The sequence below is a fragment of the Chanodichthys erythropterus genome, chromosome 10 (assembly GCF_024489055.1).
Source record: "Chanodichthys erythropterus isolate Z2021 chromosome 10, ASM2448905v1, whole genome shotgun sequence".
Classification (NCBI taxonomy): Eukaryota; Metazoa; Chordata; class Actinopteri; order Cypriniformes; family Xenocyprididae; genus Chanodichthys; species Chanodichthys erythropterus.
The window spans coordinates 47,763,815-47,835,528 of NC_090230.1; the positions used below are offsets into that span (position 1 = coordinate 47,763,815).

The 71,714-nt window shown below is 36.3% G+C and overlaps 5 protein-coding genes and 2 long non-coding RNA genes across 9 annotated transcripts in view; 1 reads left to right on the forward strand and 6 right to left on the reverse strand.

Moving 5' to 3' along the window:
* Window positions 1–11,134: 11,134 nt before the first annotated feature.
* Window positions 11,135–12,519, reverse strand: LOC137028363 (C-type lectin domain family 4 member M-like). Its single transcript, XM_067397122.1, has 5 exons — window positions 12,492–12,519; window positions 12,091–12,378; window positions 11,827–11,954; window positions 11,620–11,717; window positions 11,135–11,261 (listed from the first exon to the last, which is right to left on the reverse strand). Exons 1-5 carry the CDS (start codon window positions 12,517–12,519, stop codon window positions 11,135–11,137), a joined length of 669 nt encoding a protein of 222 aa, XP_067253223.1.
* Window positions 12,520–13,145: 626 nt separating this feature from the next.
* On the reverse strand, window positions 13,146–14,330 carry LOC137028980 (uncharacterized). Its single transcript, XR_010896240.1, has 3 exons — window positions 14,129–14,330; window positions 13,493–13,599; window positions 13,146–13,260 (listed from the first exon to the last, which is right to left on the reverse strand). It is a non-coding gene; the product is annotated as an uncharacterized lncRNA (long non-coding RNA).
* A 2,425-nt stretch (window positions 14,331–16,755) lies between these two features.
* LOC137028769 (CD209 antigen-like protein E) lies at window positions 16,756–27,919 on the reverse strand. Its single transcript, XM_067397978.1, has 5 exons — window positions 27,649–27,919; window positions 24,871–25,056; window positions 22,070–22,389; window positions 21,540–21,646; window positions 16,756–21,426 (listed from the first exon to the last, which is right to left on the reverse strand). Exons 2-5 carry the CDS (start codon window positions 25,028–25,030, stop codon window positions 21,261–21,263), a joined length of 753 nt encoding a protein of 250 aa, XP_067254079.1. The 5' UTR covers window positions 25,031–25,056; window positions 27,649–27,919; the 3' UTR covers window positions 16,756–21,260.
* Window positions 27,920–37,591: 9,672 nt separating this feature from the next.
* Window positions 37,592–40,755, forward strand: LOC137028770 (uncharacterized). Its single transcript, XR_010896196.1, has 3 exons — window positions 37,592–37,683; window positions 38,993–39,072; window positions 39,582–40,755. It is a non-coding gene; the product is annotated as an uncharacterized lncRNA (long non-coding RNA).
* An 11-nt stretch (window positions 40,756–40,766) lies between these two features.
* Window positions 40,767–43,364, reverse strand: LOC137028768 (CD209 antigen-like protein C). 2 transcript variants are annotated; one of them, XM_067397975.1, is made up of 6 exons: window positions 43,268–43,364; window positions 42,543–42,822; window positions 42,197–42,433; window positions 41,336–41,481; window positions 41,159–41,265; window positions 40,767–41,042 (listed from the first exon to the last, which is right to left on the reverse strand). In XM_067397975.1, exons 2-6 carry the CDS (start codon window positions 42,697–42,699, stop codon window positions 40,913–40,915), a joined length of 777 nt encoding a protein of 258 aa, XP_067254076.1. In that variant the 5' UTR covers window positions 42,700–42,822; window positions 43,268–43,364; the 3' UTR covers window positions 40,767–40,912. The 2 variants fall into 2 exon arrangements, with proteins under 2 accessions (XP_067254076.1, XP_067254078.1); XM_067397977.1 differs by having other exon boundaries at window positions 42,543–42,732; window positions 43,268–43,359.
* A 3,260-nt stretch (window positions 43,365–46,624) lies between these two features.
* On the reverse strand, window positions 46,625–53,769 carry LOC137028364 (C-type mannose receptor 2-like). Its single transcript, XM_067397123.1, has 10 exons — window positions 53,642–53,769; window positions 53,194–53,544; window positions 52,688–52,812; window positions 52,066–52,172; window positions 51,839–51,956; window positions 48,657–48,819; window positions 48,240–48,569; window positions 48,007–48,134; window positions 47,096–47,187; window positions 46,625–47,008 (listed from the first exon to the last, which is right to left on the reverse strand). The coding sequence occupies exons 1-10, from the start codon at window positions 53,715–53,717 to the stop codon at window positions 46,864–46,866; spliced, it is 1,635 nt and encodes a 544-aa protein (XP_067253224.1). The 5' UTR covers window positions 53,718–53,769; the 3' UTR covers window positions 46,625–46,863.
* A 15,296-nt stretch (window positions 53,770–69,065) lies between these two features.
* Window positions 69,066–71,714, reverse strand: part of LOC137029692 (CD209 antigen-like protein C) — a 3,136-nt gene continuing 487 nt past the window's right edge. The window contains exons 2-8 of one of the 2 annotated variants that reach the window (XR_010896315.1): window positions 71,620–71,714; window positions 71,313–71,440; window positions 71,036–71,142; window positions 70,871–70,924; window positions 70,082–70,223; window positions 69,536–69,641; window positions 69,066–69,426 (exon numbers count right to left, since the gene is read on the reverse strand). The exon at window positions 71,620–71,714 is cut by the window's right edge and continues 136 nt beyond it. Coding sequence is in view for 1 of the 2 variants with exons in the window: in XM_067399341.1 (XP_067255442.1) it covers window positions 70,190–70,223; window positions 70,871–70,924; window positions 71,036–71,142; window positions 71,313–71,440; window positions 71,620–71,714 (418 nt within the window). In the remaining variant the exon portion in view is untranslated. Of the gene's footprint in view, window positions 69,427–69,535; window positions 69,642–69,962; window positions 70,224–70,870; window positions 70,925–71,035; window positions 71,143–71,312; window positions 71,441–71,619 lie in introns of those variants that run through there. The other variant, XM_067399341.1, reaches the window with a different exon arrangement.

Consider the following 71,714-nt stretch of genomic DNA (forward strand, 5'->3'; position numbering starts at 1 on the left):
TTATATGAGTCTTATATAATTTCTGTATATTTGGATGCAGACTGCAACTTTTGACAAGCAGCTCTAAAAACATTTTAGAGGAAGTGAAACTAAGTGTTTTCTGCCACTAAGGGTGCTTTCACACTTGGTTCGATTGCCTGGACCAAACCAGAGTTTGATTGCTCCCTCCTCCCCCTGCCCCCACTGGACTGTGTTCACATTATATTATTTGGGTCTGACCCCGCGGTTTGTTTGCGTCATCAAACCAGCAGCTGTTTACTACGTTGTTTAGTAACGATGGTGCAGGTGAAGGCGGCAAAATGCATAACGTTGCTCTCCTCACTTTTATATTTTTGTAAACCATTGGTTTTGTTCATAACGGCTCTTGCGTCTATCTGCCGCAAATGTAGAATGCTGAAGGCGAGCATAAATGAGAAAAGCTACGCTACAGCTCTCTGTTTGCAGCACGTCAGTCACGCTCGTCGGGAAAATGAGTGAAACACACACACAAACACACATTTTTATCAAATAATACGGCATTAATAGTGGTTCACTTCTGCAATTTGGTACGTTTGTATTCATATCAGAAGCGAATCGTTCACTTGAACCGCACCCCAGACCACCCTTTTTAAGCAGACTCAGGTACGGTTCGGAAGACAGTGTTTACATCATCCAAATGTACCAAACTCTGACGTCAATCGAACCCGGGTGCGCACCAAAAGTGCTAATGTGAAAGCAGCCTAAGAGACATTTTCTCACATAATGTCTGTTTCACACATACTTCGTCTGCAGTGCTTATGCGATGAAGGAGCAGCACGCACTATTGTGCTTTCACATATGCCGCATTTGCACTGCGCAACTGATCCATGGTTGTATATCACAAACAACTTTTACTTATTTTTATTTCAAATCCAAAAGTTGTTAGTTAAAGGACCTATTATGCCCCATTTTACAAGATGTAAAATAAGTTTCTGGTGTCCCCAGAGTGTGTATGTGAAGTTTTAGCTCAAAATACCTCACGGATAATTTTTCATAGCATGTTAAAATTGCCATTTTTAGTGGTTGAACAAAAACAAGCCGTTTTAGTGTGGTCCCTTTAAATGCAAATGAGCTGCTGCGCTCAGCCTAAGAGGGCGGAGCTTCAAGAGCTGATTCTCCGGTAACAGGATTCAGTCAGGACGCACTATAATGTCAAAAAAATTGCGAATATATGCTGCATGGAGATAGAACAGGTATATTTTAGTTCAATTACGGTTATAACTTATATTGTCTTCTTGTTTTTAATCCACTATAGTAGTACAGGCCTGTTGTAGTTTAATGACATTTATTGTAGTTCACACAGAAGATGAAGCGTCCGTTTTCACTCTAGAAAATCACTGTAAGAGCTTAATAAAACACTGCAAGTGTGCACTAAAATATTATCCATAAACTCTCTTTTCCTTGTATTACCAACATACAGAGCGAAGAACACAGAAACACTCATTACAACTATCAGTAAACGAATATATAAAGACTTTATGCCTTTTGGGTGGTGCTTAATAAACTTTATACCCGTAAATAAACTCAGATGAACTGTAATAAAGTGCCCTCACCTTCATTACTGCCATATCCAGTATCATTGTGGAGACTGTAAGCTGGATCAGTTTTTACTTGTATATCCTTGAGTAGCACATTTTTAGCACAGTCTCTGGCCACGTTCACACAGTCATTTTTTTGGGATTGACAACCGCATTTACTTACAGGTGTGAGTCTCAAAATATCTCGTTCACAAAGCAACTTTCACTAGCGTTTGGCACACTGCCTGTATGAACGTGCAGCGAGTGTCAAGCCCGTATTCTCTTACTAGTAACCATGACGACAGTAATCAACGTAATATTTAAGATGGCGACATCCATAAAACTGAAAAGTATTATCACTTTTCACATGACTAACTTTGGTTCATCCACCAAAACTTCATTAACCAACAGCAGCATGTAAACACGCGCTAACCGGAGTCTTTAACCAAGTCACGCGCGTCACGTCCTTTGCGACATCTCGCGGCATTTAAAAAGAAACACAAAACTGACATTAGCCACTCCAGTAGAACAGTGACTGGATATAACACCTTAAGATGACGCACAGCTCACATCTCTGTCGCAGTAAGTTACCAAAAGCGAAACCACACACAAAACAACGGCTCTCTTGCACTATATGACGTGACAGACAACTAGTTGTCCAGTCCAGTTCTGTCCAAACAGCGCGAATATTCAGAGAATGCGGTTGTGAGTCCTGAAAATGTACAGGTGTGAGTTTGGTTATATAATGCGGTTGTCACTCCCGTAAATAACCGTACTGCGTGTGAACACAACCGTATTAAGGAATCAAACACCGGACTGACAACCATATTCTGCTGCTGTGTGAACGTGGCCGCTGTTTTGTATTGTTCCTTTGTATTGATATTCGTTCACAAAGCAGTATGGTGTGAATTGATTCGCGCAGACATACACGAATTTCGACAGAACTGAGGGAGAATTTTAAGTTAATCCACCTCGTTTTCAGCAGCTCAGATTTAGGTAGTAAATGAAGAGAGCTATGTGGATTAATCCATCCAGCTACAGAACACCAAACACAAAATGCTTGGGAGACATTCTCGTCAGTGCAGCAATGGCGGGCTCGCTGTGAACTCACTCAGGGGGTTCTATGTTCAACCGTCAGTGTCTGTCATTATTCGTGGGCAGGGCCTGTGGCTTTTGTGACCTCACACTGCCACGGATCTGGAAACGGCTTGTTCTGAGACACTGCTTATGATTTATGGGGATTAAAAAAAAAAAGGAGTGGGTGGATTTTAACCACTATAGGGTGGTTCTGTACACACACTGCCAACACATATTTATGTCCAAATACCATAATAGGTCCCCTTTAACATGGCTTGTCAGCAGTGTTGGGGAAAGTTACTTTTAAATGTAATGCATTACAATATTGTGTTACTCCCTAAAAAAGTAACTAATTGCATTACTTAGTTACATTTCATGAAAAGTAATGCATTACATTACATTACTTTTGCGTTACTTTTTCTCACCTGGGCTGAGCTTCCTTGTTTTTAATAACAACAAAAAATGTTCTATTTTTGCCAAATGTAAAGGGCCTTTCACACCAAAAGTGAAATGAATACGTGTCAGGCTGAGGTGTATTCAGCCTGTACAGTAGAGGGTGCAGCTCAAAATAACCTTTCAGCTGTGCTGCCATTCTGAATTAAAGAAGAATTGGATACAGGAGAAGGAAGTTCAACACTCTTATTTTGAAATCTGATCTAAAGTATTTTTTTGCTTGTTGGTATGGTTGAATTGAATCATTGAAGGTCAGCAGCAAAGACATTGGTTAATAAAGTGAGATTAAATACATAATGTATATTTGTGTAATTTAATATGGTTAATTATTACAGGTTTGCGTAAAATTCTTAGATTGCATTTCACTGTTTTTTATTCATTTTGAGGAATACTGAATGTATTCTTGCAAGTGAGATGAGTAAATTTCTGTTCACATTTAGTTTAGAACTACATTAACCATAACTCTTTTATTGTATTTTGAGTATTTTATTGTAAATTGAAAAAGTAATGCATTACTTTACTAGTTACCTGACAAAAGTAATCTGATTACAGATTCAAGTTACTGTCAGCATTGATTCTCTTATGCACTCTTTCATAGATGTCACGTTTAAACGCACTACATTTAAACAATGTTTTATTGAATTCATTACTTTTTATTTATATAAAGTAATATTTTAGATTGATATATTATGTTAGTTATGCAAGTGGCAAAACATTTATATGTAGGCTATGTTAAAATCACAAACGTTAGGCCTATAAATTAAAACTTAAAATAGACAAAACAGCCGAATCTCTTCTTTTCTTAAATCTTAATTCATGAAATCCTGCGGGTCATAAAGATTTTTTTTCCACCTCCACAAAAAGATGAGTGCCATCCATTGTGTTTCCTTGTTTATCTAAATGCAAGGTAAGGTGTCATTTTCCTTGCTTTACCTGAAGTAAAAAGCCACGTGTTGACTGTGAATTAAAGTTGACTTTAAATTATGTGCATTTATGGTGAAATCCATGTTTATTTTAATGCAAACAATGTGCTGTTGCTTTAATTCAGCGCAGTGCAGCACAGCAAAAAATAGACTGGGTGTGGAAACGATCGATGCATTGCTGCAGACGCACCGCTTCTGGAACACACTGCCAGACCGCATGCACGTGCGGTCTGAAGGCTCTAATCCGTTAACATGGGCACTGCATACAGAGTACGAGTAAAAGATTCCTTAAATTTCTACTTTGTCCTTAATCAACAATAGGGCTGCAACAATGAATCGATAAAATCGCTAAAATTCGATTATTAAAAGAGTTGGCAACGAATTTCATTATCGATTCGTTGTGTCGCGCGACTATTACGCCTCTCAATAAGACGCGGAGATGTTTGAGTATAGAAACACGTGGTTGAGCGCGAAGCAGAGCGGAGCAAAAATAAATAAATAAATAGCAGAGCGGAGGTAGAGGAAAAACCATCGGAGAGACACGTACGTTGTTCTGAACAGGCACGCCGTTGTCAGGACCCCCGCAGTTTTGAAAAGACAGAAATCGACCCCCGCACTTTTGATACGGGCTGCTTCAATCAGTCACACTATATCATCTTTTAGCTTTGGATATTTTCTTTCGAATGAGACCATTTTCATGTTTTTTCACGCTTTCGTTCATAAATAATCAACTGTTTTGTCGCGAATGTGAAGAACAGGAAATGCGCTCTTGCACCGAGAAACACGCAATCTCAAAACAATCGATCAAAGTGTGCTAACGTTTTAGGACAGGTCGATGGTATATAAATCATGCCCGAATGTCAATCAAGCCAAACCGTCCATTCAGAAACCGAAAATTTGACCACTTGACAAGGTAAGGAGGCTGATCTCTCAGGTTGAGGCGCGAGCTGGCTTGACTGAAGTTTTCGTGAGGATTTAAGGTTTATGGACTGTTTTGATTTTGGTAATTACATCTAGAAAGATAAAAGCATTGATGGCATCTATAAAATAGATATCTGAAAGCGAAACGAAAGTGATATTGCCTCGTCCAGTGAGGAGGACACACGAGAGGAGACCTGCGCGTTTAATTGGTAACGTATGTGTATACAGTAATACTGCATTTACAATGCTTATCAGTGGCATACACTTTGATCGCGAAAGTGAAAATCCAAAAGACTATGACTAAAAAAACTAAATCAAAATTTGCTGTCAAAATTAACACTGATCTGTTGTCATGTATTTATTCTGTGCTTTGTCCCATATCGGTTATTGTTGACAAATATGTTTGTGTTTGTTGTACTTTTTAAATTTCATTTTAAAGTTTTTTTTATAGCAATTGGTCATCTTAAGCTAAACAAAAAAAATATACATCTTTTTGTGCACTTTATTAAAAAAAAAACTATATGTTTGGCAGATGTACAGCATACATGTGTATGTTTTTTGGGTTAGTGCATTTGTTTTTTATTACTTTAACAGCTCAGGGATGTTAAAAGAGCAACCTGTTTTTGCACCTTCTGAGGATTTTTTTGCACTGAATTTGCACTGTCATTTCTGTTTTTGAATAAAAGGTTGGAAATTAATGTTTTATCCCCTCTGATTCAACGATTAATCGTAAAAACAATCGACAGATTAATCGATTATTGAAATAATCGTTAGTTGCAGCCCTAAACAACAATAATAGGAAATGCTCTTTGTTGTCTAGGAAGTGAATACTTAGCCGTTAGCCTAGCGCTAACATCAGTCTGTTGTTCCAAGTGTGAGGCTGCAGACTTTTGATCTGATGTGTTTGGCGTCACTGGTATTGAGATATCGAACGTATAACAATTTTATCATGAGTGTAGAGTATTACCTCTATACATTAAAACTGCAAAAAAGTGTAGAGAAGCTGTACACAATCAACAATAAAATATAATAGGGACAGATTAGTCAACTGATTTAATAATAAAGATGATTATTTACAGTAGGACTTGTAGAATAAACTAGCTTAAAAGTACAAGTACAACTATATATTTTACAGTCAACAGTTGTTTTACTAACACACAACACAAAGCAATAAAAGACAGTAGAACCCCTTATAACAACCCTCTACACACCATCTTGGCAATAGAATTGCCATTGGCTAGTACATTTTATATTGCTTGCTGTTTTTTTTGCTGTTTTATTGCTATAAATATATTTCAAAATAGATCCGTGCGTGAATGCAACTTACTACATCTCCCATCTATGAACAATCAAACGTCAGTAAACATGAGAAAGAAAACGTTCAGATAAAGCATTCTTTGTTTTGAAGTTTTGAAGTTCTATTATTTTAAAATTCATAATTGTTTTAATTATTTTTTTTTAAAATCTGTAATTATTTTTTAAAAAGTAGTCATTATAATTACTTATGTAAGGATATGTAAACTCATTAATTAACAAGAAAAAAAAAAGAAGATCAAGAATCGTTTTGGAATCGGATCGTGACTCCCCGAATCGCGAGGTGACTAAACATTCCCACCCCTAGAAATGAGTCTTAGTACCTGAGTGTTGAAGTGTTTGATGTGTTGCGGAGTCTGAGTTCTCTGTTTCTGTTCTGATGTCATGACGATTCGTTGTGTCTCTGTTGGCATCAGTGATCATCACCTCACCATCTTCTCTGTCCAGTTCTCGTATCTCAGTGCTACTATTGGCGTGAGTCCTCTTGAAGATTTTCGGTCTTTTGGAGTCCATTGTGTAAGTTGCTCATATGGACGCTGCTGTGTACTGATGCTTTTAGAAGCTGAACTTTAACTACATCACTGTGACCGCACTGACCAGTCACATCTATCTATCTATCTATCTATCTATCTATCTATCTATCTATCTATCTATCTATCTATCTATCTATCTATCTATCTATCTATCTATCTATCTATCTATCTATCTATCTATCTATCTATCTATCTATCTATCTATCTATCTATCTATCTATCTATCTATCTATCTATCTATCTATCTATCTATCTATCTATCTATCTATCTATAATGTGTCATCACCATAATTATACAACTTTTAGAGGAATTATCATTCAGACAACCCTGCAACTAGATATGAAAATATGTAGTTCTGCACATCCCCATTTTTCATTTGAGCCTTAAACATTTGCCATCTCAAACTTGTAAACCACAGCTTCTCAAATTGTTGAACAATTCTCAAATTGTTAATGTTAACAACATCAGCATTGCATGACTTTATTTTATTAGCGTTACCTATATTTCAATTTCTGTACAGTCTAATCTCTAACATTAATTTGTCATAGCATACAAACAAAATACACACATCAAATTGTTAGTTTAATTACTCTAGCTGCAGTGAGAAAAGGCTATAAATGATCCACCACCTGCAGCATCCTCACATGCCATATAGCCTACTAGCTGGGACTGACGTGATCTGATGACACGCAGACAAACAACAACATGTTTGAATTTCCCACGAAAACCCACCAGTACCATTCAGATTAAAAATCATTATTATAAGCTTACCGTTGTCAATCAGGCTAAGGTACGGAGGTAGATTTGAATGCTGGCTGCTTATGTACTTGCTCAAAAATTTTTGTTTGTTTGTTTTTTGTTTAGGGTGAATCATTTGAAAGAGAAATAATTTACCAAAAGGGTGCCTTCAAGGTTTCAATCATTTAACTGCTAATGCTGAATGTCATTCCTGTAGAGTGTGCAGGTCTCTGCTCTTCTTCACACCAGTATACATGATCTGCATTGGTATAGATGATCATTTCCTCTCCATTTCTCTGTTCATCTCTTGTGTCTCAGCAATGTCCTTCAGTGCCCATTCCACTGGTGCTCTCAACTTCAAAAATTGTATATTAACAGATTTCTTTAAATTTAGGTTACACATTCAGCTCTCTGCCAATTGAGCAGAACGGCCTGCAGCATCCTGACGATTAATAGCTTCAACAATCAGACCTGATCCTGAATTCTTTGCCACACAAATGTCCGTGTTTATCAAGCTCTCACACTTAAAATGTGTGGATTCAGTAGCGAAAGCAGCATTACCTGCAAACTCTGTGCCACACGCTTTACAGTGAACGCATTGCATAATGCATTGTGCCATTTTTATAGTGGAGCCTATAGTGGACTTTTTCTACAGTTCTGTCTGAAAGCTGCAATCCTTTTTTCACTGCTGGATCGACAGTTTCATTGTCTTACAAAATAAATCACTTTGTGTTCTTTTCATCTTGCGTTTTGCATTTTGCACGCTAGTTAGCTCCGTCACATGATAAAGGAGTGATTAATTGCTAATATTAACCAATCTTAAATCTGCATTAAATTTAAGAATGTAAAGATGACGTTTAATTGGTTATGTAACGTTTGGATAGAATGGTGGCTCACAGCAGACACATACTGTGCAGTAATTAGCAAACTTTTTGTAGAGAAATGAAAACAGGTCACACCTCAACAATTATTTGCACTCGCACAAATGCTCCCAAATATATTGAGGTTGCACAGAGTAAATTTCAGGTGCATGCACAACCAAAATGGTCACAATTTCAAGCCTTGCTGTGAAACATAGTGTCTGGAGCTGAAGTTGCGGTAATTATGAAAAAGTTATGATGTTGCTTTAAGTGAACCACACTGCTCTGAAGAGTTCTGCTTCTGCAAGTGTGGTCATGCACACGTGATATCCTGTTAAGATGATAAAAAGGCAACTTTTTGATAACTTATAAAAATATATTGAAATCATTCAGATGGTGAATGTTGTTCTGAGTCTGTTCTGGGACTGTACTGCTCTGAGCTTCTGCATTTCTGCTGTTGAGACTCAAAACCACCATGTTCAAAATGGCCATATTTTAGTTGTAGGAAACTTGAACTGAAAAAAAAAATAACATGAATTTCAGAATGTCATCATCTTGTGAGCTTTATTAGAGTCAACAAATTTGTCTTTACTTGTTAGCCAGACATTTTGTGTTACTTGATTGAGAAACTTATATGACTGCAGTCTTGCATGAATGTACATTATTTGAAACATATCTCAGAAGCACTATTAATATATTTAATGGTAAAATATTTGAATTCAAAAGAAAAAAAAATGCATCTTTAATTAGTGAAACTTTTACCTGCTGTGCCACTAGAGGCCCGCGGGATGATATTTTGTGGCCCCCCACCTGACATCAAAGTTTAGTGTTAGTGCGGCCCGCGAGTTATTCTAAAACTTTTGTTTTATTTTGTTATCACTTATGGCAGTGGTCTCAAACTGCCGGCCTGTGAGACATTATGACTGATATGCAAAGAAAAAGTCGCCATTCAAAGGGGCATTCACATATCGCGTCACATAAGCGGCCGAGTTGCATTCTCCTTCTTTCCAATGCGCTTTTGCTCCAGTGGCGTCTGTCGTTGCTATGCAACCATGAGGCGCCCTCTCAACCGCGTCGCTTCTATTATGAGCACGCTTGACTAAAAAACAGTAAAACCTCTTGACTTTAAGTCACGAGCGTCGATTTAAAACCACTGAAACGCGTCCGATGCAACCATTAAACGTTACCAATGCTCAAACGGCATCTTGGACAAATGTGTCTCAGGCTGTGTGAGCAGAAGCGCTGCAGGTGTCTGTCAAGAAACAGAAGAGTGTGCAAATGCATTCAGGGATTGTATTTGTTCTGTACAGTGTTGTTCAGTGCAAGATTTTAATGTTATTTAAGCTAACATGAAGTAAGGGAAAATACTTCCACTAGATGTTAAAATCTAATAATGTATGTATAAGAGCTTTTTATTTTTTGGCAAAATAAAGTTTAAAGACTATTGCAATTAATAGCATTATATTAGTAGGCTATATTAGTAGTATTATATTAGTAATAGTATTATATAATTATATTACACTCTGTAACAATGAGAGAGACACTGCTGTTTACATTTAGTATGGTAAAGAAAATATTCATAGTATAGGTATAAAAACATTTTAGTTGCCCTAATGAAAGTAAATATGAAATAATGCAAAGGAAAGTAAATTTTCTGAAATGTTGCGCTTTCTTGCGCTTGAATGTTAACATGGCCCTCCTATGAGGTGTCAATCACAGAAATGGCCCCCCGCCAATTTGAGTTTGAGACCCCTGCTTTAGAGGAAGTGAAACGAAGTGGTTTCTGTCACTAAGAGACATTTTCTTACTTAAGATGTCTTTACTGTCTGACTTATCTGTCACAGTTATCTTCAGTTAATTTTCGGTTTCATGGAATTTCAGTTTATTTTCATTTAAGTGTGCACCCTAGTCTGTGTTGCTTTCATATTCACGCAAACCGCGGCATAGTTTGAGTGCAACCAAGTTCAGACCACCTCCTTCAGGTAGTCTCGGGTTCGGTTCCCCCGGTACTCACCCAGGTTCACATTAGCAATTTTTTTTATGTGAACTGTGCCCCGCTTTGAACCTAACTGCCAGTGTGAAAGCCCCCTTAGTCTTCTTTGTATGGATCGCTACCTGTTTGGATTATTATAAGTTAAGTTACCCATTTGAATCTTCATCTTCTGTGTCTACGTCTTCCTCCCTGCATGCACCCGTGACAATATCACAGCATATTTGCATGCTCATGTCAGGCGGCCATTGGTTAATAGCAGACTGATGTTGTTGTTAAGTGCTCAGATGTACACTGGTTTCAGTTCATGTCTGTGGAAATAAAGACTGAATATTCCCTAAATTTCTACGATGTCCTCAACATCATAGGAAATGCTTTTTGTTGTCTAGGAAGTGAATATTAGCCAGATTTAAGCCATTGCCTAGATTTAAAATCAGTCTGTTGTTCCTAGTGTGAGGCTGCAGACTCTTGATCTGATGTGTGTTGGAGCTCATCGTTTGGTAGCTCTGCTTTTGGCATCAGTGTTATTGAGATATCGGAAGTATAACAGTTTTGAATGTTGAGTAAGGCTTCTAGCCTATATTAACATGACAGAAAACTGCAGATACTCATATCTTTCAATAAAATATAACAGAAACACAAATGAATTTGCTTAATAATGATGATTTATTACAGCAGGACTTCTAGCTTACAAGAAAAGTACAACTATTATTATTATTTTTTTTTTCAAATACAAGTGTAACTATTTTTTACCTGCTTTCTATTAGCCATCACATTACAGATTTTATTTTAAGATGCTTTCCTCTCACATATCCGTTTAAAATCATTATTACATGGATGATCATACCACCCTTGTGGATACAGCACAACACAGTCTTCCTCTTTGCCCATGCTGGGCTCTCCAGACGCCCAGAACCTGCATCAACAGATCAGCATTAGATGTTCAGTGCTGCTTTCTGTTTGATATGATACTGATTGTGTGAATAATTTATATCATATTTTTTGGCTTTATTTCAGTGACTTAAGTTTTTTGTGTTTTTCAATAACCACGCATAAACGTTATTCCTTCAAAAACACAAACATGTACATACATGTTCCTTACATATTATTGTAGCCTAGTTTGTGCTGAATACAGTGTAATGACACTTTTTCCATTAATATGTTTATGAACAACTGAAAAAAGCACAAATGTCAGGGCATGTCAAAACTTCTCCAAGGCCCCAAAAATCCTCAGACCCCTGAGGGTTAATCAGTTCAGTTCAGTAATTTCTCACCCAGAGGTCATGTTGGTGCCATCAACCCATTTCCATGAGTTCTCCACATCACTGTCAGTCAGACCAATCCAGACTCCAGTATCAGTTTTAAAAGACTTCTAATAATAGAATAGAAGTGAAATCATTTTTGTAGTATGTCATCTAACACATGTCTAATGTGAGTAAATGAATCACGAATCTGAATCAGTCAATCAATGTTTCACTCACTTGTTCCTCTCTGTTGTTAATGATGATCAGATCTGCTCCTTTTTTCATACAGTCTTTTCTGCTCTCAGTCCAGGTCTTCGTGTCGGTGGAAATGTAGTATAAACTGGATTGATAGCACTTCCATCCATCTAGTAACACAACCATTTTAGTTATGAGTTGTTTGTTCTCGTCCACACTGATCTGAAACCGCGTGTATACACAACATAAACACTGCATCTTTTTAATACTAAACATTTGTGTAGCTTATGTGAAGTTCAAGATTACCCAAAAATTGTGTTAACAGTTGTTTTTTCTCCTCATTTAACTGGTTATTTTGATTAGTCGTGTTGTTAATGTCATTCTCCAATTTATCTTTCTTTTTTAACAAGCTTTGGATCTCATCAAGTAGCTTGTTCCTTTCTTGGTTGTATTTAACCTCACTGTTTTCATACTCATCAGTTTTTGTTCTGAGTTCGAGACCCAGCAATATGATCGCCTCAACCAGAAGAACACACTGCAGCACCAAACACATTGTAAATCTTTTGTATCTTCTGTTCCTCACAGAATCAATTCCTGAACACCACAGACATGAAGATAAAATTACTCACATGACTAAAATAATATTTTTGTGTATATTATTATCATATTATGTGTGTTTGCTGTTATAATGAAATGAATCTCAATACCTGTGCTGTTCCTCTTCCTCTTGCACATTTTCAGTTGTTTAGAGTCAGATTGTGCAAGTTGCTTGTGTGTGGACAACACAGCTGTGTACTGATGCTTTTAGAGTTCAACTTTAACTACACCACTGTGACCACACTGAGCAGTCATATCCTGCTTATATCAAAAAGGTTTTGCAGATAAACAGCAACGATTCATGATAAAATATTTTTGTAGACTACTAGTAAAAGTAGTCATGTAGTTAAGCCTTTGATATAAATGCAGTAACAGTTCTTACTTGTTGTAAGTGATTGAAGTTGATTATTTTCCTCTTAGGTTTGACGTTTCCACATTACTAGCCTCACCATATAGAATTTAAGTAAAGAAGAAAAAAAAAAAAATAGCTACACCCCAATCTCACTCCATTTGTTGAGTTAATCTACTGAAACACATTCAACAATGTTATTATTTGGACACTTCAGCTTTCACTGTGAATATGGTGGATGAGGAGCTGCACACATGTATGACTAACAAAATTTAATAGAATCATAAATAAATTTACTCAGTGTTTTAATGATAAAGATGATTTATTACATGGAAACTTGCAGAACTATGTTTCAGAACAAAAAGCGAAATGAGACAGAAATGTAACAAACCTTTATAGAAATGTAAATGTTTTTAAAGTTTAAAAGTTGAAAGTTTTTTTTACATAAATAATCAGCAAACCCTGACAGTAGATTTATGGCACAATCCTCATCACCAGTGCTATTACTTGGTTCTCCATCCTTCCAGAACCTGCAACAGATCATTAGATGTTCAGTGCTGCTTTCTGTGTGATATGATACTGACTGTGAGATAAAGTTTGTCAAGACTAACTTTGATGTTTGTACTTGGTTGCTATGGTGGTTTTGGATTGATAGATTATTAAAGGGCTGAAATATAGACAGACAGACACAGACAGACAGCATAGGCTGTATAGGTCTGTGCCGAGTTTGGTGGATGTAGCTTTAGAGGAGTGACTTCTCACCCAGAGGTCATTGTGCTGCCATCGAGCGATTTCCATGTGTTCTCCACATCACTGTCAGTCAGACCAATCTAGACTTCAGCAGCAGCAGACATTTTCTTAACAAAGTCCTGAGCAGATGAAACAGTTGCAATGTAACCAAAACCAATACCCCTGAATGAAAACTAATTGTTTTAGTATTTGTTTTATTTATGAATCAGCTTTCTACAAGAATATGTCTCAGAATCAGAGGAGCGTGAGCACGAGAGGAGAGTGACTTTCTGAAGATTTCTGGCTCAAACCAGAATGCCCTTTGTGATATGCTGGGTCAAGAATATGTGAAATTAGGAATAGGTCTAAGGTTATGGAGTTCAAATATTGTTTTCATCAAATTGCGAACCTTATACATAAATGCACAGTATCTTCAAAGTTAAGCAAGATAATAAATTGAAAGGGAGTGTGGAGAAACTGAGTTAGCAAAGATAAATTTTGTGATGTACTAGTAATAGCAAAATTAATTTTTGTTCTTTGTTTAGGGGTAAAAAATTTTTTTGAAATAACTTTACAGCCGTTTAGTCTGTTAGTGATCATTCTGATGCCTCCCGCTGTTGTTTAGATGAATATTAATATGTGCTGTATGCTTTTTCTCAGTCTTAGTACCTGTTTGTTGAACTGTTGCGGAGTCTGAGTTCTCTGTTTCTGTTCTGATGTCATGACAATTCTTTGTGTCTCTGTTGGCATCAGTGATCATCACCTCACCATCTTCTCTGTCCAGTTCTCATATCTCAGTGCTACTATTGGCGTGAATCCTCTTGAAGTTTTTCGGACTTTTAGAGTCCATTGTGTAAGTTGCTCGTGTGGACGCTGCTGTGTACTGATGCTTTTAGAAGCTGAACTTTAACTACACCACTGTGACTGCACTGACCAGTCATATCCTTCCTGCTTATATAAAACCGTTTTGGTGAAGGATACAGATCAGAGTTGTTGTTTTCACCTTCTTCTGACTATTTAAATCTAGTAGGTTTGTCTCGTGTTTCAAATCCAGTGATGGTGATAGTGATTCTCTCTGACCAATCAGTGATCTGCAGTATTTACACATCACATTTAGTATTGGTACAGTATGCTTGGAACATCAATCGGGGTTGTACTATTTAAGCGAGCCGTACCAAAGAAAGAGAGCTGCTACTAACAAATGCTGTTTTTGTGGCATTTTTTAGTAGCAGCTCTCTTTTTTTCTGCCAGGTTAGTAATCTTGGTTAGAAGCTCTCTTTCTTCCATGATGTTTTTGCTCTTGAATTGAAACAGGTCGATGTTTGTAAAGAGTTGGACACACAGCACTATGACTGCAGTCAGCAGAAGAGCAAAGAGCAGCACCAAACACACTGCAGCTGCTCTGGAGCTTATCTTCACACAATCACTTCCTGAACACCACAGACATGAAGATGTTTTAACTTCTAGTATGACTAAAATGTTTGTTAGTTGTTGTTATAATGAATCAAGTCTAAGTACTTGTATATTGAGGTGTTTGGTTCTTTGTTCCTATCCTGACATCATGATTCTTTATAGTAACTGCATTGGCATTACTAGTCATCTCTTCTGTCTTCTCTGTCCATTCCCTATATCCTTTAGTGTTTATATTGCCGACATTTTCTGTCTCTTTGAATCAGTCGTGTAAATGTAGAAGCTGTCGGTGCACATTTCTGCTGTCTACAGTGAAGCACCAAACAAGTGGATCCCCTTTTCAGGGGGACTTGGTTAGAGATCGACCGATATATAAATTTTCCCAATATTTAAGCATTTTCCCATAATCAGGTATAATTGGTATAAGGAGTTAAGATAAGATATCTTACATAAATGATAGAATATTCTGTGTTTATACAATGACTATACATTTGTGGAAGGAATCTACTGATATGGAGTCTTCATCTCATGATATTTATAACATTATAACTATTTAAAAAATATTTATTTATTTTGTTTAGGGTGAAACATTTGAAAGAAATTAACCTTCAAGGTTTCAGACATTTAATTGCTAATGCTGAATGCCATTCTTGAATACTGTAGGTATCTCTGCTCTTTTTTTTTTCCTGTTCTTCACACCAGTTTATCCATACATGATCTGCATCGATATAGATAATCATCATCTCTCCATTTCTCTGTTCATCTCTTGTGTCTCAGCAATGTCCCTCAGTGCTCATTCCACTGTAAATAAAAATACAAGCAAAATGGTATATTAACAGATTTCTTTTAATTTAAGTTTCACATTCAGCTCTCTGCCAATTGAGCAGATTAAAAGCTTCAACAAACAAACCTGATCCTAAATTCTTTGCCAGACTTGTCTGTATTTAATTAAGCTCTCACGCTTAAAATGTGTGGATTCAGTGGTGAGCGCAGCATTACCTGCAACCTCTGTCCCACACGCTACAGTGAATGATTTGCATTGTGCCATTTCCATAGCGGAGCCACACAAAGTCTTTCAGCCATAGCCTTTTCACTGGTGGATCCACAGTTACTTTGTCTTACAAAATAAATCTCTCTGTATCCTTTTCATTTTCTCTCTTCAGCGCTTCACATTTTGCACGGTAGTTAGTTCCGTCACCTGATAAAGGAGCATCAATGAACGGGAGTGATTGATTGCTAATATTTACCAATCTTAAATCTGCATTAAAGTTAAGAATGTAAAAATGAATTTTAATTGGTTATGTAACGTTTGGATAGAATGGTGGACCGGTCACTGTATCAACTCACAGCAGACACATACTGTGCAGTAATTAGCAAATGTTTTGTAGAGAAATGAAAACAGGTTGCAGTTGCACCTCAACAATTATTTGCACTCACACAAATGCTCCCAAATATTTTTCGAGGTTGCACAGATTAAATTTCGCAAGCATACACAACCAAAATGGTCACAGTTTCAAGCCTTGCTATGAATCATGGTGTCCGGAGCTGAAGCTGCAGTAATTATGAAAAAAGTTATGATGTTTCTTTAAGTGAACCGCACTTCTCTGAAGTGTTCTGCTTCTTTAAGTGTGGTCATGAACATGTGATATCCTGTTAAGATGATAAAAAGGCAACTTTTTTGATAAGTTTTGATAAAGCTTCCGCTTTTACACTTCTGCTGTCAAGATTCAAAACCACTGTGGTCAAAATGTCTCACAGCATTTCAGAGTAACTTTTTGTCCATATTTTAGTTGTAGGAAACTGATCAAGCCTTGTAATAAATCCATTAAATAGTAATTATTTAAATATTCTGGCTTTTAATTCTCTCTCTTTTAATAACAAATTACTGATCAATGGTTGTAAGAAAGTATAAACAGTTTTTTTTTTTATTTGTTTTATTATAAATTACAAATTATATTAACAACCTTACAAAGACTATGAAGTTGAAATGAAAAAGTTAACATGAATTTCAGAATGTCATTATCTTGTATAAGCTTAAGTGGAGTCAACAATTCTGTCTTTACACATTACCCAGACATTTTGTGGCTAACAGTTTGTCCAGTACGACAAAGCCATGCTGTTGTAATAGCTGCAGTATGTGGTTTTGCATTTTCCAAGGCCTTCCCTGAAATAGACGGGTGGAGAGCATGTATTGCTCTAAAACCTTTATATAACTTTCAGCATTCATATTGCCTTCCAAAACATGCAATCTTGCCATACCGTATGCACTTATGCACCCCCATACCATAAGAGATGCTGGCTTTTGAACTGAACGCTGATAACATGCTCCCTCCTCTTTAGCCCAGAGGACACGTGATTTCCAACAAGAATGTCAAATTTGGCCGCGTCTGACCATACTGAACACTTTTCCACTTTGAAACAGTCCATTTTAAATGAGCCTTGGCCCACAGGACAGGACAGCGCTTCTGGACCATGTTCACATATGGCTTCCTTTTTGCATTATAGAGCTTTAGTTGGCATCTGCAGATGGCACAGCGGATTGTGATCTTTGGAAGTATTCCTGAGCCCATTCAGTAATGTCATTGACACAGTCATGCTGATGATGTCGTCTGAGGGCCCGAAGATCATGGGCATCCAATAAAGGTCTTCAGCCTTGTCCCTTACACACAGAGATTTCTCCAGTTTCTCTAAATCTTTTGATGTTATGCACTGTAGATGATGAGATTTGCAAAGTCTTTGCAATTTGACATTGAGAAACATTGAGAAAATTGTTTTTAAAGTATTCCACAATCTTTGTATGCACTCTCACAGATTGGAGAGCCTCTGACCAACTTTACTTCTGAGAGACTCTGCCTCTCTAAGACATCCCTTTTATAGCTAATCATGTTACAGACCTGAAATCAGTTAACTTAATTAGTTGCTAGCCAGCTGAATCTTTTCAAAATGTCTTGCTTTTTCAGCCAGTGTTGCCCCCACTGCCAACACTTCATTCAGTGTTGCCCCCATGCCAACTTTTTTGAGACATGTAGCAGGCATCAAATTTGAAAAAAAAAAAAAAGTGACCTGAACTGATCAACATGGTCTTCGGTGTCAACAACAATATAATATATATTTTAAAAACAAATGTAATTTTACTCTTTATTTTATTTGTTTTTACTCAACATTTGTGTAGTTTTTGGAGGATTCATGATATGTTTTAAATTTATATAAATAAATAACAAAATATATATATTTTTTAAATAGGTTTTTATGCAAAAAACAGCTTTTTATGTAAATTTCACTTTTTAAAAGGCCCACATTTCTAACTTTCATTCATGGGCATAACATGGATAATTTGACATGGTTTAGTGTAAGATTTTTGCCCATCTTTTGGAAAATACAGTTTTAAAAGTAAAAAAAAATCATAATTTTTACCAGTAGATGGCTGCAGAGCTCCACTATTTGCTATGTGCTATCTGACTGACTGAAATACATCTTTTCACAAGTTTTTTTTTTATTTTTATTTTTTTCAGTTGGATTCATATTTAAATGTTATGAAATCAAGCTAATAGCTCATTACCATAAAGTTGACCTGACTTCAACTCTCCTCAACGCTCTCACCGTCCAGGATGCGCCGCGCCGCTCTCGCCGGAGTTTGCCACCGGCTCACATTGAAAATGAATGACTTCCTTTCACTTAACGCCACATTTTTGTGCCTCCTCTAAGTGTCCGCCGTCCAGGTGAAACAGTATGCTATTTTTATTTACCTGCCACAGTGGCCGGTAGGTGAAGCGAGTTTACCCGCCACAACACAAAATCACCCGCATTTGGCTGGTGGCGGGTGCTAATTTCCATCCCTGTTGCATGTGCATGAAAGGTCATGTGTCGATGGAGATTGATTCTGAAACGCTGTAGAAATGGCAGTGTAGGCGAAGATCATGTTCATCGTTTTCAGATCCACTCAGAATATGAACGCAAGGGTTTCCGAGTGAAATACTGGCATAAAGTTGGCTTGATGTTGGACGTTTGAGATCCACACATTTCGTGACTGTCTCTAAAGTTAAATTAATTTCTACACACATTTTTATCTTCAATAATATTTGAAGAGAATGACTTACAGTCATAAAACCATCTGTAAAGTGATCTTGCAGGTCACAGGTGTCGGGTATTATGATTTAGATTTTTTGAAATGTAATAAAATAAACTGTCAAATAATAAGTAAATATTGCTATGTATTTCACTTACTGTATGCTCATACACAAAATATACCATAATTCAAAGCTCAAAAAAGGCAGTGACTTACAGTCATAAATCCAACTATAAAGTGTTCATGTAGGTGTCAGACTCAGGTATGATGCACACCTTTTAGATACTTGATATTTAATAAAAGAAATTGTCATATCATGTGTAAATTATATTTTTAACTACTGTAGGCTACTATTACTCGCACACACATACATTCTACTCTCACACACATACATTCTACTTTCACGTACATACATTCTACTTTCACATACACATACATTCTACTCTCACATACATATATACTACTCTCACATACATACATTCTCCTTGGGACTTTTGATTACACATGAATAACTTTTAGACCTAAATGTATCATTTTTACTTCTAAAATGTTTGTTAAATATATTTTAGGCATGGTAAAAAATATTATATAAAATAAGCTTTATTAAGAACTGTATCGAAAATAAAGTTGTCATAAACCAGTGGTTGTGTGGAGTATTTTACAAATGTTTAGAATCAGTAATTGCCAACTGGGGGTACATGTGCGTGTTCCAGGGAGTATGCAAAAGATTTAGATTTTGCTTGTTTTGTTCAGGCCTGTCGCTGGGACATTCTAAAGCGCTTAACGTGTACAGAAAAGCAGATGAGCCTAGAATATGAACGCAACACGTTTAAATACATGTTAAGGATTTTCCTCCCATAAAGAAAACGCTAAGACAGTGACATTAAAAGACAAAACATAGCATTTGGTCTAAAGCATACCATATAGAATAATTGTTTTGTGCAGAATTTGATCTTTGATCACTTAGTAGGCTACATTAAGCGACGTGAAGCTTTTTCTTTATAACGGTTTTCTATGGGAGGAAAACAACGTGTAATTAAACGAATTGCGTTTATATTTTGGGCTCATCTGTTTTGCTGTACATCGTATGGTATATTAGTATGATGTTTGCTGAGTTTGGTCATTTAATATCACTGTCTTAGTACATTAAGCCATGTTTTATGGGAGGAAAATTCAAATTCTGGGCTCAACTGCTTTTCTGTAGTACACTTTATTAGTATGTTTAGCTACTAAGTTTGGTCTGTTAATATCACTTAGTACATTGAGCATTTTAATGTCCTGTCGCTTAATAGACTTGCTGAGTGCATTCAGTTGCCCCAGCTTCACCCCAACCCGGCGCGTTAATCGCTGCAAATGTCTATTTACAACATGATTTTGCAGCATTGAGTATTGTAGCCAAGCACATGCTTTACTGTTGAAAATAATGGCCAATCAGAATTGTTTGTAAAACTCAGCTCAATATCCCTCAAAACATTGAATAAGTTTCTTTTTAGTGCAAGTTTAAAAGTCCTAAAAGTCCTACGCTAACAAATCCTCTCATAAAAAGCGTAGTAGACGCATTGTAATTGAAAGATTTGAAACACTTTGACTTTTCCTATTTTAGTGCATAAGGTGCTTAACTTTATAAGCCAATAAGTGCTTATCTACCACCATCTACTGGTTATAGTGGCAGCCTATTTTTCGTGTCGTTTTTATTTTTAAATAAAAGTGTTTGTTTTCAATCAAATTTTGGATTTCCTACATCTTGAAACTTTCAGTTTTACAAATGGAGACAATGTCTTAAGGATGAATAATTTATTTATTTATATATTTATTTATTTATTTTTTTGTCATCATATTCAAAATAACATTTGAAGTGCTGGAGCGTCCAGTTACATTGTGTTCCTTATTTAAAATTTCCCAATATCTTCAGGTCTGAATTGTAATCAGTGAAACTGGTTCATTGGTAAATTAGGTAATTGTTACAACTGCATTAAAATATAAACGCTGCATTTACTTTTGTTTAGTGTCGATAAAGGGGTGAGCCTTATGGATGGAGTTGTGGGGGTACTTGAGGCTAAAAAGGTTGGGAACCGCTGGTTTAGATAATTTAATCTGTACGTACTAAATAAACTATATCATAGAAAAAAAATAATTAATAAAGTCAACCCTGGGTAAAATTAGACCAACCTGTGTTCTGTCCTATGTTTAACCAGCCCTTGGGCAAAAAACAACCCAAATTTTACACGTATGTGACAGGATAATGCATGTATGTGAGAGTAGAAATGTATATGTGTGAAAGGAGAATGTAAGTGTGTGAGAATGAATTATGGCTTGTACGGCCCCTCATATGAGTTGTGAAATATTCTTCTCACAGATCCATTGATAAGCTTTATCACATTCAACATCAAGCCACCCTACTAAACCAGGCCAATATGGCAATTTAGGCACAGCCACAGTCACAACACAGTTCTCTCTTGTATCTCCATTAGGCTCTCTAGATGCCCAGAACCTGAAAATACAGATGAGCATTAGATGTTCAGTGCTGATTTCTGTGTGTGGTATGATACTGACTGTGAGAATCGTTTATTACATATAAATTAGTTTAGTTCCGTGATTTCTCACCCAGAGGTCAGAGTGCTGCCATCAACCCATTTCCATGTGTTCTCCACATCACTGTCATTCAGACCAATATAGACCACAGCATCACCAGACATGTTATTAACAAAATCCTGAGCAGATGAAACAGATGCACATTTATTTCATAAACAGAAAATAAACACATTTCATGACCATCTCTCATTTAGCTGCCACACACACACACACACACACGGTTTTGTGAAATGTGGGGACATTCCATAGGTGTAATGGTTTTTATACTGTACAAACCATATTTTCTATCCCCCTACACTACCCCTACCCCTAAACCTAACCATCACACAACTGTGCACACTTTTACTTTCTCACAAAAAATCATTCTGTTTGATTTATAAGACTTTTGAAAAGTGGGGACATGGGATAATGCCCTCAAGTCACCTCTTCTTGTAACACCTATATCATACCCATGTCATTATACACATTTGTGTCCTGATATGTCGCAAAAAAACGCGCGCACAAACGCATGCACACACACGGGCAATTTTTCTCTCACTCACTTGTTCTTCTCTGTTGTTTATGATGATCAGATCTGCTCCTCTCTCTGTACAGTATCTTCTGCTCTCAGTCCAGTTCTTTGTTTCATTCGGCATATAATAAAAACTGGTTTGATAGAAAGTTTTCTTTATTATTAGTCCATCTATCTCTTCGGTGAGGTTGGTAATCTTGTTTAGTAGCTGGTCTCTCTCTTCTGTGTAGTTTGTGCTCTTTGTATGGATGTAGACACTCAGCACTATTACTGCAGTCAGCAGAAGAACACACAGCAGCACCAAACACACTGGAGCTGCTCTGGAGCTTCTGATCCTCACAGAATAAGTTCCTGAAAATGGCAGACATGAAGATAAATGTTTCTTAATTGCTGCTACTGAAAGTATGTTTTATACCTGTGTCTCAAAGTGGTTGGTTTCCCTTTGTGCATCTGTTCATACCACATGATCCACCAGTGTTTATATTGCCATAAACAGGCTGAGACATTCTCACTTGACCATAATGTACGTAAATGGTAGAAACTGTCTGTGCACATTTGTACTCAGTAGTCCTCTGCTTTTAAGACTCAAATTTTAGTACATGAGGTCAATGTGTGGCACAGTACAAGAGCATGTGACATCCTGTCTGTTAATACCAATTGATTTGCACAACAAAAAGGGCACTATTGTGGTGGTTATATGTAGGTTCAAATTAGTTGCATGAAATGATACAAGAAAAGTTTTACTTAATCCAGTGAACTTAAATTGACCAGAAAATTTAACAGAATTTTGCTTGGCAACAGTGTTCTTTCATTGTATGTTTGTTGATATAGTTTATATATATATATATATATATATATATTTTTTTTTTTTTTTACTAAAATCCTTATTATTGTATTAGAGATTAATTTCATTTTTTGTCTGTGTAGTGTATGTTGATTCCACTCTTCCTTGTGTAAAGACTTTTATTTAGATTTTTGTCTTTGACCCTGTCCCGACGCCATTTTGACGTGAGTGCGCGTCTATTTACAGTTCGTTTTGATGTGTGTTTTATATGTGGATGGACCACCACGGTTTGCCAACAAGTTTCATATCGCACAGGAATGTGTCGTCACAAAAGGCCCACGAGTGATGTATGAACTTGATGTTAATCCACAGGTATTTCTCTTATTTTCTCTTATTGTCTTTTTATATTCTTATATTGTATTAATGTTTAAACGTTTGCCTATCATTCATAGGCAAACCTCAAATATGGTTTAATTTTGAAAAAAGTAGTAGCAACTGTATGTGGCTGCTCACTCTAACATTAACCTAGATAAATGTGTGCTATTATATATCCAAGTTTTTGTGTGAAGCAGCTAAAGTATATCGCACTTAATGCGTGACATCGAGGTGCCGGCATGATCAATTGTGTTTTTTTCAACTTAAAAATACTGTCATTAATGTCATACAGATAAGAGTTGTACATCATCTAAACTGTAAAGTGTCTACTTTATTTGTGTAAACTCATAATAACAACAAAACATTGTGCTTTTGAAAAAATAAAATACAAAACAAACAGGATGCGCTTTCTGCCGTCTCATTCTTCCTGAACAGCAGCGCGTCTGTTTAAGTAATTAAATTCATGTAAACGTGTGATATTTCAGCATATTTCTGGCCCTACTCATGATCACTTTCATACAAATGGTCTTGTTTTATCTTTAAGTTGGATGCTTTATTATCTAGTATTACCATTAGTAGTCATGACCCTTGTGAACCAGTCACTTGCTCTGCTTGGTTTGAATGGTTTGATCCAATATCCCTCATTGAGCTAGTGGATATAGTCCAACATATTATGCCTATAACCTCTTCTGTTGATGTTATTTTGGTTTTTGATACTGTTGGCTCTAGTGTATTGGCTATTATAAATAGCTCATTGGACTGTGGCCGTGTTCCTTCTTAAAAATTTCTGTCCCATCCCTAAACGTATTTTCCAACTAAGGCAAATAACCAAATTACAACATCTGCTCTCATTTAAGGATCTGGAAATTGGTTATCAATGTCTTCATCTTATCTAGACTTGATTATTGTAATTCACTGTACATGGGTCTTAATCATTCATCTCTGCATGTTTTGCAGTTGGTTTAAACACAGCTGCTAGGTACTAGGAAGAGGGAAAGCATTTCACTGGTTCTATTATCTCTTCATTGGTTACTTGTGCAATATAGGATGAATTTTAAGATTTTGTTATATGTAAACATAGTCACTGATTCTAATTCAGTTGCAGCATTTGACATCTCACAGCAGAATATTATAAATGAATGAAAACTGACATTTAGGTTTGTTAATCAGACAAAGCTATTGTGTGATTACTTTGTAATATGATTATTACAATATTAGTGTGATTGTATGAAGACTTGGAATAAAACCAGTGAGTATGTAGTATTATTTTATGTTATTATGTTATTTTAAATCTTCAAAACATTATCTTTTGTGCTCCACAAGCTCATGATTGTAACTAACAGCACTATGGCAGTAAAGCTGAGATTGAAAACACTGTTTATGGTCTGTGGTTTCACTGTTTCACCGCCAACACAAAGATACAGCAGCATTCTCATGAACTTCTGTGAAGGCCTCAGGTCCTCCATGATACAGTCAACACACTAATGCTAGATGTTTCTGTGTAGTTTATACAGAAATGGTTAGTTATTGTCTAACTTTAACTTAAAATCCTGTAATAGCATCAGAAGAACATGGCAGCTTCACACAATCACTTCCTGAGCACCAGAAATATGATGTTAAATGGTTGAACATGCAAACTGTGATGTTTTTATCAAAGAAATAAATATAATTACCTGTATGCTGAGGTGATTGTTGTATGTTTGTCTCTGTCCTGAGTTCATGATCTCCCACACAATCTGCACTCTCATAGATATCCACTGACATATCCACTCTCTCGGTCGTCATTCCTTCAGACCCAGTCTTGATTACATTGTTATAAATATCATCAGACATTTTTGCTCTTTACTTGTACCTTGTTCCTGTGTAGATGAGTTTAAATAGTCAGTATTCTTTTTAACACTAGAGAACAGTTTGTGGTCAACGTGTGAAAACAAAAACATGTGACATCAGATCAGTTGGCATAGTCGTGATAGTCTTTTCTTCCTTATTTTGAAATCCAGCAGCCACAGTGGCCGGTGGACAAAAAAGTTAATTTCCATCCCTGCTCTGGATAATTTGTAAGATGCTCATAATCATTCCTCTAGGCATCACCACCTTGAATGAAGTCGGTCTCAGAAACTGCTGCAGCTTCCTGAAGTCACTTCTTGAACACGTCAGACATGATGTTCAGTTTGTCTCTCACCATTATTATGGTTCACACAGCACTGAACAGACATGGAAGTGCCACATATTAATTGCATTAGCACTTCTGATGTACTTGCAATAATAAGCCTTGTGCGACCTTATGGACATTTTTGTCTTTTCAGTTTTGTCTTTTGATCATCTTGTCTGTGTTAATGCCAACTTCATACATTTTGGCACAAATGTGTATTTTTATTGGAATTGTATTATTTCACCCCATTTCCTTTAATAAATCTATTTTACACTAGTTACAAAAAATTCTTACACTTAGGACCTTAAAGACAAAAATGTCCCCATTGAAATCTTTAGTAAATCTTTAGTAGGCTGTTTTCTCAGGTTTGGGCCTATACTGTAAAAAAAATATTTTTCATTATTTGTTATCACATTTTTTTTTTTTTTTTGTCAGATCAACTTTAATTATTAATGTGATTCAGATGACATAATAAGGCAACCAGGTAACTTACTTTTTTTAAGTTGAACCAACAATTCTTTTTTACAGTGTATAAAGCAAATACCAGCTTTATTCCTGTTTTTCGCTTCTACGTATCATTGAGCGAATTGGGTAAATTATGCAGCTATAATTGTGGGTGTGTTGGTATGGATGCCAGAGTGTGGTTTGTATGTGTGTAATAATAATAATAATAATAATAATAATAAAAATTCTACTGTACTGCAAATCAGAAATCCAACCCCTGTGTGTACCAGTGGAGCTTTTCTGGCATCTGATGGGGAAAATTTGGTACTGTGCCCACACAAAATCTCACTGAAAGCTATTTTTTTTTAAAATATCTATCTTAAATTTGGAACAAAACTTGTTTAGATTTATGGCTTTGATTTTCTTAGTTTTTGAGTTCAACCTGTTTTATTAAATATATATTTATATAAAATAATGTTCATAAATCATTTTCATAAACTTAAACTTTCAACTTTTTTTCACATTTTTAAATAACAGTTGAATGACCAATTAGTTAATACTGAGGAGCTTACATTTTAGACAGTGTTACTTTATCTATTTTTTCTCTGCCAACAAAAGAAGTTCTAAACAGAGCCAAAACCGAATAAACCTTTTCCACTTCTCAGAGAAACACAGAGTAGTGATGTTTTGTTCCTGAATGAATTCTTGTTTTTGAGCAAATCGATTGACTTAATGATTCCATAACTGTGTTGACCCTATAGTGCACTATTTGAGGGGACAGCTATTTGTAGTGATGTCCAAGTGGACATTGAGTGCACTCATTAAATTACATAATGCACCACAACTGATAAACAATCAATTCTAGAGCTAGAGAAACCTATGAATTACTTGAATTTCCCATGTCTCACCAGAAGATGTCAGAAGAACATCCACAGCCCTTCCTGCCCACATTTGCATTCATTCATTTTCATTTTTTCACTCATTTTCATTCATTATTTAATTATTTCTTTAGTCTGCTCATCTCTCAAAAGTGTTTGGCAGCAGTGTCTCTAGCAAAGCTGCAAGTTTAACTGCTTCCAGAAAAGCAACGTTACTATCTTTCTACTAAGAAATGTCATAGCTTTTTAGTTGCAAACTATTTTGTCAGTCATTCACGGGACAGCGCTGAGCTGACAAGTTTCTGTGCGTGTATACATGTCCGTGTGTGAGAGAGTGTATGTCAGTAGAGTATGTGTGTGTTTGCAGAGAGAGAGTGCTTTTAGTGCTTTAGATGATGCTGATAATAATAATAATAATAATAATAAATTAATTAATTACTATAAATTGTTTGTTATTTTTATTCTATTGCTAGTCTTATTTCTTTGCTTGGTCAGTGTCTTTGTGCAGGATTTTGGTTCACTTGCTATTGTAGGCTGTAAGGACCACCTGTGATGCGAAACTATAATGTGATCGAATACTTAACCAAAATTAAAATGGAATTGGAGAATATATAGCCTAAATGAAGACTCAAAATATGAATAAAAACAATAACAGGATATCAGTGATACTAAAAAAACACTGTGCTGGAGCTTTACTCAGCTGCAAAGGAGCAGAAATGGACACTCCCGCTTAAGATGACAATCCGTAATTAAGAACATTTTCTACTGTTAAACTTGTTACCAAAATAAATAAATAAATAAATAAGATGTGTAATATTTCTAGGACAGTATTAGGGGTAAAATACTCTTGTCAGAGATCCATTGAAAAGCACCAAATATGCTAAAACTGCTCTTGAGCTTCTGATCAACGTAGAAAACCTGAACAACAATAGAATGTGCAAACAATGATGTTTTATCAAATAAATGAATGTTATTACCTGTACGCTTAAAAATGGTAGGTGTGTGTTTGTCTCTGTCCTGAAGTCATGATCTCCCACAGTCTGAACTCTCATACATTTTTACTCTCTCTACTGTTTCTTCATTTCCTCAGACTCAGTCTTGATCACATCGTCATAAATACCATCAAAGATTTCTGCTCTTTGTCAAACATTAAACATGTGTGTTTAAGTAGTCAGCACTCATTGTCTTTTTAACACTTAGTGGCAAACAAACTTGTGTGAAATGTGTGAAAACAAAAATGTTACATCAGATCCTTGCCATGAAACTGAAGTTACGATATGTCTTTTCTTCCCTATTGTGACGTCATTCCAAGTGAAACAGCTTCTTGACCAAGTAAAAATGTAGGCTGAGAATTGATTGGATCATTGGATCATTGTGGTATTCTATTGCTTGTGTCCTCGAGTGAGTAACAGGTTGTAAACAGAATATTTTTTTAACACAAAAGATACGTGTATGGAATCTACATGTTTACACAACAGTTAAAAAACAAGAAGTTAATTTTGACGAACTTACATTTAGACACAGTATTGCAAGTTACTTGGTCTATTTTTGTTCCATCAACGTAAATAGTTCCAAGCGAAGCCAAAGCAGAATAAGCTGTTCCACCTCTTAGAGCAGTAGTGATGTTTCGTTCCTGAATAAATCTGTGTTTTTGAACAAATTAATTTACTAAACAATTTAATGACTGTGCCTCCCCCTATGTTTGAGGGGAGAGCCATTTGCAGTGGCGTCCTACACCATAGTGGACATTATCGAGTGCACTCAGTCATACCCAAAATACACTGCAATAGCGAGTCTACAACCGATATACGCTTTACTGCTAGCCACTAGCGAAACCCATGAAACGCATGGTGAGTGAATTCTCACGTCTCGCCAAAAGATGTCATCCACAGCCCTTCCAGTTCACTCAGTGGTTGAATTCTTCTTTGGGGGCACTTGGCGGCACTTTCATTATTTCAAATAGACTCTATTAGTAGAGTAAAGTAGGGAATAGCGAATTAGGGTATAGGGCAGGGATAGGCAATGTCAGCCCTGGAGAGTAACTCAGAAACTTAAAAATGGCACTTCATGACAAAAAGGTTGACGGCCCCTGATATAGAGTTAAAAAATATATATATATTTTACTCAACATTTATGCGCTCTATGTATCACATGGTTAGCTTAGCAACATGCTACTATCAAAGTGATTGCATATGATTTATTTGTATGATGTATTTTGCAAAATAAAACATTAACAGTGTTTCTTAAAAGACTTAGCTACTGTAGCTTCCCAGCTCCATTGTAATGATCGCTATGATGTTGAGTCTGCAATAAACCAGTTAGACCAAACAATGTCTTTTTCAGTTTTTATTCTTGCAAAAATTAAATTCACCTCAGACAGAGTATAGCAGCGAAGGGCAACCTCGCCTAGTGCAGATTGTCTTATATATATATACACACACACACACAGAGTACTGGGTGGAAACACCATATTAAGAATGGAAAAGTACTTAAAGAGGCTCTATGTAAGATTTTTACTTTAATAAAGCATAAAAATACCCCAATATGTTTGCAGATATTTAGGAAACATGCCAAGTTCACTTACTTGTTTCTCAGAAAAACATTGCTACAGCCAAATATTCTACTTTGAAAATGTGCGTTCCGTGTAGGAATGTTTGTTTTTGTTTTGGTCTGTGCGAAACACACACCTGTGCGGGTGCCTCCACTCTCTCTCGTCTCATTCGCTCTGGTAAGTAGTGCTTGTATTGCGCATAATTTTAGTCATTCCCGCAAGTTTCGCGCACCACTGAGCGGTGGAGCAGACCAACCACGAACAGAGTCAGAAGTCAGACTGAGCTTAAACTGTCAAATACAGACAAAATATGTCAAAACCAGCAGCACAGGCAATCTTGGCGAGTACACAGATAAACACTGTCAGTTTTTAATCATTAAATAGCTAAGAAAGTGAACTCATGTTGTGTGTAACAGTATTGGGTCTGTTGAACACCATTCATAAACTATTAAAGGGACAGCAGTCCAATATTCCTGCTGCTGTCTGTCATGTTAATCAAAGAACAAAAGACAAAAAAAAAAAAAAAAAAAATCACTTTCTGCTCTTGACTGAATATGTTGTATAAATTTAATGGTAAGAATTATTTGCAATAAAGACTACAGAAATTAAGGTAACCAATGCAAAATAACACAATGTGTCATTTGATTACTTTAATTTCTGTAGTATTTCTTACCTGAATAAAAACCCAGTTAACCCAAAAAACTTTATATTTTATTACTGACTTTTACTTGTTTTTTTTTTTTTTTTTTATTAAAATAAAACTCTGTATTGAAGAAAAGTAGATTTTTGTTTGTATATGTTGTCATTTATAGTGCTTAGAAAGAAAATCGGAATCGGCAAAAAATAGGGATCGGCCGATCACACTAACAAAAAATCGGAATCGGACAAGAAAATTGCAATCAGTGCATCTCTACTAAGAAGCCTCTGAATCCATCTAAATATCTCTATGAACAACAGCATATCAAAACAGATACATTACAGTGTTTAAGTCTTACAGTGTTTAAGCTTACAGCTTACAGTGTTTAAGTCTCCTCAGCTTTCATTGTCAATTGCGCTCCCTATTGTTGCTGGCAACCATATGCTGTAAAAGCTGGAATCAAACACATTTTAACACAGAATCTGAATTAAAATGTGTTTGAATTAAGCCTACATTTCAACATTTTGTGTCATAAAATTATATCGCGCATACAGCTTAACTAACGCGATCGTTATAAAGGAAAAATATCAGTCCACATGCGTTTTATATTTAAAATGAGGGAAATAGACATGCATGCATGCGTGACACAAAAAATCTTTAACTTTTAGTTAGCAAAATATTTTTTAGTAATTCTGTCATTTACACTAAGGTTACATTACATTGTCTGCTATATATTTGCTTCTTATTTATTAAATACAGGCAATTGATTGATAAAACATTGATCAAAATTAAGATGCAATTTATACAAAACGAATATCTTTTAAAAAGAGTTTTCTATAAAACAAAACTTAATGAAGTCGTCAAAATCATGTATTACCAAAAACAGCGCCTATGCCTCGCGAGTGGATTATAACCCTGAAGACGCCTAGCAATGATATACCTTTAGTGGTAGTATACCATTAGTTAAGTTATACCTTAATAGTCTTCGTAGCGTGCTAAGAGACAATGTTATCGGGAAACGCAGCCCAGGTATGATGCGTTTCACGCCTAATAGAGATTCCAAAGCGCTCTTCTTTGGTCAGAACCATGGAGAACGATCGCGGATGGGTATGTCCTATGCGGCGAAACTTTTAACAATGCAACAAAATATTTAAAGAGCATCAAGCTATTCAAATCTATATTATGTATACGCACAGATAAGATAACAGTAGGCTATATTAGTCAATATTTTTTTATTAGGTTAAGCAGTGATTGGATAAAGTTTTTTTTTTTTTTGAGAGAGAGAGAGAGAGGATCGTGTAGGTGTGTGTGTGTGTGTGTGTGTGTGTGTGTGTGTGTGTGTGTGTGTGTGTGTGTGTGTGTGTGTGTGTGTGTGTGTGTGTGTGTGTGTGTGTGTGTGTGTGTGAGAGAGAGAGAGAGAAACATGTATGATAAGGTACATTCCAACAGTAAATGTTTACACTTGCTAGCCTAGCGCGCAAACAACTATACTCACCTGGTACGTTTAAAACCGACGCAATCTCTCCCCAGCTCTTCTCTTTATCGGAGTGGTTATGGTACTCTTTCGATGAAACGTTGTATAAGCAGTCGTGTTCTTGCCACATTTCGACAAGGCGCTCCTCCATCTCCGAGGTCCAACGAATCCTTGATCTTGGTTTCGCGGTCGCCATTTCAAAATGTCTGTCACTTCCGTCGCGTCATATACTTGTTTCCTATTGGCTATTGTGACAGCACTGACGTTATTACAATCTTGCTCATCCCGATAAATATCAAACATGTTTGATATGATCGGGGTGAGCCCGATTTGTGTGAGATCAGATCGGGAGGTGCAAGATTTTATCTGTGAACGTCTCACATTACCAGAACATCGGATCCGATTGAGGTCGTGGTCAAGATTTTTTCTCCGATTCTCGGGAGGGGAAAATCGGGCATAAATCGGCCTAAAACTCCTGTAGTGTGAGCCAGGCATTAGCGATTATTTTAATCTCACACAACATATTTCTGGCCCTGCTCATGATCACGGTCATACACATGATCTTGTTTTATCCTTTTTTATTCCTGTATATAATGTTGAAATGTCTGGTTTTTGGGTGTCTGTTCATAATCCTTTTTTACATTTTTAATGGGTAGGCTGGATGCTTTATTATTTAGTATTACTGTTAGTAGTCATGACTCTTGTGAACTAGTCACTTGCTCTGCTCGGTTTGAATGGTTTGATCGAATATCCCTCATTGAGCTTGTGGATATAGTCCAATAGATTAAGTCTACCACTTCTTCTGTTGATGTTATTCCCACCCGGCTCTTTAGAGAGGTTTTGGATACAGTTGGCTCTAGTCTATTGGCTATTATGAATAACTCCTTGGACAGTGGTCGTGCTCCTTCTTAATATTTCTTAATAACCAATCTTAATCATTTCTGGCCCATCCCTAAACTGCCATTTATCCAACTAAGGCAAATAACCAAATTAAAACCTTTTCTCTCATTTAAGGACCTGGAGATAGTTTTTCCATGACTTGATCTCACCTAGACTTGATTATTGCAATTCACTGTACATGGGTCTTAATTATTAATTTCAGCATCTCTTGCAGTTGGTTTAAACACATCTGCTAAGTACTTGGAAGAGGGAAAGCATTTCAATGGTTCTAGCATCTCTTCATTGGTTACTTGTGCAATATAGGATGAATTTTAAGATTTTGTTATATGTAAACATAGTCTCTAATTCTGATTCATTCAACAGGAGAATATTATCAATGAATAACTTAATTTTGGGTTTGTTCTTCAGACAAAGCTATTGTACGATTACTAAAGACTTGGAATAAAAGCCGCAAGCCATGTGGTATTATTTTGTTATTTTTAAAGTTGCTTTGGTGTCTATTTTCAAGCTGAGACTGAAAACAGTTTATGGTCTGTGGTTTCACTGTTTCACCACCAACACAAAGATACAGCAGCATTCTCATGAACATTTCTGTGAAGGCCTCAGGTCCTCCATGAGACAGTCACGATAACACCACACTAATGCTGGATGTCTCTGTGTCTGTGTAGTGTGTGTGTGTGTGTGTGTGTTTTTTCCTGACTTGAACACACTCAAATGCACCTGGCCTGAGGTTCGCTTCATTGATAGAGGGCAACAAATGGACTGACCGCTGTGCTTCAATGTTTAAGGTTGTCAATATACAGGTCAGTTGATGAAATTATTTCAGATATCAGATTTATGACCATCCTAAAGGAGTAAACATATTTTTGCCTTGTTTTCTTTCATGAGATGGATGACTTAGTTTAGTGATTCTCCAAAAAACATACACAAATGGTTAGTTATTGTCTAACTTTAACTTAAAATCCTATAATAGCGTCAGAAGAACAAGACAGTCACTTCCTGAGCACCAGAAATATGATGTTAGTTGGCTGAACGTGCAAACTGTGATGTTTTTATCAAAGTAATTAATGTAATTACCTGTACGCTGAAGTGGTTGGTGTGTGTTTGTCTCTGTCCTGAAGTCATGATCTCCCACACAATTTGCAATCTCATAGATAACCTCCTTCATATCCGCTCCCTCTGTCTTAATTGCCTCAGACACAGTCCTGATTTCATTTTCATAAATATTATAAGACATTTCTGCTCTTTAACCATCAAACATTAAACAATTTAGTTCCTTATTCCTGTGTAGATGTGTTTGAGTAGTCGTCACTAGTCTTATTTTTAACACTAGTGGGAAACAAATTTGTGGTCAACATGTGAAAACAAAACATCAGATCAGTTGGCTGTTGCAATAGACTTTTCTTCATTATAGTGATGTATATCCAAGAGAAACAGCTTCTCAAGCAGGAAAAAATTTAGGCCGGGACTTGATTTTGTCCATCGGGAATTGATTGGATGGTTTGCTATTGAGTGACAGGTTTCCCTTCCCACATGCCAGTAAACACGTCATCAGAGAAGAAATATGGCTGTAAGAGGGAGGGAAAGTTATTTTGATTAAAGATTGAGGACACATGAATTTAAAAAAAAATGTTTGTGGTAAATCATCTATAATAAATAGTGTAATATTATATTTTTTTAAAAAGTCAATTTTGTATTCATGGTGACTTTTAAGTTTAGAACCATCTGTAAAGTAAATCCATAAACTTCTATATGAAAAATGACTAGGCTATTTAGCAATACAGATATTTTAAGTTTAAACTGTATAATGAAAGCCACTTCACTTTTCCACAATATTGTGTGCATTAGTGGGTGTGCTTATGGATGTAAATTTAATATCTTAAAATGTCAACATTTGCGTATGAAATCTAAAGAAACACTGGATAATTTTAAAGATGCTCATAAACATTCCTCTAGGCATCACCACCTTGAATGAAGTAGGTCTTAAGCCACTTTTCCACCATTGGGCCGAACGGTTCTTAGAATCGTAAGAAAAGGTTCAACAACTTACGCTTTTGTATAACATTGAAAAAAGCGGCCGTTATTCAGCCCCACAGTACCATCTGGCCGGGATCAGCACAGAATGGAACGATTACGCAAAGAGCACCATTTGGTCTGATGGTGGAAAGCCGGCATTATTTGCTAGTTGTTTAGAAGAACGCACAGCAGCAGCAGAAGCTGCTCTACAGCTTCCTGAAGTCACTTCCTGAACACATCAGACATGTCTCTCATCAGTTTGTCTCTCTCCATTATTACAGTTCACACAGCACTGGGCAGATACAGAACTGCCAGACACATGATTATTGCATGAGCACTTAAGTAGTAAATTACAGCCTTTAAACTATTATCAAAAGATCCTACTTATGCTATATTTCTAATGTTTGAGGACAACATTAGGTGCAGGCATTGAAACATGTTTAAACAACAGCTGAATGACCAATAAGTTAATACCGAGGAACTTACATTTCAGACAGTGTTAGTTTGTCTATTTTTTCTCTGCCAACAAAAGTAGTTCCAAACAAAACCAAAACAATAATAAACAGTTCCGCTTCTCAGAGAAACACAGAGTAGTGATGTTTTGTTCCTGAATGAATTCTTGTTTTTGAGCAAATCGATTGGCTTAATGATTCAATAACTGTGTTGACCCTATAGTGCACTATTTGAGGGGACAGCTATGTGTAGTGATGTCCAAGTGGACATTGAGTGCACTCATTAAATTCCATAATGCACCACAACTGATAAACAATCAATTCTAGAGCTAGAGCAACCCATGAATTTCTTGAATTTCCTGCGTCTCACCAAAAGATGTCAGAAGAACATCCACAGCCTTTCCGGCCCAGTTTGTTCACTCATTTTCATTCATTTATTTTCATTCATTCACTCATTTCATTATTTCATTAGTCTGTGCATCCCTCAAAACAGTGTTTGGCAGCAGTGTCTCTAGTAGCAAAAGAAAAGAGACATTACTATATTGCTACTATAAGAAATCAAGCGTTAAGGCCCCGGTATATTTCAAACAAAGTTCTTTTTCATTCTTCGTTTAGGGGTAAAACGAAGTTCGAAATGCGTGACCAGCAATACACTGTAGACGAACATCTGACGCCGCCCACACTGCTGAGAACGACGGTTAGATCAAACACACGAAATGAGTTAAAGACGCGTCCCATGCGAGAGAATGGTAGTACGAAGGTGTTTTGCAGCTGGAGCGAACTTTTCCTGAAAGTTCGCTTTGGCAAGCCATTTCAAACTTCCAAAAAGAACACAAAACGAACTTCGTTTTGGCCTGATTTTGTTCGAAATGACGTCACATCAGTTCGTTCTTCGATTTTGTTTGAAGTATACCGGGGCCTTTAGCATCAGTTCTGGGGGGGTCACATCAGTCAAATTTGCATCAGCTGACTCCCAGGTGACTTGTATCAACTTATAGTAGTATGACGCCTATCACAGCATCCATATATAAGTTCTTCAGTATTATCAGTAGCTATCGCATTTCTCAGGAGCTAATTACTCTCCTCCATCCCAGCTCCTCCTCTCTTCAGTCAGGATTGGCCTTATGATTCCCCTGAATCAAACTAATTCTTGAAATATGTGTACGTGTTAAATTATTGACATTAATTATATCTGCATATATTGGTTCTGTTCTGTTTACCCTAGGCGGGTTATTGCTGCTCTCCCTGCTCTTATCCACGCTAGGCCGCATGGATGCGCAGGGAATTCTTGCCCAGAACAGAACCATACCGCCAATACAAACTTAATGCATTATTAATCATATTTGAAGATAGTGATCCTGACAGAAATGCCATAGCTTTTCAGTTGCAAACTATTTTATCAAAGTCATTCCCAGGACAGCGCTGAAGTGACAACAAGTTTCTGTGCGTGTATACAGTACATGTCCATATGAAAGTGAAAGTTATGTGATGTGTGGCCAAGTATGGTGTTCCATACTCGGAATTTGTGCTCTGCATTTTACCCATCCAAGTGCACACATAGCAGTGAGTATTAAACAAACACACACCGTGAACACACACCCGGAGCACTGGGCAGACTTTTTGCTGCTGCGCCCGGGTTAGGTGCCTTGCTCATGGGCACCTCAGTTGTGAGGTGCTGCGACCTTTGGGTCCGACTCTCTAACCATTAGGCCACAACGGCATAAATACCTGCGTGTGTGCAAGTGTGTGTCAGTACAGTATGAGTGTGCATGCAGAGAGAGAGAGCTTTAGATAATAAAAAAAAAATATTTAAAAATTAATTATTATACATTTATCATAAATGTGTCATTTTTATTCTATTTTTAGTCTTATTTATTTGCTTGGTCAGTGTCTTTGTTCAGGATTTTGGTTCATTTACTGCTGTAGGTTGCAAGGACCACTTGTTATACAAAACTAAAATGTGGCTGAAATTTTTAACCAAAATCAAAATCAAAATTAAATTAATATAAATTAAAACTCAGAATATTAAATTAATAAAAAAAACAATAACAGGATATCAGTGGTTAAAAAAATAAATAAATAAATAACACTGTGCTGAAGCTTATTTACTCAGCTGCAAAGGAGCAGGAATGGATACCCCTGCATAAGATGACAATCCTTAATTATGGCCATTTTCTACTGTTAAACTTGTCACCATTTTTTTTTTTTTTTTTATAATTATAATAAAAAAAAAGTGTGTAATATTTCTAGGACAGTATGAGGGGTAAATTCTCTTCTCACAGATCCATTGAAAAGCTCTATTATATGAAACAGATTTATGACCATCCTAACGGAGTAAACATTTTTGCTTTGTGTTTTCATTAATGAGGAGGATGATTTAAGTCATTGAATCTTTAAAAATCATACACAAATGGTTAGTTAATGTCTGCAACTTTAACTTAAAATCCCATAATAGCATCAGAAGAACACAAAGAAGCACCAAACACACTGGAGCTGCTCCTGAGCTTCTGATCTTCACACAATCACTTAAACACCTGAACATGACAGAAAAGGTGGCTGAACTTGCAAACAGTGATGTTTTTAATCAAAGAAATAAAATTAATTACCTGTATGCTGAAGTGGTTGGTGTGTGTTTGTCTCTGTCCTGAAGTCATGATCTCCCAGTCTGAACTCTCATAGATTGTTTTTTTTTCATTCCCTACGACTCAGTCTTGATGACATCGTCATAAATACAATCAAACATTTCTGCTCTTTAACTGTCAAAAATTAAATGGTTTTGTTCCAGTGTCAGCACTCATCATCTTTTTAACACTACTGGCAGTTCCTTAAAGTTGGTATGAAACGAAAATTATGATAGTCTTTTGTTCCCTATTGTGATGTCAATCCAAGTGAAACAGCTTCTTGAACAAGAAAAAAATGTAGGCTGAGAATCGATTGGATCATTGGATCATTGTGGTGTTCTATTGCTTGCTGTGATCTCAAGTGAGTAACAGGTTGTAAACTGAATATTTTTTAACATAAAAAAATTGTGTATAGAATCTACATGTTTAAACAACAGTCAAAAAAACAAAAAAAACAAAAAAACAAGAAGTTAATATTGAGGAACTTACATTTTAGACACAGTATTGTCAGTCTATTTTTGCTCCACCAACGTAAATTGTTCCAAATGAAGCCAAAGCAGAATAAACTGTTCCGCTTCTTAGAGCAGCACACAGTTGTGATGTTTCGTTCCTGAATAAATCCATGTTTTTTAACAAATTGATTTACTAAACAATTCAATGACTCCCCCCGTTTGAGGGGAGAGCCATTTGCAGTGGTGTCCTACACCATAGTTAACATTATCGAGTGCACTCATTCACTCCCTTAATACAGTGCAATAGCGAGTCTACAACCGATGTACACTTAACTGCTAGCCAGAGAAACCCATGAAAGTCACGGTGAGTGAATTCCCACGTCTCGCCAGAACTCCACAGCCCTTCCAGCTCACTCAGTGGTTGAATTCATTCACTCATTTTCATTCATTATTTCAGATGGACTATATTAGTGGAGTAAAGTAGGGAATAGTAAATGAGAGTATGGGCGAGATTTCAAACATAGCCAATGACTCATAAATATAGTACCTTGTTCATTCTTGAATGAATTGGCATTATTGGTTGAATTGTCGGAATGAACAATTTGATGGTTCACTCTTGAAGATAATATTTAATGTATAAACTGTTGTTAAAATTCTTTTTCACAGATCAAATTAAGTTGCATGATTCATTACATGGACAAACAGCCCACCCTGATGATATAGAAGCAAAACTTTATCCAGACTACTATTAGGCTATACAGCCTCCTGGAACCTGAAACAGTGATCATGATTCATTGTTATGTGATAAAAATAATTATGACATTAATAACTTATTGGAGACCAAATTTTTGAATAATTAGTGAAATTCAGTGATTTCTTAACCAGAGATCATTGTGCTGCCATTAACCCAATTCCTCTGCTCTGAACTCTTATGCTTTTGACACTATAATTTTAGAAGATACCAGTTGTGTCAGAGTTTATTATAGAATGTCAAGGTACACTCTTAAAAATAAAAGTTCTTTATTGGCATTGATGGTTCCTTGAAGAATCTTTAACATCCAAAAGGTTCTTTATAGCTGACAGAGGTGGTTTAGAATAAAAAAAAATAAATAAATAAATAAAAAAAAGAACTTTAAGAACAGTTGCATAATAGGTTATGGTTTTTCCATGGCATTAATGTGAAAACACCCTTTTGGAACTTTTATTTTGTATGTCAAGGTGCAGCAGAATTCAGTCTGCTTGTGTCAGTACTGATGTGGATGGAACATTTCAGCAATGATCCAAATAGTAGGGAACTCGTGAGTATTAAATTTTCACAATTTCTATTGAAACCTTCACCCATTTTCTCACAACATTACACACGAAACCAAATCTTCAAACTACATTCACAAAACCCCCTGACTCTTCTGGCAAAATCAAACAATCGGCTCAAACCCATTTCACCTGCACTCAAAATCAAACAGTGAAAACACAGCATCCAGAGCATCTAGTTACAGACAAAAAGTGTGTTTTATACATTAAACAAAATTTGCAAGGTCAAAGAAAACTCTAAAAGAGGAATCAGCAATTAAGTTTGGAATCGGGCCAAAAAATTTTTCGCCACTAGACGGCAGGCCAGAAATGTTTTATTTCCTCTTTCCATATTGTGAATAATAAATGTGTATCATTTTAATTTGCTTGTTACACAATGGATCCTGACTTACTGAAATATTTTTTTGACGTAGCCTACTTTTACACTCAGAATTATTCCTTGGCATCCTCACATACTAAACTGCTTTTTTTTTTAAAAATTGTTTGCATGCTGTAGGTACACAGTTACATCGTGTGCAGAGTGATGTTAACATTTAAGCTCTGGTGAGAGAAAATGGCAATATCAAGAGTCTAAAGAGGAAAGTTGACAGCGAAAATAGGGCATACAAAGAAGACTGGAAAGACAACTATGTGTTCATCCTACCTGGTTTTGTGAATGCAAAGCTGGTGTGTCTTATCTGCAATGAAGTTGTCGCTGTTTGCAAAGAATATAATATTAGGGGCTGTTAACATGTCGTGTCTAAAAACAAATGGAAAGTGTGCCCGCGCCTCTTTCTGCCCCTTTCGTTGCTATGCTTTCTCCAGTTTACAGGCAGTGTTGTCTCTTGGCAGGCAAAGGGAAAAAAAAAAACTCTGGTATGCCGACCCTGCCTTGACAACACTCCACACCTCGTTTTTCTTCATCCTCATCATCTTCCTCCTTGTCCACCACCTCTTACACATATTCTTCCTCCTCTCCCTCTCATATTGTTTCCATCCATTGTTTATATCAACATTCAGTGCATCTGTGCACTCTGAGCTTATCTTTTGTACAGGTGGTTTGATCACATAATTATAAACAGGTGTGAACAATTTTGAGCTGTTATGTGTAAAAGATGACAACTGTGTTGTAGTTGGTTAACTTTTGCTACGTGTTTACGGTTTTGCAACACAAGTGTGTGTCGCATAACTTGATTTTGCTGAGTTCAACATGTTCCTGGGTCAACATTTTTGTTGATTTAAATCAACCAATCAGATTTGAGGGACAAGTTTACAGATTATGTCAAGTTTAGGCTTAAAAGCATGAATTGGTGCTTCTACATCAGTGTTATTCATCTATCATTTCCCTCTGATTTTTGGGATAACTTATGGGTAGGGTTAGGTTTAGGGGTGGGAATAGGGTTAAGACTAAATTTTCAGACTAGAATGTTGTTCCAGGATCAACAAAATATGTTGAACCAGGAACGCATCTAACTCAGCAATATCAGGACATGTGTGTGTGTCAGTGCAAAATGTGTTTTAGTCTTTAGAATTTTGCAAAAAGAGTGCATGAGATTTACAAATGGTGTCTAACTGCTTGACCTTGTTTAAGGTTTTGCAGAAAGAGTGATTTTTATTTTTTTTTTGACAAATTGGTTTAGGCCTTTAAAAATTTGGTTCAGAGAATGGGGTTTAGTGTCTTAGCAATAGTGAAAAACGTATTTTTTCTATGAATTTTATTGAAATGAGCATCAAATATTCATTAAAATAATAATACAAAAAAGTCTCTTATTGTTTTGCACTGTACAACAAATCAATTTAGTTACTGCATTGCTTTGAATGTACAGATTTGATGCTTTGACAGCTTTGTTAAACCTCTAAATCCTTCTCACAAATCCATACAAAGGTGTAATTACATGGATAATCAGCCCAATCGAAGATAGATACAGCACAGTCCTCATTTGATAATTTGTTGTTGGGCTCCCCGGGCTCCCAAGACCTACAACAACAGATCAACATTACGACAGCCTGTGTTTGTGTCATATAATATATGTGGCTCAAGTGACTTAATGTTCTACACTTTTCCATACAAAATAGTATGAACACGCAGCTTACCCAGAGATCAGTGTGCTGTCATCAACCCACTTCCAGACTCCCTCTTCATCAATGTCAGTCAGACCAATCCAGACAATGTTTCCACTTGTAACCGTTCTAATAAATTCCTAGAATGAAACGTTATCCATTTAGATCATAAACAGTTTTCAGCACAGATTCAAACAATCTCTCACTCACTTGTTCCTCTCTGTTGTTTATGATCATCAAATCTGCACCTCTCTGCAAACAGTCTTGTCTGCTGTCAGTCCAGTTCTTCCACTCAGAGGAAATGTAGTAGGAACTGAAGTTGTGCGTTATCCATTTAGGGTTTACAGAGCACTGATCTGTTAATGTTAGATATTAGCTCTTTAAACTTGAAATGTATTTATTGTAAATAAATGGTTTTCTTTAATCTCCTGCTTTTTCTATTTACTTAATTGTTTTTGTTGCTCTAGCTGATATGACAGTCACAGACACCTATGTTGCGTCCGAAAGCTGAAAAATACTGCCTCTGCAGGCAGGATATGAAGGTAGGAAGGCAACAAAGTGCGTCCAAATTCAGTATTTGTGCCACATCCTGTCTACTGAGATATCATCGTCATATCAGTTTTTGAAGGCAGCACAGATGTATTCTTCGCTCACACAACCCTGTGCGTTAATTTCCGTTACAGTTGAGGTAAAAATAAAGATGGCATCTGAAAGTTGCGGTTGGTGGTCAGTTTGTGTGTAAATGTACGGTTTTGACAAAAACACACAATAATCGCAAAATAACTATTGTAGTAATTAAATATTCACCTATCACCAATACTCGCTCTATTTTGTTGTGGATCACTAAAACATTATGCTGCCTCAGAAGTCCAAAATCAGTTTGTGAGGTACCTTCATGTGAAAACGCTGCCTGCAAGTCATTGCCTGATAAGGCAGCGAGGCAACAAGTAGGCTACTGTATAAGCTTTCGGATGCAGCCATTATTTACAGTTAACATTCTTTGTGTAAAACTTTTTAAATTTGTAATGACTGTGCACTTTTCAAGCCTGTGGAATTATACAAAATGATTACCGTGTTCGTAAAGCCTGGCCTGGAGTTTCGCCAAGTCCTTCCTTAACTCTTCTCTCTCTTCTGTCAAGTTTTTACTCCGACTTAGCCAGTAGTTTGCCTCATTCTCGGTTTGAAACAGGTTGTTTTCCCATATGAACTTTATATACGGCACTGTGATGGCAACCAGAAGAAGAATGCACAACAGCCCCAAACACACCGCTGTGGGCCTGTGGCTTCTTTTCTCTTCAGAATCACTTCCTGAACATTTAATGACATTATCTATTTTCCATTTACCACAGCAGAGATATAAAGGAAACTAAAAGTAAAGATGATAAATTCAGATGTGCATTTAAGCACACATTCTTACGTATTTGCTGTCTCCGTTCCTCTTCGGGATGGTTTAAGCAATCTAACTTTGTTCGAATGTCATGTGGTAGGTCTATAGTATCTGTACTAGCAAATATAACCACAGTCATCGCATCACTATCTTTTCTAGCCATCTTCAGTTTCCCAGCAGCATTCATATAGTTGATTTAGAAAGAATGGATTTTGACGGCCTGAATGTTGGAAAATTAAAAATGAACAAGAACAAGTTTTCAAGAGGTGAGTGTAAAAAGTGTGAAATTTAAGATAATGTGGCATCCAACCTGTGAACAAAACATAGAGAAGAAGAAGAAAAAATGGTGAGGTCAATTCTGTATTTCCTCCATTTTTCTGTCTCAACACTTTCATCATCATAGTTTGTAAATGGCACAGCACCGGCCTATAGCACTGGGAAGTTCTATTTTTATTTTATTTATTTTTTTCCTTATGCACATAAACATGCAAACTCTATTAAAACATTATTATATGGTGATTTATGTTCAAAACAATGTTTATCATGTTTATGCTCAGATACAAGGGGAAAAAAATCCCTTAAAAAGCATTTTTTATTTTATTTTTTTTTGCTGTATAAATATCTAAACATCCTTAAGACAAGACAGAATTCTTATATAAATACCACAATTTTGTAAATGCATCTTGTTTTATGGATTTTACTTGTTTCTTTAATGGAAAACAATATTCCTAACAGTTTAAAATTATACATCATACCTTAATTCAATCTCAGTTTTCCATCCTTAATCATTTTCAATAGTTTCAACTGCATGCACTTGAAGCTTTCAACACAAAGACACGCATGTGATGTCACTTCACACTGCAAATAATGTGAGTCATAAGGTACTTATTATTCAACTTCCTGAAGCCTACGGACATAGTGGTCTGCCTTTCTTCCTGTTGCACACTGCATGTTCAGTCAACATTGATAAGTTAACTTGATCAGTAGAAGACAACAATCTAATAAAAGACAAAAGTCAAGAATGATTCTAGTGCTTTATTAAAGTGGATTTGAATATTGTCCATCTTGTTAAATATGATATATCTTGATAGACATTGTTTTTGTTTGTGTAAATGTTATAGGTTGTCAGAGATAAGACATGTTTGTTTGTGTAAATGTTATAGGTTGTCACAGTGTTTCCTGTTGTGAAAGACTTTTTAAGTGATTGGCTCCCTTCTTTATACATATAAAGCAAAGGGGACAGGCATGTTACACAATAAAAAAGTCAATATAAAACAAGGGGGAAAGGAGATTTAAAAAAAAAAAAATAATATTTAGGGGTTTTACTTTTTTTAACTGCTTAAACACATTTTCAAAAATGTTTTTTTTTTTTTTTTTTAAAAACTTTAAACACAAATCTAAGAATTGCACACACAAAATGTAAAATACCTCACATCTCTTGCAAAATGAAGCACTGCATTCCAAATATCATAAACACATAAAGCACTTCAAAGCAAACACCACTGTTGCAAACACCTTTGCATATTCAAAACCTAAAGCTCTTCTTTCATCTCCTATGTACATTTCTGTACAAGATTGAAAGTAACTGACAGAGAGCTTTTTTTTTTTTTTTTAACTGTTAAAAAAAGAAAAGAAATACATCAACCATGTGTAGTTGAACAGAAACAATGGTTTGAAAAAGGAAATCAAGATACTTCCTGTTAGATTTTTGTGTGTGTTACATAGAGAATTGTGTGTTGTTTTGTAAAAAGTGTTTTACGAAATTGAAAATGAAGGCTGAGAATTAGTGTATGGTCTTGCAGATTTGGTGTGTGGTTCTGGTGTTTGTTCTGGAGTGTCAGGTTTCAGAAATTGTGACAAGTAAAGATTTTGCATGTAAGCAGTTGAAAGAAAAAACTGTAAGACTTGTTAAATTATATAAATTCAAGGTTGAAGTTATGATTTTACAGGGCTTTATTTAGGGTAAATTTAGGGCTGTTGCATCCAAGGAATCCCTTGCGGTGATTTTGAGTGGCTAAATATCATGGTATGTGCTTATCACCTTTTAACATTTATTTATTTATTTTTGCTATGTAAGTAAGTGTTACACTGTGGTCAGCAGCCACAAAGACAAAGGAGATTCAAAAACAAAACAGCCTTTTTTATTAATCCAAACACTCTGAATGAATATGCAGGAGAATAACGCAAACCACACAATGCATAAACGAGAACTGACCAAGAACAACAAAGGAAAGTAAACTAGACACATGTGAAACTAATACATAACTATAGAAACAAACAAGGACATAATCAATAACCAATGAAACCGAAACTCAACAGAGCAAGGAAACAGGAACTAAAGGAAACAACGGAATGTCAAAATAACGGTCCTCAGAACATAAACCTGGCAATAAACTCATTGGGATATTGTTGTAATATGTGTGATATTGGGATATGTATAACAGGTCTAACCCTCGAATCTTACAGGACGAGAGGCTTTCTAAGACTGCTGATATTTCCCAATAGTATCAGCATTAGCACTGCTTGTATCTGTGCATTCTAGACAGGATGTCAGTCAGTGCAGTTACATTGTTACAGTGCAGTACACTGTTGCAAGGGACCAGCTTCGAGTAAATCATTTAACCATTCATTCAACTAATACATTCAAAAACGCTGATTCATTCATTAACAAAACAAGGTATTGAAATTATTTTAACTTTGAGCACCACTGTACGAGGCTCAACTGACCAGCAGTGCGTCCCGAGGTAACACTGAAGCTGATGCTTCACTTCATAGAGAACATGGCATTGATTCAGTGCATTGACCAGTGCTGACGCCATTCATGGGAAATATCTTTAAACATTGAATGTGTGCTATGACAAAGATATTACTTTCCTTCTCGGACATGGCATTTTTTTTTTATGACTTGACCTGAAGAAGGACAGACGCTGTATGTCCACCACAGAATGTCAGAGGGGCTTGTACTGACATAATTTTACTGATTATACCTGGAATCTGCCACTGTTTGATTATTAAAAATGTTATGGCCAAACTTTCCAAAACTGATGTTTCTAGAAGGATGAAAAATACTGTACTTTGGCTCCAAAATGTCCTCCTTTAAGCCATGTATACATAACTAAAATACATGGGAAAATACTCTCTGAAGATGTAAGGGTAAAATATTAACTAATCATACATGAAATTCATGTCAAATTACATATTGTAGCAAAGTTTAAAGCCATACACTGCACAAGTGGAACTGTTCCTTACCAATCATGACTAACTGCTGGATCTTTCTCTATGTAAGTTAGGTCTTTCTGATTTGAAAACTTTGCAGCCAAAGAAACTCACAAAAGACTACACATGTACTCCAGGAACAGAGCACCTGATGGTATCTGAGGTTCAGGATGGACTTCATAGTCTAGAACTTTTGTGTCTTCATGACAGATGTGACAGATGAGACACTGTTGGAGCATCTTATGAAATGCATGAGTTTACAGACACCACAGTGATGCAGAGGCATATCAGACATTGCTGCTTTTCTGAAGCACTGTGGCATTAGTGGCATCACTGTCACTATGGCATCACTGTATCTTCCTGATTATGATGGACATGGTGGTAAATGAGCTTTCATCTTATTGTTCTTCCTCATGTTAGATCACCATATACAAAGCAAATGGAGGAGGGGGAGGGATAAGATTAGTGATTCTCAAAAAAACTTGTTGTCTTTAACTCAAAGTCCTATAATTGCATGAGAGGAACACAGCGGCTCTACACTCACTGCTGCTCTGGAGCTTATCTTCCTCCTTTAATCCTCCTGTAATGTCTAGGGTCAAATGACCCCAAAAAGAACTTTGACATATCTGAAAAATATGCTAATTGTATTTATTAGAAGAATTCATAAACATGCACATCTTGTTATAGAGTTTTCAATATGCCTGTATGCATTTTTACCCAATCGGTGATGTCTGGGGGTATTTTGACTCCACACAAAAACATTGCTGAAATGTACACATAACAGGAGGGCTAACCTGTATATATGTAATCATGTCAAACTTCTCTAAAGCAGATCACATTGTGTTTTATTTCTGGATGCTACTCAGTTTACTGTTTAAGAGATTGTATCCGTATGATTCTTAAAAACACTTAAACACTGGTTGCAGTTACAGAACTGACATTGACCAGTGTGGAGTGACACATTAATACACCTGTAACTAAACTTTAATAAAATTGTGATAAAATGATTAAACAAACATTTATTAACATGCAAAACACTATATTAAATGTAAGAATGTAAAGAAGTTTGGGGGTTTAGGAGAGAAAATCCTCTATTCATGTTAAAATGTGCTGAATATTTTTTTTTTTTTTTTCATTATACGAGATACTTTGCAAAGCTCTTCTCACAGATCCATATACATTTATAGTTACATTGATAATCATGCCACCCTGATGAATAAGACACAGCACAGTTCTCTGCTGTACCTCCATTTGGCTCTCGAGGACCCCAGAACCTGAAACTACAGATCAGCATTAGATGTTCAGTTCTGCTTTGATATGATACAGACTATGAGAATCATTTATTAAATAATCATTTCAGTTCTCACCTCATGTTGGTGCCATCAACCCATTTCCATGTGTTCTCTTCATTTAGACCGATCCAGAATTCTTTATGACTGGAAATCTGGTTAGCAAACTCCTAGCAGAATGAATCAGGAAAATACAGTTGTCAGTCCTGTATTTGAGTCCTTTATACGGTTATGTTCACACACAGTACAGTTATTTACGGGAATGATAACCACATTCTATAACCGACCTCACACCCGTAAATTTTCAGGACTCATAACTGCATTCTCTGAAAACCCACGCTGTGTGAACAGAACTGCACTGGACAACTAGTTGTCTGTCACATCATACAGTGCAAGAGAGCCGCTATGCTATTTGTGTGTGTGGTTTCACTTTTAGTAACTTTGCAGCAACAGATATGAGCAGTGTGTAGTCTGAAGGTTTTAGATCCATTCACTGTTCTCCACCAGAGTAACTCCCATCAGTTTTGTGTTCTGTGCGCGACTAAAATGCTGTTTCATGCGCAAGACACTTTAAAGGTCTTGAGATGCATTGCACTGGTTAAATGCATTCTGGTGGTGCATGTTTACATCAAAGCTTCTATCGGTTTATAAAGATTTGACAGATGAACTTGTGGTTCAACTGGACTCTTGTTGTGTCAAAAAGGGATAAGACTTTTCAGTTTTATGGACGTCGCCATCTTTGATATTATTTTGGTCACTGTCGCTATGGTTACTGGTAAGAGAATACGGGCTTGACTCTCTTTGCACGTTCATACAGACAGAATTTGAGATGCTACTGCATGTTGCTGTGTGAACGGGACATTTCGAGACACACCTGTAAGTAAATGCAGTTGTCAATCCCAAAATTTGACAGCGTGAACAATTGTTTAATAGCCAATAGTTAGCCAATTTGTCTTTTCTCCTTGTCCTCTACTTTTTTTTTCACTCACTTGCTCCTCTCTGTTGTTTATGATGATCAGATCTGCTCCTCTCTCTGTACAATATTTTCTGCTCTCAGTCCAGCTCTTCTTCTCATAGGAAATGAAGTAATAACTGAATTTGTAGTATAACCATCCATCTGTAAACACAGTCAGTTGAACTATTACTTCAATATTCCTACCAACACTGAATAAAGAGGCTTATTTTTAGTTAGTGTATTGTTTTAAATGCAGTTGAAGATTACCTGTTTCATTAAGCGTCTTCACCAGTTCATTTCTCTCTTCATTTAACTGATCTCTTTGTTTAGTGAGGTTGTCATTCTTGGATAATAATCCATCCCTTTCATTTGTCAAGTTTTTGTTCTTGCTGAGTAGCTTGTCTCTCTCTTCTGTCAGGTTAGTAAACTTGGTTAGAAGCTCTCTTTCTTCCATGATGTTTTTGCTCTTGAATTGAAACAGGTCGATGTTTGTAAAGAGTTGGACACACAGCACTATGACTGCAGTCAGCAGAAGAGCAAAGAGCAGCACCAAACACACTGGAGCTGCTCTGGAGCTTATCTTCACACAATCACTTCCTGAGCACCACAGACATGAAGATGTTTTAAAGTATTTGTATAACTAAAATGTTTTTTAGTTGTTGTTATAAGTCTAAGTCTAAGTACCTGTATGTTGAGGTGTTTGGTTCTTTGTTCTTCTCCTGACATCATGACTCTTTATAGTATCTGCATTGGCATCGCAAGTCATCTCTTCTCCGTCTTCTCCGTCCATTTCATGTATTCCATCAGCGTTTACATTGGCATAAATACTCTCTGACATTTTCAGTCTCTTTGAATCAGTCGTGTAAATGATAGAAGCTGTCTGTGTGTGTTTCTGCTCTGTAGACGTCTGCTTTTTCAGACTTTGTTTTTAGCCGATGAGTCCAAGGTGTGACAGTATGTCAAAGTACAGGAGCATGTGTGAAGTCAGCCTGTTCATAACTAATTAATATGCAAAAACGTAAGTCTCGATAAAGGTTAAAGTGGTGATCATGTGATGTGGCGTTGCTCAGTTCAGCACTTTATCGCTCTGCTCCAAGAACTTGAGAGCAATGTAAATTGTTGCTATATTCAAATTTGCAGAGCAAAATTATATGTGACAGAAAAAATTGTAGATTTGATAGTAAATTGCAGAATTAACGTAAAATTGCACAGAAAAACATTTTGGTAACATCTTATTTTAGTTTTTTTTTTTAAGTTGCTTATTAGCTTGCATATCAATAGAATATTGGCTATTTATTAGTAATTATTAAGCACATATTAATGCCTTATTCTGCATGACCTTATACATTCTTAATCCTAACCAATACCTAAACTTAACAACTACCTTACTATTAATTAGGAGTTTATTGAGGGAAAAGTCGTATTTAAAGGTATAATTTGTGATATTCTTTTCCGCTAGAGGTCGCTAGAAGCCTATTCAAAACAAAGGCATAGTTTGATGACGCCAAGTTTTAGAGCGGAAACTTGGGACATGTGGTCTCCATCTCAACGGACGATGCAAAAGAATAGTGATTGGAGTCTGGAAGAACTCATGTTCGTGGATGCGATTATTAACGTTACTGTAGTAAGAAGCTGAGCAGGAGCGAGTGTTGCGGGCGCTGAACGAGGAGCTGGAGCGATTGATCAACACACGTCTCACGAGCAGCGGGACTTTTATTATGACACAGTCGCCGGCGCCGCTTCCGCTTTTCCGGTCATGAGTTTACGGGAGCTGTCCTTGTCGACAGAACCAGCGGCAGATGGTAAACAGTAATTATGTTCCATAAATAAGTAACACAATCCACCATAAAACGTGCAAGAAGTAAATAAGGAACTGCTTGAAGCAACTAGTGGTTTGATGGACGCTAGACACTACTTCCGCATTTGTCCACGGCACTGTTGTCATGTGGTTTCTACGTCAGTAAAGGCGGTAACAAAGGTAACTGACGTCATTGACAGGTGACTGCACTGCCCCGTGTCACTGTTTAGAATGGGAATTTTCTCATGATTTACAAGTAGTTGAAAACATTAGAGATATTGTTTGTAATCAGCTGGACAAAATATATAACACTAGCCTAGTGGTTTTTGGATATTTTACTGCAAAAATTTTACATATTGTACCTTTAAGAGGTTACATGTGTTCCCTATACTAAAGTGTTACCAACATTTCAACTAATCTGCAGTACTGTGTCTGTCATTGATTTTGACCTTCTTGACATACATAGTGTTAAAGGGATAGAAAATTCTATCATTAATTACTCCCCCTCATGAGATTCCAAACCTGTAAGGCTTTCGTTCATCTTCGGAACACAAATTAAGTTATTTTTGATGAAATCTGAGAGCTCTCCATAGACAGCAATTTAATTACCATTTTCAAGGTCCAGAAAGTAGTAAAAATGTTGTTAAAATAGTCCACAAGACTACAGTGGTTCAACTTTAATTTTATGAAACGGCGAGAATACTTTTTGTGGGCAAAAACAAAACTAAAACAAATGTCTTTATTCAACAAATTCCTGTCATTCTCCTATGCTTTTTATGTTCAGCGCTTCTAGTTACGCACAGACTGTTATGATCACCGTCTGTTCCTGTCAGTTCCCGGACTACATTACCCATAATCCTCTCTGCCAATCACCTGCACTCACTCCATCAATCACTATCACTAATCACCACACCCAGCTGCAGTACATTAACAGGACTATAAAGGACTCACACTCACACCACCAGTTTGCGAAGTCTTGATTACAATTGTGTCATTTCCGAGCGTTTCTATCCTGTCTGCCTGCTTGTTATCGTTCCTGCCTGTTTCTTGTTTTTGACCCGTCGCTGCCTGTCCTGATCATTGCCTGTCCCTTGACTACGACTCTGCCTGTTCCTCACTGTTCCAGTTTGTTCCTGTTTTGACCTTGCCTGTACGACCACTCTTACTTCTAATAAATGCTGCATTTGGATCCCCTGCCTGTGATTCCCATTCGTTACACAGACATGTTTCAGTACATTCAAGTTGTTTCCACAGACATTTAGGATAGTGTTTTGATTTGTCATGTGTCTGTTGCTGTGTTTAGTAATTCTGAATGGATCTGTGTACTGTGTTATTTGCCAAGATTTCAATTAAATTTCATTTTTTGAAATCACCAATGAAATCTGACAACTGTTTCATACATTTTGTTTCTAAACTCTCAAATCATGACAAAAAGCATCATTTTTCAGGCTGGATCAAGCTAATGCGCATGAGCAGTCCTAAGTGTGCGTGTGACTATTTCTATAGGAACTGGAGCTTCTAACAGACTATGCACCGATAGTATTTTTCGAGGCCGATACCGATTTTAACAAACAATTATTGGCTGATTCCAATACCGATATTTGTCACTTGCTCTCTTATTTTTGTCATTAACATTGGTCATTAAAATGGATGGTGTTTTGATCATGTTTTAAATCAGCAAAGTAAATTAGGCTTTCAAGACCTCCAGAACCTGCATCTGTAGATCAACATTAGATGTTCCTTGTACCTTCTGTGTGATATGATACTGATATGATACTGTGAGAATTATTTATTAGATAATAATCCATTCAATTCAGTGATTTCTCAAGCAGAAGTCATGTTGGTGCCGTCAACTCATTTCCATCTGCCCTCCACATTACTGTCAGTCAGACCAATCCAGACGTCAGTACCACCAAAAATATTGTTAACATCTGATATGTTTGGTTGGTTTTTGTGACGAAGCATGAAACTTGACTCAGTTATACAACACATTTCACATATTGTAGTTACGGATGTAAAATATATTTAATTGAATTGCTCTTTTGTTTTGTTTTTTGTTTTTTTAAACATTTCTCACACAGATGCATTTAAAAGCATCATTACATGGATAATCATACCACCCTGATGGATATAACACAGCACAGTTCTCTTTTCCATATCCATTTGGTTCTCCAAACATCCAGAACCTGCATCAATAGATCAGCATAAGATGTTTAGAACTGCTTTCTGTGATATGATACTGACTGTGAGAATCATTTATTAGATATTAATCAGTTCAGTTCAGTGATTTCTCACCCAGAGGTCAGTGCGCTGCCATCAACCCATTTCCATCTGCCCTCCACATCACTGTCCGTCAGACCAATCCAGACTCCAGTGTTACCAGACATCTTTTTAACAAACTCCTAGTAGAATGAATCAGTAAGCAACATAAAGTTAGTTCACCTAAAAATACCACTTCCAAAACTCTTAACGCTTCAAAGTTCATAGAGGCTGTAAAAGAAATCCATATGTATTGAGTGGTTTGATCCATGTGTTCTGAAGAGAAATTATTGCTTTATATGATTAAAAGAGTTAATTTTGGGTTTTATTCAAATATAAACATTGATCAGTGAACAAACATAGAGAAACTTTGTTATCAAGCTTTGTTCAAACAAGAACGGTTGAGCTCTATGTATGTCCGATGAACATTTTGAAACGTCAGAGTTTTGGGTGAATTGACTTTCAATGGAGGGACAGAAATATTTTAGATTTCATTGAAAATATCTTTAGTTCTTCTTCAGAAAACAAATTATTAAAGTCTTATGGGTTTGAAAAGACAGGAGAGTGAGGAATTGATGATAGAATGATCTTTTTTTTTGTTTTTTTTTGTTTTTTGTTTTGCTGAGTACCTTCAGTGCCCAATCTATTTTTCACTCACCTGTTCCTCTCTGTTGTTTATGATGATCAGATCTGCTCCTCTCTCTGTGCAGTGTCTTCTGCTCTCAGTCCAGCTCTTCTTTTCAGCAGACATATAGTAAAAACTGGACTGATAAATGTATCCATCTGTAAACACAACCAGATCATCTACTACTGTAGCACTTTTTTCCACCTGTACTGCATCATGAAATGTGTTGGTTATGTTGTAGTATATATAACAAGCTGTATATAAATACACTGCAAGTTTATGGAATGACCCCATTTAGATATTTGTGATATTTTGTGGTCCAGGGTCACAAATATCTAAATGGGGTCATTCCATAAACTTGCAGTGTATTTATACAGCTTGTTATATATACCACAACACCCACCCACCCCCCCAACACACACACACATTGTTTTTGAGTGCACGCTATCATAAACACATTTCATAATGCAGTACAGGTGGAAAAAGTTCACATTTAAGTAAACACTTGTGTGAGTACTTGTACTTTAATTTAACATTACCTGTTTCATTGAGCATCTTCCACAATTCATTTCTCTCCTGATTGAACTGTTCTCTTCGTTTAGTCTGGTAATTGTTCTTGGTTAATTCATCCCTTTTATTTGTCAAGGTTATGTCCTTGTTCAGTAGTTGGTCTCTCTCTTCTGTCAGGTTAGTAATCTTGGTTAGTAGCTGGTCTCTCTCTTCTATAAGGTTGGTGATGTTAGTTAGTAGCTGGTCTCTCTCTTCTGTGTAGTTTGTGCTCTTTGTATGGATATAGACACCCAGCACTATGATTGCAGTCAGCAGAACACACAGCAGCACCAAACACACTAGAGCTGCTCTGGAGCTTCTGATCTTCACACTGTCACTTCCTGAAGATGACAAATATCAAGATATTTATAAAATATATATATATATATATATATATAAAAAAAAAAAAAAAAAGTGTTGTTTGTGTTGTATTTGTACCTGTTTGGTTTGTCTTGACCCTCTCCATGTCCCGTGTTCCATCAGTGTTTATATTGCTATAAACAGGCTGAAACATTTTTTGTTCACTTGGTCATGTAAATGATGTGTGTCTGTGTGTTTCTTTACTCTGCTATTTGAGACTCTATTTTAGTAGGTGAGGCAACTATGTGGCAAAGTATGTCACAGTAAAAGAGCATGTGATATCCTGTCGGTTAATTCCAATTAATTTGAATAACAAAAAGGACTTACTAAAAAGCACTATTGTGGTCATGTGGTTAGATGTAGCAGCCAGGTTCAAATTAGCACAGTAAAATTCTAAATGTGAGAAAAGTCACCTTAATACAGTGAAATCAAAATTGATGAGAAAATTTAACTTAATTGTGCTCAATCATCTGTGTTCTTCCATTGCATGTTTGTTTGTATTGGCTGTGATGCTTCACATGTCACTGAAAACAGAAATCTGAGGTCAGTGTATAAGGTCCCAAATCATGTGAGGTGCAATGCTCAAGGAGGCTAGGGTAAAGGGTTTGGATTGTATTGACATAATGAGGCTGACACAGAATGAGGCTCTCAATGAGTATGTGTAATCAGTAATACACTTCAAATTTGGTAGAAATTTAAAGTTTAAAGGAATTTAAATAAAAGCAAATTAAAAATAAAGTGTCATAATAGTTTTATGTGAGGAACAGATGTTTATTCTAACCGTAAGTTGACAAGAAGAGGCTTAGTTGACCAAAACTGGTATTAGTCAGTTATTCACAGAAAAACTAATAATAATAAACATAAAAAAAAACTCCACAGGAAGTGGCGAAATCATGCAGTCTGTAATGGACAGATCATTTACTGCAGGAAATCCAAACATTCGCCTATCATTTATTTTTCATCGACCTCAAATATGGCTAATCACTTGAAACATGTAAGTAGTAGCAACTTTACAAGTGCGCTCACATTAAACTAGATAAATGTGTGCTATTATAATGCACACATCCAAGTGTTTGTGTGGAAAGCGCGCTTATTTCATGACATAGAGGCGCCGGTATGATCACTTGCATTTAACCTAAAATACTAATTTTTTGGTCCTACAGATTAGAATAATCCAACATTTGAAACTGTAATTGCTAACTGTTACTGTGAATTGCTTTTATTTCTGTAAACTCACAATAACAACAAAATGTTGTGCTTTTGTAAAATAAAGAAAACAAACAGGCTGCGCTTTCTGCCGTCTCTGTCGCAAATGAACTTGAGCGTGTCACAAAAACTAACCGAAACTCAGCCTATACCTGCCTCACAGACATGAGAAAAATATCTATGGGAAGCTTGAAATGTCTACTTTTAAATGAACCGATTCAAATCTAAAACAAATATTCTCTGATTATGTAATCCATATGAAATGTGTCAGGTTGGGTGGGTGGAAGGAGCGAGGACTCAGTATGCAGGAAGATAAGGGCTTTTATTAATAATAAAAAATAAAACAAAAACACAACAAAAACTACCCCGTGGGGGAAAACCGACTTGACAAAAACAGGACTTGACTAGACTTGACTTGGCTTGATGAAAACACGACGGAATAAACGACATTAAATGACAACGAACCAGCACAGGACTGCAAACACAAGGAGAATAAATAGGAGAGCAAACAAGGCAGGTAATGAGGGAGGACAGGTGGGGCAAATCAACCAATAATGAGGTAACAAGGTGGGCAGGGTCAAGACAATAGACATGAGAGCACATGGCACAAAGAAACACATGACAAGCCATGTGCTCACACCAAACAAAACAAAGACACAAGCACATGGCCAATGAAGACAAATCACAAGCCATGTGCTTACACAAGACGAGACATGAACACGTGACTATGAAAACTCATAAGCCACATGTTCACACAAAACAAGACAACATGGAAGCACGCAGTCCGTGAAACACAAACTGCGTGCTACACAACACAAGACAAAAACACAACATGAAAGCACGCGGCAGGTGGAAATCACCACGTGCTACACAAAACATGAGACAAAAGCGCACGGCAAGTGAAAGTACACACAAACCGTGCGCTCACAATAAAGACAGGACTGGGAGCGCGAGTGTCCGAATCCCGACACAAAACCGAAACCAAACTAGACACGAGTGCCGGGATCCGAACGCCATGCTCCCAACATGAAACAAGGCACGCAGACAAGAGAGCGCACAGCCCCGAGAACACTCGAGACTGTACGCTCACACAAAAACACGACAAGAACGGGAGTGTCAGAGCTCTGTCTCAAAACCAAGAAATAAACAAGACTGAAGTGACAGAACCCTGACAAAATGTACATATAGGTGTGCCCACTACTGCAGAGATAACGAGTCAGCATTGACGAATTCATCTCTGTAGCCGAAAGCACACAAAACACTAGTTTATCTATAACTTATTAAATTGTTCAGTCAGTCTCATTCTGTTTTTTTTTTTTTTTTTTTTCACGTCACATTCATAATCATTATGTTTGATGATGCACTGCTGCAAGCTTAAAGGCTCATTATTATAGGGTTTATTCATATAAATGTGCGATTAGTCGCTTGAATGAACGACTACTAATCTACTAAAATCAACACTATGTCTGTAAAGTCAAGGCTGAAACATTGTTTGTGGTCTGTGGTTTCTTTGTTTTGTGAAGACCTCAGGTCCTCCATGAAACACCACCATGTTTCTCTGTTCAAATAAGTTTGTTTCTGATTTGAACACACTCAAACGCACCTGACCGCATTTGAGGTTTGCTTTATTGATAAAGAGCAAACAATGGACTGACACTGTGCTTTAGTGTTCAATGTTGTCAATGTACAGTTCAGTTAATAAAATCATTTCAGATATCAGATTTATGACCATTCTAACTGAAACGCATGGGCTTAGTAAACATATTTTGGTTCATGTTTTTTTGTTTTATTTTACATTCTTGAGGATGACTCAAGATAGCGACCCCTCCAAAAAACATACCAATTGCTAGTTTTTAAATAATATTAGAGCATCAGAAGAACACAAAGTAGAACCAAACAAAAACATAAGTTTATGCAACCGGCCCCCTGATCTTCACACAGTCATTTCCTGAGCACCACAGGTATGACATTAGATGGTTGAACATGTGCAAACAGAGACGTTTTATCAAAGATAAGAATGTGATTACATGTATGCTGAAGTGGTTGTGTGTTTGTCCTGAAGTCATGATCTCTCACACAATCTGCACCCTCATAGATGTCCACCATCATCTCCACCTGCTCTCTGTTCATTCCCTCAGACTCTGTCCTGATCACATCGTCATAAATACCATCAGACGTTTCTTCTTTTTAACCTTCAAAAATAAAACAATTTTGTTCCTTGTTCTTTGTAGATGTAGTCAGCACTCATTTTCTTTTTAAAGTTAGAGCCAAACAAACTTATGGTGAGTGTGTGAAAAGAAATGTGACATCAGATCCTTAAAGTCAGCGTGACACAGAAATTGTGATAGTCTTTTCCTCCCATTTGTGGTCTGAGTGAAACTCGGCCTTCGCAATTGCCGTGATGTCGTGAGTGACAGGCTGTCCCGTCGTCGTGGCAGTAAACATGTCATCAGAGAAGAGAAGAGATGTCATTGCAAGAAGGAGGGGATGTTCATTTAATTAAAGATTATGAGGGCACATGCAGTTTAAATGTGGTGTGCATTGATAAATCATTTATAATAAATACTGCGATATATAATAAAATAAGAATTGTGGAGGTGGTGTGTGCATGAGGCAGCAAGGCAACAAGTCTGCTACGTAAGCTTTCGGACACAGCCATTGTTTTCAATTTATTATTATTATTATTATTTATTTATTTAGGAAAAAAATTAATAAATCCTTTCCAGCTTTTCGAATTATACAAAATGATTATTGTGTTCGTAAAGCCTGGCCTGGACTTTCACCAAGTCCTTCCTTAATTCCTCTTTCTCTCTTCTGTCAAGTTTTTACTCAGACTTAGCCAGTAGTTCGCCTCTTTCTTGGTTTGAAACCAGTTGTTTTGCAGCAGCATTCATATTGTTGGTTTAAAGACAATGGATTGACAGTATAAATAAAAGTGAGCAGTTTGACCTTTAAAAAAATGTTTTCAGGAAATAAGAGTAAAAAGTTTGAGCTTTAAGATAATGTGGTATCCAATCTGTGAATAAAACATAGCTGAAAACCAATAATTGAAGACAATTTCCTGAATGTAAGTTGCTTAAATTCTGCATATTTCCTCCTCTGTTTCTACTTTTTAACACTTTCACCATCATGCTTTGTAAATGGCACAGTGCCAGAATACACAGTGGGAAGTTCTATTTTTTATGTGCATTTTACATACAAACTAAAACATTTTATATAAAACACCAAGTCTGTACAGTATCTTCTGCTCAGTCCAGTGCTTCTTCTCAGAGGGAATGAAGTAAAGACTGATTTGATAGTAAATCCATCCGTCTGTAAACACAACCAGTTCAACCATTAGCTCATTATTCCCGTTTACACCTCATGCCACATCTCATAAAGAAAGTGTGCAAAGATTATATATTGTGCACAGCAAAAGAAGCATGTTCTATTTACCAAAACTCATCAGAAATTCACTACTTAGCTGGCTTCTCTCTTCTGTGAGGTTCGAAATCTTGATTAGTAGCTGGTGTCTCTCTCTAGTCAGATTCTCATTAATGAAAATGAGTGAACATGATGCCCAGCACTATGACTGCAGTCAGCAGAAGAACACACAGCAGAACCAAACAAACTAGAGCTGCTCTGGAGCTTCTAGAATTACATACTGAAAATAAAAGATTTGATTTTTGTATGTCTGTCTTAGCATTTAATAAACCAGCAGTACATACAGGGCTCGACAATAAGGACTGCCCGATGGCCTGGGGCCAGTGTGAACGACGCTCGGGACAATGGACTGAACGGTCACTTGCCCGATCGGGCCAGTGCTGTAGGGTGTGCATTATATATCTTCTATGATATCGTAATTGTTGTTTTAACGATCTGAAATTATCAAGTATGTCCCTCCCTTTTCAAAAAACAAACAAACACCGAGTCTAGTAGGTTAGACTAGTGCGCGTGCATTTTTAGAGTGCACACTGCGTGATTTAGTCTACTAAAACGCCTTTATAAAGCCCCCAGAATTCAAGATAAGGGGCAAAAATGCCCCAGCACATATTTCATATTTATATAATTTAATATAGTTAACCAATATTACACAAAGAGCACCGTTTTTCTCAAAATATTAGCATGATTACAAATGTGATATTGATTTCATTCAGCGTACAGTTTAATGAACAAGAACTTAATATCAAGTGACTTACATTCAAGACACCAAATCGTCTGTTTCGCCAACAAAAATAGTTCCAAAGTCCACAGAATTGTTTTGCGTCTCTGAGCAACACTTCGTAAATGAATCAGCCGCTTGAATGAGTCGGTTGAATCTGATTCGCTCATTAACAGTAATTCGCTGCCACCTACTGGCGGGTTTAATTTCACATTTAAAGTGTCTTCCTTTTTATTTTATTATTTATTTATTTACTTTATAATTTCAAATAACAGTATTTATATTTTCAACATTAAAAACATTTTTATGCATCTGTAACTGCTCTTGACTGATTAACTTTAATAAAGTTTAATCTATTCTATAGTTATATAGTTATACATTAGATTACAATTTCTGTACCTGAAAATCTCCTGTTTGAACCTACATGAAAAATTTGAAAAGCAACATTTCATTGTTTGTTCTGTTGTATTTATTTGTGCTATTACTCATAGTTTGATTATTTGTTAATATGTTTATGTGTTTAACAATATTTAAAATATAAGTTAATCTAGTAGCTTTTGGTGTCATAACCCTATTTGTTGAGGTTAAATGTAACAAAGACAATGATTTATAGGCCCATTTTCTTGTCTTTTACTTGTATTAATTTTATGTTGTGGGGCCACTGAAAATTTTGGTGGGGCAAGTAAAAATTTGAAACACTGGCCCGTCCGGGCCAGTAGAAAAAATCCTTAGCGTTGAGCCCTGACATACCTTATTTGAAAACTTTATTTTTAAAAAATTTCTGCTTGTGCCTTCAGATATTTGTGAATCAATTTGTGCTATTATTTTTCATTAGGAAAAGTGTTAATGATTAAACTCTGTACCTGTCCAGGTGGCTGGAGTCTCACTGCAATCGAGTGGCCTGTGTCTAAAGTGTTTTTACCTCTTATAGCATCAGAATTTTCAAAGATATCATCAGTCCTCTGTCCATTTTCTGAGTCACACCTTTATTTACTTTCAGAAGGTTCCAGTGAAGGTGAGAGTGTGCTAAAATATAATCTGTTTTGTTTTATTATTGTTACCAACTAATAACAAATAAAGACGATACCTGCCTAATACTAGCAGCTCTGAGGTGGACCTTATTATATTCCTGATATGAGTCAATATGTGTGAAAAGTATTTGTTTGTACTGGTACAGGAAGTTCAGCTCATCATGGAATGTCACACAGGGGCTTGTACTCATAGAAGATTAATAATTATACCTGTAACCTGCCACTGTTTGATTTATTCAAAATGTTATCGCCAAACTTTCCAAAACTGACATTTCTGGAAGGTTGAAATATACGTTGACCCCCAAATTTTCATTTAATCATTATTAAATGGTGAGTTGTAATGGAAGACATAGCTGCAGTACATTTACATGGACTCTCTCTGAAGAAGTAGGCGTGAAAAGGTTACTAGTAACTACATGAAATATCCAATTACGTTAAATAAATTAGAAACATGGTAGCAAAGTTTAAACTCATGAATACACACTTTTATTGTAGATTTATATCAATTATTGATACATTTGTTTGGTATGTATGTCATTTGAGTACATAAAACATTTGTGTTGTGCTGCTGTAATTCTAAAGCTTTAATATTGCATTTGGTTTATTACAGAATAGCATTATAAAGCAAAGTGCCTTTCAAACAGTTACATGAAAAATATTCATAGGCTAATGTAGGTCTTCATAATGTGCACTCTAAAAAATGCTGGATTAAAAACAACCCAAGTTGGGTTGAAAATGGACAAACCCAGCAATTGGGTTGTTTTAACCCAGTGGTTGGGTTAAATGTTTGCCCAACGTGCTGGGTAGTTTTATTTAACTCAACTGTTGTATAAAAATTACTGTATCGCTTGCATAAAATGAACCCAAAATATGCTGGAAATTAACATTTATTAATATGTTTAAATAAATTAGCATTTATTAATAAGATAATGAATAATAAACAATAAACATTTATTAAATTGATTAACAAATGTACACCTTTTGATTATTATTGTTGCCTCTAGTAATTATGTGTCTGATTTTTAATTTCTCACCTATTTTGGATTCATTTTAAGCCAGACATATAGTCATTTTTAATCAGTAGTTGGGTTAAATAAAACTACCCAGCAGGTTGGGCAAACATTTAACCCAACCACTGGGTTAAAACAACCCAATTGCTGGGTTTGTCCATTTTCAACCCAACTTGGGTTGTTTTTAACCAAACATTTTTTAGAGTGTATATGCACACATATTTATTGAAATAAGTAATTCCCACAGATCCATTTTAGTGTACAATTACATGGATAATCAACCCATCAGAAATAGCACAATCTTCATTTTTTTCCCTTGTAACTATTAGGCTCTAGACACCCAAAACCTGCATCAACAGCATTAGATGTTCACTGCTGCTTTCTGTATGATATGATACAGACAGTGATAATAATCAGTTTAGTGATTTCTCACAGTTCAACTATTAGCACTTTTTCAGTCTCCTTCAAACAGTCCTTTAACTTGTCTTAATCATCTGCAAGGTTTAGTGTTAATAGGTCATAGTATCTCTTAGTCACTAAGGGTGCCCTAGATTGTAAAATTGAATTTATCTTGGCATAGTTGAATAAGAGTTCTGTACATGGAAATGACATACACTGAGTCCCAAACATCATTGTTTCCTCCTTCTTCTATAAATCTCGTTCATGCAAAAGACTACTGAAAAACAGGTGAATCTCAACACCGACTGTGACACAACAGTCAGGATCATTACAGTTTTTTTTTGTTTGTTTGTTTTTTTTTACAATTGCTAACAAGCGTTTACCAATACTTAAAGTACTTTTTCTAAACTTTTAACACAGCAACACACCTACATCACACAATTAGCCAAATAGTTAATTTTCTGCCCAAAACCATATTTTGTTAAATAAACACAAACTCTACATTTCAAAATGCTAAAAACATTTTTCAGCACATACTAACTCTATCAAAACACAGCACACCTGGTTCAAAATAGAGTCGTTCTGTCAAAACATAGCACTAGTTTTCTATCCAACATGAACATATAGTCAATCGTAGTGCAATGACTGTCAAAATACTAACAGTTGATGGCATTATGAAAACTGCATTACTGTCATGTTTCAGTTCTACATGCAGAAAATATGAAATCCGTAGTTTTTAAAATTCAGTTTACAATGCATGTAAGCCATTCTACATTTTTGGTTGAGTGTTGTATGTGTGCATTCTTGGCAACAGAAGTGAGTCATGTTATAGAATGTACAATGAAGACAATTGAAGACAATCTCATTAGTATTCATAGGGATTGTACCTACACGCCTAAAATCATCGATGAATTCCATAAATGGTAATTAATGATCCTAACATTTACATACAAATACGTATGAATACTAACCAGATCATATTCCTGCAATGTAGCAACTACTAAATAGCCAAAAAAACTCACCCATTTTACCAAGACTCATCTGAAGATCATGTTTATCCCATTCAAGCTGGTCTAACGCTCTTTAGTCAGATTCTCATTCATGATTATGAGCTGTTTCTCTTTTGAGTCAACTTGACATGCAGCACTATGATTGAGGTCAGCAGGAGAACACACAGCAGCACCAAACACACTGGAGCTGTTCTAGAGCTTCTGATCTTCACATAAGGGGCTTTCGCACCGGGTAGTTCTAAGAACTCAGTTATAGGAACTAGCCACTAGGATAGCTCCCGATAACTCTTTTTCCCCCCTGGGCCATTTTCGTAGTTGCATTCGCACCGGAAGTAGGAACTCTGAAGCTGCCAACAGCGGCGCATTTAAGTTAACTCTTTGTGTGCGTGTGTGTGTGTGTGTGTGTGTGTGTGTGTGTGTGTGTGTGTGTGTGTGTGTGTGTGTGTGTGTGTGTGTGTGTGTGTGTGTGTGTGTGTGTGGAAATGTTTCAAGTATTTAATGCATATTCCATAAAGTAACTTCAACTCACCACAGAAGGTCACTGGAAATTTTGTTTATTCAAATGCATTTATTATCACAGAATCACTCAGTGTCTTTATATGTAAAGTCTTTATTTCGTATATCTACATTATGCCACAAATTCCATTAATTGAATTTGAGCTAAGTTTGTTTTGAACCCGTAATATTCCTTTATTTGAAAGATGAATAACATGAATAACAGCTGACATTTGCAGAAGTAAATAATAAAGATAAGGGTTTTCAGTCTGGTTGCTAGAGTATTTGATCGATCTGGATTCTTGACATTGCTAGGGCAAGTTGCCTCTCATTGACATGGTGTTCTTCTTTGTTTCTTGCTTATTTAGGGTATGATTACACAACAACTATGTACTAAAAGCACATGGCAATGTTATCACAACCTTTCTGCATACGCATGGCCGTATCTACCATTGAGGACACCGAGGTCATGTCCTCTGTATTTTTTCCCTAAATTTCAAATTAGTCAAAGCTGAAATCCAGCAGTGATGATCAATGCCAAACACAGAACCCGGTCCGTGTCCGAATCCATATGTCGTCTGTATTTTCCATGGGCGTCGGAACCGTTGTATGTGGGTGGGACAAGACCCACCCACTTTTTAAGACCAATGATATTGGACCCACTCACTTTTACCGTTTCTAATCCCCCCCAGGTGTTGCTACTCCACAAACCACCAACAGAGCATAAAAAATACCAAAAATAAAAATATTTTTTAAAACATCGCCAAGTAAAACGCTGCGTTTATAAAGAAATGTCTCTTTACGACCACAACAAACACAATTTCAGACGCGCATTCCACCTTCGGCTCAGCGCCAGGCGCAAGTCAAACAAGCGCGGAAAATGTAGCTTCATTTGAACAACAGTGAACTGTGGTCAGATGAGATGTTGTCAGGCTATGTCAGTAAAACTCCAATCAGCTGTTAGGCTATAGCCTACTGTGCTCGAAGCGTGAACTCAAGAATTGCTCGCGCAAATGCGCGGCGCGTGCTGCATATTACTGCATTATAGTTTAACTAAAGCGCTAAAGAAACTACGGGCATGCACCATCATTATTCTGAGGTAAATGAAGTCATGGAATTACCAAACATGCGATTAAGCTGCCTCAAAACTGTGCATGCATGTATGTATTTGTTGACATGGTTTTAAAGCTATTGTTATCCACTTTGTTGGCCTTAAAACGTCTTAAAATGCATATATGTACATCAAGGAAATCAAAATTTTCTCGGGGGAGCGTGCCCCCCAACCCCCCTAGCAAATTTTGTGACCTCGGTAAATATAAAACCCTGCGTACGTCCCTGCGCATACGCATTCTTTTACAGAGCACTCACCTTATTTTTACAATTTACTGCACTTGAAAATTCTTCTCATTATTTCCTTATGGCGGCTAATAAATCGGAAGTCTCACACATTCACAGAAAATACCTTATTTCTGCACTGAAAAATAAGGTGGATATACTAAACACTTAATACGCATGTGCGTGTCATCACTGTTTTCACAGATTCATATTTTTGCTGTTTACACAGAGATGGTAACAGTATAGTTTTTAAAAACTTCCACTTTGAAACCGTTTTCAAAAGTTTGCATTTTCAGGCCACCAAAACACCGTTGGCATGTAAATGAACGGTTTTCCGTTTTAGTTGAAAATTATGTTGTGTAAACAGCCCCTTAAACTCCCCCCGCTTAATGAATTTACTCAAATTCAGTTGTAGTCTTTGGTTTCATATCCAGATTGTGTGAAGAGAACCATATTTAGATCTCTAAGGCCACATTTACACTGCATATCTCAAGTGACCCAATTCTGATTTTTTATTTTTTTTTTTCTCCCTTGTGGCACAGATCGGATGTGACCCACGAATGTGTAAGCAGGAAAAAACAATGTATTCTGATATTCTCAGATCCATTTGAGACCTCATTCATATGTGGAAATAAATCTAATATGAATCTGATATGTGCATTTGTGCTTGTCGTGTAAGCGGACAGATTGTATATTCTCCTGTTAATGCCAGTTGAATGTCAAATGTTTATGATACATGTCACGGTACAGATATATCTATAACAAGTGAAACATCTCTAGTTGACTACAGAGTATTCATTTTGTCCGTCTGTGTTAAATAAGAGGCAATCTGGCGCTGAAATGTGTTGATTTTAAATATGTTTTGAAATCATGCTGAGTGCTTGTTGCCGCTGTCATAAGTAACAGCGTTCATTCTGGTGAAATCACACAAAAAGGAATGCACACAAACATGTCCCTGATATGCAGAATATGGTCTTTTAATATAACTGTCTTGAATTAAGCCACGTTAAGCATTTTTCAGCATTGTAAATGCAGATAGGGGTCACTACAAGATGTAGTAAGCGGGTCGTCTAACAAAATCGAATATAGTCAAAAAATCTTAATTGCTGTTGTGTGAGCGCATTCAGAAGAAAAAAACACAGAAGCTCTAAACTTACTGCTGCTTCTATTCATCCTGTCATGTTTAATTATTCAAATATACTTGTTGATTGGAGTTACAGAGATGAGAGCAACGGGCAAGTTAATCCCTTCAAAGCTGTAATAATAAAAATGACTTTATAATAGGTATATTGTAAGAGAAAAATGTCAAAATGACTCAAAAGATCCTGATGTTTAAGTGATCCTGCATGTTTATGTTTAGAATAAACATGTATTTCATATCATTTTACATTTTTCTTTTCACAAATCCATTTAAAACTGTTAGCGCATTGATAATCAGCCCATCCACTTGAATGAGAGGCAACACAATTCTCATATGTTCTTCCATTTGGCTCTCCAAACCTCCAGAAGCTGAAACTACAGATGAGCATTATGTGTTCAGTGTTGCTTTCTGTGTGATATGATACTGACTGTGAGATTAATTTATTATACAATAATCAGTTTAGTTCAGTGATTTCTCACCCAGAGGTCACGTTTGTGCAGTCAACCCATTTCCATGTGTTCTCCACATCACTGTCAGTCAGACCAATCCAGACTTGGGTTTCACAGGATATTTTTGTAACAAAATCCTGAAAAGGTGAAAACAAATATGTGTCAAACATTTCAACTGACCTATCACAAATCTCACGCGCACACACACACACACACACACACACACACACACACACACACACACACACACACACACACACACACACACACACACACACATTTAGCTAAATGGGAACATTCCATAGACTATACAAGTAATTATAAATACCTCAGATCCGCCTTTTGCCGAGCTCACATTTATTTTCAATAAAAATCAATATAATGTTCAAAGAGTGAAAAAAACTGTAAACTGCATCCATTTATTAATTTTAACAAATATAACCATTTACACTCTATTTATTGCATCCTATTAATGTACAAAAATACTGAGGTGCAAATAGTATCTGCCAGTATAAAGTATAGCATCTACTGTTTTCTGTTATTGCAAAGAACTGATACTTTTATTTCTATTTTCACCAAGTGTAAATAGCATATCGCTAAGAAAATGCTGCTATTGTCATTTAGTGTAAATAGAATATATTGCTATTTTCACTTTGTGTAAATAGCATCTATTGCTAAGAAAATATGCTATTTTCACTTAGTGTAAATAGAATCTAATTGCTATTTGCACTTAATGCAAATAGCCGCTGCCTTTTTTTTTTTTTTATTTCAGATTTAGCTCACTTCTGGTTATAATTTATCCCCAAAATATGGTTAATATAGGTAATATACTCACTTGTTCCTCTCTGTTGTTTATGCTGACAAGATCTGCTCCTCTCTCAGTTCAGTATCTTCTGCTCTCAGTCCAGCTCTTCGTATCATTGTAAATGTAGTAAAAACTGGATTGATAGTAAGTCCATCCCTCTGTAAACACAAACAGCTCAACTCCTAGCTCTTTATTCTCATTCACAACACACACACACACACACACAAAAATATTATTGTTTTTACATGTATAGTATATAAACCTATACTATCTAACATTAAATATTAATGTGATTTTAGTATTGATCAATATTACCTTGAAACAACTTTGTCAGTTCATTTTTCTCTTGATTTAACTGTACGTTTAGTTGAATTAAGTTGATAATCTTGGTTTGTAGCTGGATTCTCTCTTCTGTGAAGTTGCTGTTGTTGATTAGTTTCTCTTGAGTGAACATGACGCCCAGCACGATGACTGCAGTCAGCAGAAGAACACACAGCAGCACCAAACACACTGGAGCTGCTCTGGAGCTTCTGTGCTTCACACCAACACTTCCTGTGGAATAACAAACATCATGTTATTCTGTTTATCCATTTAACATTGCACAAATCAATTGAAAACGTGTGAACTGATCAAGCGCTTCTGCCCTCAAGTCATTATTGATCCAGTTTGTGCTATTGTTTGATGAAATGTATTCATGATTAATATCAGTACCTGTGAGTTCAGATGACTGGATTCTCATTGCATTACGATCCTTGATCTCTTTTCCAAATGTACCAGCTAAAACATCAATATTTTCGTAGACATCATCAGCCCTTTTTCCATCTTCTCTGTGCATTTTGTACCCTTTTCTGTATTTTTCTATAGCTTCGGTGTCATCAAGATGCTGGAAAAACTAGTACTAGTTTCACTCCTGGAGTGGATTGTGTTCTATTCCTCATCTGCATTTGTGTGGCCAGTATTTAATTTATTCCGAAACGAAATTCAACTTCAACAATGATGTTTGTGTGAAATGAGGTTAAATGCATATATTATCATACAATCACTCTTTCCCTTCCTTCAGATATTGAGATCAACCGCTAATATATTTCCTCAAAAACACAATGGCCATTAATAAACATGTGAAAGCACAATCTTTTCTACAGTTTATATGTAAAGCTTTCAAGGGTTAATTAATTTTGAATGTCCACATGATTTTTCAGACTGTAGCCATAAGAAAAGTCCAGAGAGTTGAACAGCTTATGATTTTAGCAATAGCTGCATTTACATACACTTTCATCAGTGTGAATTTTCAGTGACTTTTAGAGGAGGATTCTTTAAAGGAACTGTCAGTAATTTTGGGAGTGAAAAATAATTTTCTTTTTCATTTGCTTCCCCTTGTTTATGGAATCAGTTGCCACTGCATATCCGCCTTGCACCTTCTATTATCATTTTTAAAAAGAGGTTGAAAGCATATCTCTACTCCTAGGTGTTTTAATCTAATTTTAATTTTGTTTTATTGTCTGTTTTCTCTCTTTTTTTTTTTTTTTTCTATTTACATTTTCCTTACTCTATTCAGCACAATGGTCAGCTTTGCTGTGTTTAAATATGCTATATAAATAAAATGTACTTAATATTTATTATAATATATAGAGTCGTGTAAAAATAATTGTAGATGTGTTTTCCACATCACTGTCAGTCAGACCAATCCAGACTAAATGACCATTAGATACATTTTTAACAAAATTCTGAGGACTCAGTTGAAACAATTATATCATAAACTGAGAACTGACACATTCCAGCACACTTCTTTCATATAACAGCTAAACATTTGTGCATTCCTTACATTTACATTGTAAATAAGTTGTACATTTGAATTTATTTTGTAGACGCTTTCCATGCTGTGAATACTATGTGCACTAGAATTACACTTGGCGTACAGATACATAGAGCACTAACCCGATCATATTCCTGCTATTTAGCAACTACTAAAATGACAAAATAAACTCACCCATCACCCAGATCATTTTTTTCCCCCCATTTTTTTCCCCTCATCTCTCTCATTGGTCAGGTTTTCATTATTGGATATTAATGCCGTCTCTCTTGAGTGAACATGACACACAGCACTTTGACTGCAGTCAGCAGAAGAACACACAGCAGCACCAAACACACTGAAGCTCTGGAGCTTCTTATCTTATCACACAAACACTTTCTGTAGATTAACAAACATGATATATATTAGGTATATTACCTAAAATTGTGTCCATTAATGCAGATTGTCTGTTGTTCTTACTACTTTGAATAATGATAAAGAATGGAGCAAGATCTGTTTTACAAACTTTAATGTTATATCATCAGTCATTCATTTAGTGCTTGGCTAACGCATAAACTGTTATTGATACAGGTAGTAATACAGTTCCCACATGTGCAGTGCAATAAATTAGAAATATACACAACGGTTTGTTGATGAACATACACTTGCTAATGCTGATGGTGTGGAATTACAGTTGCAACATAATGTACATCAAACTTAGTAGCGTATCACTGAGAAACGTCCTGCTCAAGTCATCCTTGTGATGGAGGTTTGGGTTGAATAACTAATTCTTCCAATGTTTCATCATCGGACTCGCGCTCGGGTTGATATAGTAAAATTGATGCCATCGTTACTGTCTTTACAGTGTGTACAATTGCTAAGCTTTTAGAAGTCTCTGGAGCTGAAGTTCAGCTGTGGTAATGAGCGTTTCAATTCCGACATGTGCTGTAAGCGGTAGGCAAATCGCATCAGACTGGGCCGTCTGGCCAATCAGAGCAGAGTAGACTCTCAGAAAGGAGGACTTTGATGCATGTAAACCTGTTGTAGGATACCTCCAAAACAAAATTAGGAACCTTTAAAATAGCATAATAGGGGCACTTTAAAGGTGGTAAACTTTATTATTTAACTGAACTGTGCATGTAGACTGTTTCAAACACTTACCTTGCTCAATCCATGCACTAAATGCACATCCTTGAAAGAGTGCAGTTTTCTGACGTATTTGCTTTGACTTCTCAGTTAATGTCAGTATAATCCATTTCAGATGTGGCTAAAATTACACAACAGTAGTTTTATATAAGCTGAAATGTGACAACCCTTGTCTAGTCCAACCGGACAATGATGGGCGGAGTTAGTGTAAGTCGAGCTATTTAAGCTATAGTTTTTAAATATGTTCATTTGATACATCAAATTTTTTTTGGCAAATATATAATTTCTACATAACCATTTGTGTTCTGTCATAATCTTGATTACTTACAAAATGTGGAAATTTTTAATAAGTTTTAATAATAATGGATGAGTAGATGTGTGTATTTAAAACAATTAGATGTTTTAATTGGGGTTTTAACACAAACGCAGAGAGTAGCAATGACAAGATTTATTGACAGGACGGTACACAAGGCACAGGAGGTACTTGAGGGGTGAAACAGTCCAAACAGTAGGGGCAGGACACAAAATGGGGAAACAGGCTGGTCGGGGGTGAGACTGTACCAGACATGATGACCAATGATGGAGACGAGAGTGACTGAGGGAATCAGAGGCTTGACACTTGGTGATGAGACTTGATGTAGCACCAGACTAGCTGAAAGGCTGGGAGAGTCAATGACCATAGAGGAACAGGAAGCACGGCAGGGACCAACCCAAGGCAAGACTCAACAGGACAAGAAACAAGAGACAACAAAACAAAAAATAAAAACACAATAAAGAAAACAAAAATAAAGAAACTAAAAGTATAACTGGAGCTTGCAAAAGAAAATAAAAGTAATAAACAAAATAAATGAGAAATAAATAACTGGAACTTCAAACAAAAGGAGGCAAAAGTAGTCCGCAAAAGGAAAAATTAAGAAATAAATATTTGGAACTGCAAACAAAAGAAAAAAAAAACAAACAAACAAGAACACAACCTAGCAGGGAACTAGAAAGGAAAATAAATAAAAGACAAGATTGTAACAAAATCAAGAGAATCCAAAAATAAGGCTTGGGAGAACTAAAGCAAAAATAAAGAATGGAACTTGACTAGATTGAAAAAAAAAAAAAAAAAAAAAGAACAGGAACAGAAAAACTAGAAAGAAATCAAAATACAAGACTAGACTGTCAGGAAAGACTAGATGACCAATTATTACAAAAGGTTTGTACTGTTAAACCTGAAAAAAAGTTGTGTGATGTTCCTATGGCATTATGAGTTGTGAAATATTATTCTCACAGATCCATTGATAAGGTGAATGACATGCATAATCAAACCACCCTACTAAAACAGGATAGTTTTGCAATTTACATACAGTCACAACACAGTTCTGTGCTCTACCTCCATTAGGCTCTCTAGACGCCCAGAACCTGAAAATACAGATGAGCATTATATGTTCAGTGCTGCTTTCTGTGTGATATGATACTGACTGTGAGAATCATTTATTAGATATTAACCATTTCAGTTCAGTGATTTCTCACCCAGAGGTCATGTTGCTGCCATCAACCCATTTCCATGTGCCCTCCACATCACTGTCAGTAAGGCCAATCCAGACTCCAGCAGCACCAGACATGTGCTTCACAAAATCCTGAACAGATGAAACAGTTACACATTTATATCATAAACAGACAATAGACACATTTCATCTGGCCATCTCCCATTTAGCTGCTACATACACACACACACACACACACACACACACACACACACACCTACACACACACACACACACACACACACACACACACACACACTCACTTGTTCTTCTCTGTTGTTTATGATGATCAGATCTGCTCCTCTCTCTGTACAGTATCTTCTGCTCTCAGTCCAGTTCTTTGTTTCATTCGGCATATAATAAAAACTGGTTTGATAGAAAGTCCATCCAGCTGTTAACAGAACAAGTTCAACTGCTTTTTTCCCATTTACACTCATCTGTTTGTAACTTATAACAGATAGTACAGATAGATTATGTACACTGAAAGTAACAAAGAGCACAATCCAACCCCATTGTGCTTTAAAAATTCTGCTGTATAGCAAATAACTGCATAGACTAAAGAAACTTTACCACAAATCTGAAGTTCATTTCTTAGCTGGTCTCTCTTATTGGTGAGATTTTTGTTTTTGAATATTAGCTGTTCTCTCTCACTGGTCAGGTTTTCA

Excerpts from the sequence above, each read along its gene's own strand:
- LOC137028363 (XM_067397122.1), bottom strand. The coding sequence starts at position 12,519 with ATGTGCAAGAGGAAGAGGAACAGCACAG. Across the intron at positions 11,955-12,090 it reads ACTGTTAACACAATTTTTGG|ATGGATGGAAGTGCTATCAA; the intron begins GTAATCTTGAAC and ends TTGTGTTACTAG. Across the intron at positions 11,718-11,826 it reads TTAACAACAGAGAGGAACAA|AAGTCTTTTAAAACTGATAC; the intron begins GTGAGTGAAACA and ends TTCTATTATTAG.
- LOC137028769 (XM_067397978.1), bottom strand. The coding sequence starts at position 25,030 with ATGTCTGATGATATTTATAACAATGTAATCAAGACTGGGTCTGAAGGA. Across the intron at positions 21,647-22,069 it reads TAAACAACAGAGAAGAACAA|GATTTTGTTAATAACATGTC; the intron begins GTGAGTGAGAGA and ends TCATCTGCTCAG. Across the intron at positions 21,427-21,539 it reads GGCAGCACTCTGACCTCTGG|GTTCTGGGCATCTAGAGAGC; the intron begins GTGAGAAATCAC and ends CTGTATTTTCAG.
- LOC137028768 (XM_067397975.1), bottom strand. The coding sequence starts at position 42,699 with ATGAATGCTGCTGGGAAACTGAAGATGGCTAGAAAAGATAGTGATGCG. Across the intron at positions 41,482-42,196 it reads GGCCAGGCTTTACGAACACG|ATCAGTGCTCTGTAAACCCT; the intron begins GTAATCATTTTG and ends TAACATTAACAG. Across the intron at positions 41,266-41,335 it reads TAAACAACAGAGAGGAACAA|GAATTTATTAGAACGGTTAC; the intron begins GTGAGTGAGAGA and ends GTTTCATTCTAG.
- LOC137028364 (XM_067397123.1), bottom strand. The coding sequence starts at position 53,717 with ATGTTTCAGCCTGTTTATAGCAATATAAACACTGATGGAACACGGGAC. Across the intron at positions 53,545-53,641 it reads GGTCAAGACAAACCAAACAG|GAAGTGACAGTGTGAAGATC; the intron begins GTACAAATACAA and ends TGTCATCTTCAG. Across the intron at positions 47,188-48,006 it reads TAAACAACAGAGAGGAGCAA|GAGTTTGCTAACCAGATTTC; the intron begins GTGAGTGAAAAA and ends TCATTCTGCTAG.